The sequence below is a fragment of the Capsicum annuum genome, chromosome 3 (assembly GCF_002878395.1).
Source record: "Capsicum annuum cultivar UCD-10X-F1 chromosome 3, UCD10Xv1.1, whole genome shotgun sequence".
Taxonomy (NCBI): domain Eukaryota; kingdom Viridiplantae; phylum Streptophyta; class Magnoliopsida; order Solanales; family Solanaceae; genus Capsicum; species Capsicum annuum.
This window is the reverse complement of record NC_061113.1, coordinates 63575056-63647144: the sequence shown is the minus strand read 5'-3', so window position 1 is coordinate 63647144 and position 72089 is coordinate 63575056. Positions and strand designations below refer to the sequence as shown.

Here is a 72089-nt window from a genome sequence, read left to right as displayed (position 1 = left end):
CTTTCAATTTTTTTGAGGTTCCGATCAGGTCAATAGAAGTGGACCTAATCGAAATCACAAACAAGAAGGCATGAGATGCAATTTAAAATTCAAAAACTGTTGCCTTGGCTTGCTTTCTTATTTTAAATTTAGAAGTTCTTGGGGCAAGTTTTCTTGATTTACTGTACATTATATCAATCCTCGGTGCCCACAAAGCTACTTTCTTGGTGTTCTGTTATTTTCTAGGTAAAAGATCATTCTGACCATGCTAACTAGTTGCAGCTCCCTAGTAAAGTGTCCAGTTGCACTATTTTTCTTTTAGAGAGACGACAGATGGATTTTCATTCTTAGATACACTTTCATATTTGCACTTGATTCAGATTTCTTATGTTTTAAGTCAATTTCATTGTCCAAATCTACTACAAATTCCTTGGTACCTTGTGTTTGTTGTTTAATAAGGTCTAAGATGATATAATCTTCATGAACTCCCCTTTTCCCTCGCAGGTATTCTCCTACCGCACCTTCTGGCGTGTAATCATCACCCTGAGCAACCCAACCATATAAATTTAGGCTAGGAAAATAACTATATTGATTTTTGTTCTTGGTTGCAGCAGTGTGACGCTTTAGAGGCCTTTTAAAAGTTCATTGAACCCTTAAAATTAGTCTAATCAGTATTGAATCTTTTTACAACACTACCAAAACTTGATCCCTTCACAAAACTTGACACATAAACATAAGCAACAACCATCATCAAATTATAACAGGGTATTGAAACCATCTTCATGGTCCCTCAGCCTTATCAATTCGGACCTATCAAACTTAACTATGAAATTATAGATATCTTGTTTGAATGATCAATGCCTTATCGATAAAAGACAGCATTCAACAAATCAGTGTACTCTATGTGGGTTTTCACAATAACATGATCAGTAATACATACCTCCCATATATAAAGTGGTTCCATTTGCAAGCAGCTTATTCCTCTGAACCCATCTTTATTGTAGCTTTTTATGTTGGTCAGACAAAAGTTGATCAACTTTTACTTTCTTATATATATGAAAAATAAGAAAAACAATTTATGTCAAACACGAGAAGAATAAAAAGAACATTACAATTAATGTTTGCATGATTTTTAAAAAGGTAACACAAAATTGAATAAATGCAACATATTTCTAACATTTGTTCAACAACTGACCCATATGTGACAATGTATGTTACAATAAATTGCCTATCTGTTGTAACAGATTCCATATCAACAGATTCCCCATCTATTCAAAAGATAAGCAATCTATTGTAACAAGCTATGCATTTGTTGCAACAAATAAATGACATGTTGTAACATATGGGTCATCTATTAGAATAAATCAAATTAGCCTTACTGGTGGTTTGATTTGTTCCAACAGTTTCTCTGTCTATTGCAACATCAACAACAAAGAAACAACATCATTTGTTCCAACAACATCAACAACAAAGAAACAAACAAAATACATACAAACAAAATGATACTGCCAACAAGGATTCTAAAGTTCTCCAACAGATGACTTTTTCACATATTTTAATAAAAACAACGGTTCATTCATTCAACACTTAAAAGTCACATTTTCTTCAATTTTCTTAATAAGTAGGATATGAGTAATGGGTAATTAAATAAAAAAATATATGTAAATAACATATTTAAATAACTTGAAAACAAAAAACGAGAATGAAAGAGTAATAGTGAACCATACCTGTAATATTAAAAGCAAGGGGGTCAAAACAACAATTTCAGTCGAGAAGAGATAAGATCAGTTGAGATCCAAAAGGATCCTCATGAGAAAGAGGAGAGAAAAAAGGAAAAAAGAGGAAAAAAATGGTTGTGATAATCCTAAAGATGAGAGAAAGAAAAAAAAGAGATAAATTAATTTATGGCTGAAGAAGAAATAATTCTAGAGATGGGTTTAAATATTCATTAATAACTTTGAGGGGCACAAAGAGATGGGTGACTTTGAAAGACAAGATATGACAACTCGAGGAGGAGATTTTTGAGTTATCCAAGAAATAATTTTTACCACCTTAGTATTTTATCTTTTTTATTTTGGACAAAATATTACTTTAAAATAAAAGAAAAAGATCTTTAAACAGATACATCATCTGTTGTAACAGATCAATATCAGTTTGAAAATTTCCAACAGCTCAATTATCTGTTCAATCAGATATAAATTTCTATTTGATAATTTACAACAGATAGGTAATTTATTGCAACAGGTATCAATATCTCTTTGAAAATTTCCAACAGCTCAGTCATCTGTTGTAACAAATGCAAATGTCTATTTGATAATTTACAACAGATAGATAATATGTTTCAACAGATATCAATATCTGTTTGAAAATTTCCAATAGCTCAGTTATCATTTGCAACAGATGCAAATGTCTATTTGATAATTTATAATAGATAAGTAATCTATTGCAACAGATTTCTTTGCAATGGATTTATCTAGAACTTGGGATGAGTTCATAAGGTCAACTATACTTTGAATTGAGTCTTTGCAATTGCATGATGTTGGTATAGCATTCCTCCTAACTTGAGTCGCCAATCGATCAACCTGAGTCAAACTAATTTGTATTAACTAATTATTGATCTAATACCTAAATTAATTTAGCTAGAACTAGGGATGAGTTCATAGGGTCAACTAAAATTTCAATTGAGACTTTTCAATTGCATGATATTAATATTGCATTCCTCTCGACCTGAGTCGCCAATCAATCAATATGAGTCAAAACTATTCGTATTAATTTATTATTGATCTAATACCTAAATTGATTTAGCTAGAACTATGGACGAGTTCATAGGGTCGACTACAATTTTAATTAAGTCTTTGCAACTGCATGATGTTGGTATTGCATTCCTCCCAACCTAAGTCACCAATCAATCAATCAGAGTTGAAATAATTCATATTAACTTATTATTGAGCTAATACCTAAATTGATTTAACTAGAAGTAGGGAGATTTATGGGGTCAACTATAATTTTAATTTAGTCTTTGTATTTGCATGATGTTGGTATTGCATTCCTCCCGACCTAAGTTGCCAATCGATCAATCTGAGTCAAAACGATTCATATTAACTTATTATTGAGCTAATACCTAAATTGATTCAGCTATAACTAGGTATGAGTTCATAGAGTCCACTACAATTTTAATTGAGTCTTTGCAACTGTATGATGTTGGTATTGTATTCGTCCCGACCTGAATAGATCAATATGAGTCAAAATGAATCGTATTAACTTATTATTGAGCTAATACCTAAATTTATTTATCTATAACTAGGAATGAGTTCATAGGGTCAACTATAATTTCAATTGAGTCTTTAAAACTGCATGATATTGGTATTGTGTTCCTCCCGACCTGAGTCGCCAATCGATCAATCTGAGTTAAAACGATTCATATTAACTTATTATTGACCTAATACCTAAATTGATTTAGCTAGAAATGGGGATGAGTTCATGGGTCAACTCCAATTTTAATTTAGTCTTTGTAATTGCATGATGTTGGTATTGCGTTCCTCCCGACCTGAGTTGCCTATCGATCAATCTGAGTCAAACCAATTTATATTAACTTATTATTGAGCTAATACCTAAATTTATTTATCTAGAACTAGGGGTGAGTTCATAGGGTCAACTACAATTTTAATTGAGCCCTTGTAATTGCATGATATTGGTATTGCGCTCCTCCCAGCCTGAGTTGTCAATCGATCAATCTAAGTTGAAATAATTTGTATTAACTTATTATTGAGATAATATCTAAATTTATTTATCTAGAACTGGGGATGAGTTCATAGGGTCAACTACAATTTCAATTGAGTCTTTGCAATTGCATGATGTTGGTATTACGTTCCTCCCAACCTGACTCGCCAATCGATCAATCTGAGTCGAAATGATTCATATTAACTTATTATTGAGCTAATACCTAAATTGATTTACCTAGAATTAGGGATGAGTTCATAGGGTCAACTTTAATTTTAATTAAGTCTTTGCAATTACATGATGTTGGTATTGTGTTCCTCCCGACCTGAGTTGCCAATCCATCAATCAAAGTCAAAATAATTCATATTAACTTATTATTGAGCTAATACCTAAATTCATCAGTGTTTCAGTTGAGCTTAATACAATTTATTATAATGAAACAGTAAAAAATTATCTCTTTTGAAAAAATAATTAAGATCAATTTAGACCAAATCAATAATTTTAAAACTTGTTATTCTTTTCTAAAATAAAAATCATCCATTTGCCCAAAAATATTTCAACATTTCAAATCTTGAATTTTTTCTCTTTTATTTATCTCTCAACAATACAGACAAAAACTACTCAACATATTGTTTAACCCTTCAAAACAAATTGATTTTCTTCCCATTTCCATCCACATAGTTTTTATTTTTGACTTCACTCTTGCTTGTATCTGTTGTTTTCTCTGTCTTCACAGGTAATAGAGTTCAAGAAGAGTTCTACATTTGTTCTTTATTCTTAAAATTAGGGCTTTTTAGTTAATGATGAAAAAGAAGACTTTTAGTTGTATTATCTTCGAGAATGAGTTAACAATTTTGAGTTTTGATGATAAAAAAGTAGGAAAAAACTGAGAAAACCCTAGTTTTTATCACAGTATTTCATTGACTATTGTGGTATTATTGGATGGTATTTGTGGTGTTGGTAGTGGTAGTGTCGGTATTGGTGGTCTTAGTGGTGGTGTCGGTGGTGTTGATATTTGTATTAGTGGCATTGATGGTGGTGGTGGTGGTCTTGGTGGTGGTATTAGTGGTATTGGTGATGGTGTTGGTGGTACTGAGGGCATTGGTGGTAGTTTTGGTGGAGGTGGGGGTGGCATTGGTGGTGGTCTTGGTTGAATTGGTGGTGGTCTTGGTGGTCCATCTATTGGGAGATATTAAATAGATCTTCAAACAGATTCCCTATATATTCCAACTGATGGGTTATCCATTGGAATATTTTTTTGTAATGTGGCGTATAAAAATGTATTCAGATTTGTCTTATATTTTTTAAAAAATTATGCAGACATCAAATGTAATGTATTTTTTGTTTTTCTATTATTTGTGGATAAAAGATGTCTCCCAAAAGAAAAAAAACTGAAAGTGGATCAATTTCTGACCACCTAACCAAAAAGGCTAGAGTACAGATGGATTTGGAGGAACTTCCTGAACAATCTCAGTCAGGGAAACGTGAAGCTGGGGAAAGTTATGAAAATGATGTTGAGGGAGGTAGAGAAGGGTGTTTTGTAGCACCCCGCAATTTCCCAACTCAGTTTAGTCTTCAGTACACGACAATCCTTAAGTAGAATTTTTTTTGTTCTAGATGAAATTTCCCAGATTTAGACCACCATCTTGTAGGAAATTCAGTTAGCTTTCCAACGATATAAACTTTGCCTAAATCCGATAACCGAGTAAGAAGTTATGGCTATTTTAAGTTCTAGTCGTAAAATACCATCATTACAGTCAGTAGCAAATCGCGTCATAGGTCCAATGACAATTGTCAATTTTCAGTGAGACTCTGGGATCTCACCGCATCGCGGAGGGCCTCCAATTCCCAATTGTTCAAATCCAGTAAGGGCCCATGATTACACCGCGTCACGCTGTCAGCCCAATTCCCAGCTGTCAGTTTCCAGTGACACGGCGCAATAGCACCGCGTCGCGCCAGGGCCCCAAATCGGAAATTTTGACAAAAAATTAAAGTTTTGTCCAAGGTTAAATTAGTCCTTTTTAATGTATTTAATCCACCCAAATGTGGGATTTAATCCCTAAAAATGTATTTAGATCATTATTAACTCACTTTTCCCCCAATTTAAGACATTCTCACTCAAAGATAGAAAACCCTACCCTCCAAGTTTCAAGAGCAATTTCAAAAATCCCTCCGAGAGTTTTCAAGAACATCAAGAATTAAGATTCCCAGGTATGTTAGATGTTCATCCATGGATCCTTACCTTACATGAATCCCAAGAATCCTTTTTCACAATACAATATTTAAGATTTTCATGTTTGAATTAGGTTGAATTCATGTTCATGATGTTGTTTGAGTTTTAATCCATAATTTAGATTACAAGTTCCAAGAATTGATTCTAGTATGTGTTGAATTACATGATATTCATGATAAACCCTTCAATTTGTAAGATGATTGTTGTAGCCATGTTAACCCTAAGTGTTTGTGATTTAGTGAACCAAGCATGTTTCCATGTGTTTGATAAATTGCCTATGATAATGAAATAATGTCATTATAGCATGCTAACATGTATTCCCCATTCATGTACAAGTTAATGCATTACAAGTGTTAGATGAAATGTCTCTATGAATGAATTATGACCCAGCTAACTCAGTCCAGTCCAATCCAGTCTAATCAATCAGTGTTATTTAGTTGGGAGTAGGTATTAGCACCGAGCGAGTGTAGAGGTGACGACTTCTCCTGTCAGGAAGGTAGAGTCGTTAGTAGCACTCTCATACTATAGAACTACATAGACAGTGCAAGATATGAGGAGTTACCCATCAGATTAAGGCTTGGCTACCTTTCAGGGGTAACCCATCAGATTAGGCTTGACTTCTTATTCAGGGTCACCCGCAGATAAGCTTGACCATAACAGTATCTTTACCCGTGGCACGGTATTGGTACCCTTCTAATTGGGGTTACAGGTTGGACCCCACTCAGTTTACTTAGGGGGCATGTTGGTTAAGTGAGAATTCCCACAGTTTTAGTTTCAGTCTCAGTCTTCAGAATAGAACTCAGTTTAGTTCTATAAAATTAGGACTGTCAGATACAGTTACTCAGTCATCAATCATTTTAGATTATCAGTAATCTCAAGTTATCAGTATATTCAGTTATCAGTTATCAGATTCAGTTCCAGTATATGCAGTTACAGTATGCACAGTATGTTCAGTAGTTATAGATCCTTCATGTATGCTAATCCAACTATTGCATATCATTCAGTCAGTTAGTGTTCATGCATATAAACCCATGCCTTCAGCCTTACCTCATTTAGCATACCAGTACATTCCCATGTACTGATCGCATACTCGTTTTTTATGCTATGATGTCTCATATCATAGGTTTGGATGATCAAGTTCTCACCGCACATAGCCAATTCTAGTTATTAGTAGCAGTTATAGCAGTGAGTCCTCATACTCCAAGGATGTTAGATTTCTTCAGTACATTCAGTAGTTCATTATTTTAGTAGTCAAATTTAATTAGGGATTTGTCCCATCAACTCCATATTCAAATAGTTAGAGGCTTTTCAGACTAGAATGTTTCAGATAATATTTAGTTTTACAGATTATCATTATAGTTTGATATTTTCAGTAGTATTTTAGATATTTGAACCTTATGGTATTTCAGCCTATTTTCCATATTTATTTCAGTATATTATTCGGTGCTCACAGCAGATATTAGTCATGGGTTAGCGTGTGGTTCTTCGGGGTAGTAAGCGCCGTATAGCATTTGGGGTACAAACTCGGAGAGTTACAAACTTGGTATCAGAGCCTAAGATTCAATAGAGTCCTAGGGAGTCTGAAAGTTGTATCAAGTAGAGCCTTGTACATGGGTGTGTAGCATGCCACACTTATGGACAGGAGGCTATGAGATATTTTAGGAAAAGTCTCCCTTCTTTCAATATTCATATTGTGCGAGTGAGCATAAACTTCAGTTAACCCTCAATCTAACTCATCTCTTCCTTTTATTTGCAGAACATGCCTCTTAAAAGGACAAATGAAAGAAGGAATGGGAATCAGGCAGTTCCTCAGCCCGTTCAGGAAGATCCCCTGAATGAGCATATTTCCCATGTAGAATTTAGAGTTGCATTCACTACTCTAGCCAATTTAAACACAGCTCAGAATGAATGGCCAGCTATTGTTCCGGCTAATCCAGTGGCCAATACTGCTGCAACCAGAATTCGAGACTTCACCCGAATGAATCCTCCTTCCTTTACAGGATCTAAGTCAGAAGAAGACCTACAAAAGTTTCTCGATCAGGTTCAGAAAGTCACAAATATCATGGGAGTGACCTCTAGTGAGAGTACTGAGTTGGCTGCATATTAGTTTTAGAATATATCCCATACTTGGTTTAAGAAGTGGAAAGTAGATAGGGGTACAGATACAGGTCTCGTAGAGTGGGAAGAGTTTGCTACTGATTTTCTTGATAGATTTTTCCCCTTAGAGTTGAGATAGGCCAAAGTATTAGAATTTATAAATCTCAAGTAGTGCAACATGAGCATGAAAGAGTATTCCCTTAAGTTTACTCAATTAGCCAGATATGCTCCTCATGTGGTAGCGGACAATAGGTCCAGGATGAGTAAGTTTGTGTCTGGGGTGTCAGAGAGTGTGGTTAATGAGTACAGAACCGCAATGTTAATTAAGAAGATGGACATATTAATACTAAAGGTCCATGCTCAACAGCTTGAAGAGCAGAATTCTAAACAAAAAGAAAGGGAAAATAAGATAGCTAGAACAGGTAGTTTTAATTTCAATTAGCCTAAGTTTAATGGTGGTAACCATTCTTAGTTTTGCCTAAAGTTCTCAGTCCTAGATCTATCCTCATCCAGTATACCGAAGACCCAGGTAGCGTAAGTAATGGTCGAACTAATCTATTTTGAGAGAGTGAGGTAAAAACCATTAGGGAGAACATAGGGTTGGCAGTAATATTTGTTATAGATGTGGGAAACCAGGTCATAGGCTAACAGAGTATCAAGTAGCTACTCAGAGAGGTAGGGATATGCGCCATTAGGGTCAGTCTCATCAGTCACCAGTTCAGTCCAGTCGCCTGAATCAGCAGGGCTCCCCTTACAGTGTCACCCATGGACAACGTCTAAACAAATTTTATGCACTTCAGTCCCAACAGGATCAAGAAAGTCCTCCTGATGTGGTCACTGGTAAGTTACAAATCTCCCACTTATATATTTATGCCTTATTAGATCCATGAGCTTTTTTATCTTTTATAATTTCTTACATAGTAGTCCATTCCAAGGTTAAACCCTGAAAGAGTAGTAGGGTTATTAATTTAGTGACCCATGGACTTAGAATGATGACTTTAAGCTAAGGGGGAGATGGTAGAATAGTATATGGTAGAATACCATACATGCTTACAGTTCCTAGTATAAGGAGTTCTAGTTCACTCTATAGTACAAATCAGGTTCCCTAAGTTCAGAAATTCCAAACTCAGGTCATGCAGTTCATGACGCACGTATTCATGTTTCTCAGTATGCTCAGTTTCCATGACTCATGTTACACTCTTAATGGTCCATGAAGTTCAGTTTATGTCATATGTTCCTCGGGCCTTAGCAGTGTGTTGAAGTCATTCAGTCGTGCTTCAGTTAAATGGTGTCTCGTATATCATCACAGTCTTCTTTAAACTAACTCAATCCCATATTCAGTACCGTTACAAACTTGTTGTCAGTTACCATCTCATATCATTCTAATGTCAGTCATGTGTTTCATGAATCAGTTTTAGCCATGAAATCATGCATCAGATATGCATGTCCAGTAAGTAAGTTCAGGCTATAAGACCAGTCACGTAATCATGATTCAGTTGTGCATGTCTAGTTCAGTACGTAAAATCAGTTTGTCAGTGTTCTCTCAGCTTAACTATCCACATTCAAGGATGAATGTTCCCAGGAGGGATATTGTAATACCCCGCAATTTTCCAACTCAGTTTAGTCTTCAGTACACGAGAATCCTTAAGTAGAATTTTTTTATTCTAGGTGGAATTTCTAATATTTATACCCACCATATTGTAGGAAATTCAATTAGCTTTCCAACGATATAATATTTTCCTAAATCCGATAACCGGGTAAGAAGTTATGGCTATTTTAAGTTTTAGTTGTAAAATACCGCCATTACAGTCAGTAGCACATTGCGCCATAGGTCCAAATGAAAATTGTCAATTTTCAGTAAGACTCCGTAATCTCAGTGCATCGCGGAGGGCCTCTAATTACCAATTGTCCAAATCCAGTAAGGGTCCACAATTACGCCGCATCGCGCCGTCAACCCAGTTCCCAACTGTCTGTTTCTAGTGACACAACGCGATAGCGCCGCATCGCACCAGGGCCCCAAATCGGAAATTTTGACAAAAAATTAAAGTTTCATCCAAGGTTAAATTAGTCTTTTCCCATGTATTTAATCCACCCATATGTGGGATTTAATCCCTCAAAATGTATTTAGGTCATTATTAACTCACTTTTCCCCAATTTAAGACATTCTCTCCCAAAGATAGAAAACCCTAGCCTCTAAGTTTTAAGACCAATCTCAAAAATCCCTCCGAGAGTCTTCAAGAACATCAAGAATTAAAATTCTCAGGTATGTTAGATGTTCATCCATGGATCCTTACCTTACATTGAGCCCAAGAATCCTTTTTCACAATACAAGATTTATGATTGCCATATTTGGATTAGGTTGAATTCATGTTCATGATGTTGTTTTAGTTTTAATCCATGATTTAGATTACATGTTCCAAGAATTGATTCTAGTATGTGTTGAATTACATGATATTCATGATAAACCCATCAATTTGCAAGATGATTGTTGTAGCCATGTTAACCCTAAGTGTTTGTGATTTAGTGAACCAAGCATGTTTCCATGTGTTTGATAAATTGTCTATGAGAATGAAATAATGCCATTATAGCATGATAACATATATTCCCCATTTATGTACAAGTTAATACATTACAAGTGTTTGATGAAATGTCTCTATGAATGAATTATGACCAAGTGAACATTGTTGTGCTATTCAAGATGATGCTTTGCTTTACTTTTCATGCTATCGAGTCCTGGGGTATTTAATACTCGACAATCTAGCTGTTTATCTAAAGCCTTAGTAATTATAGAATAAACTTCGTAGTGTCATGAATAGCAGAACTTAGTTAGTTATCGAACCCAGCTAACTCAGTCCAGTCCAGTCCAATCAGCCAGGGTCATTTAGTTGGAAGTAGGAACTAGCACCGAGGGAGTGTAGAGGTGACGACTTCTCCCGTTAGGAAGGTAGAGTCATTAGTAGCAGTCTCACACTACAGAACTACATAGATAGTATAGGATGTGAGGAGTCACCCATCAGATTAAGGCTTGGCTACCTCTCAGGGGTCACCCATCAGATTAGGCCTGACTTTCTGTTCAGGGTCACCCGTCAGATAGGCTTGACCACAGCAGTGTCTTTACCCATGGCACGTATTAGCACCCTTCTAATTGGGGTTACAGGTTGGACCCCACTCAGTTTACTCAGAGGGAATATTGATTAAGTGAGAATTCCTATAGTTTCAGTCTTCAAAATAGAACTCAGTTCAATTCTACAGAATTAGGACTGTCAGATACAGTCACTTAATCATCAGTAATTTCAGATTATCAGTAATCTCAAGTTATCAGTATATTCAGTTATCATTTATCAAATTTAGTTCTAGTATACTCAGTTACAGTATGCACAGTATGTTCAGTAGTTGCAGATCCTCCATGTATATTAATCCAGCTCTTGCATATCATTCAGTCAGTTAGTGTTCATGCATATAAACCCATGCCTTCAGCTTTACCTCATTTAGCATACCGGCAAATTCCCACATACTGATCGCATACTCGCTTTTTGTACTATGATGTCTTATATCATAGGTTCGGATGCTCAGATTCCTAACTACACATAGCCAGTTCCAGTTATCAGCAACAGTTATAGCAGCGAGTCCTCATACTGTGAGGATGTTGGATTTCTTCAATACATTTAGTAGTTCATTATTATAGTAGTCGGAGTTAGTTGGGGACTTGTCCCATCAACTCCATATTCAGATAGTTAGAGGCTTTTCAGACTAAAATATTTCAGACAAAATTTAATTTTACAGATTATTATTATAGTTTGATATTTTCAGTAGTATTTCAGATGTTTGAACCTTAAGGCATTTCAGTCTATTTTCCATATTTATTTCAGTATATTATTCAGTGCTTACAGCAGATATCAGTCATGAGTTAGCTTGTGGTCCTTCGGGGACGTAAGCACCATGTAGCATTTGGGGTACAGACTCAGGGCGTTACATGTTTAGAGACTGGTAGGGATAATAAAAATGAGGAGGAAGAAAAAGATAAACAACAAGAGGAAGAAGTAGAAAGTGATAAAGAGGATGATGACGAATATAATGGTAAATAAGAAGAGAAGGCAGTAGAAAGTAAGAAAGAAGATAATGATCAACACGGGCATAAATTAAGATCGAAATCCCAGCATAGTCCTGTCAAAACTACTAGTATTGATAGGTTTCAAGTTGCGATACTGATAGATGATCCTGCAGAACTAACTGGTGATTTGGTTCTTAAATGTCAATTAGAAAACCTTTTGATGACTTTAGGAAAACTATGAACAATGAAAAACTAGATGATTTTTTTAAGAAAGGCTGCTTTGGACACTTTCTTGATCTACCTGAGGAAAACATTGCTCGTTTTCAAATGAGCATGGTATATGGTCTTCTCAAGCATAGGATCAAGTACATGGGGGATAATAAAGATTCAAAGGAGGGAGGCTAAAAAAATAGATGAAATCTGGATCAACTACTATGGCATGCCAATTTGTTTTGGCACAAAAGAGTTTTCCATAATGACAGGATTGAGATGCGATCATCCAAATGAAACTCTTATAAAGGAAACACCCTACAAAAAGTTCAAGACAAACAGGACAGCCAAACCACCTCCATTAAATAAAGATAAGGCATTGTCCAAGTGACTACCCACCAAAACTAATTAACACAAGGAAAAAATAGATGGGTTGTTCGACATTGCAAGACGTAGCTACAAAGACACGACGTTGATACAAGATCTCAAAGATAAAACCATACTAAAGAAGTACAAGGAGAAATTATGATTAGTTTGGTTTGCCCATTCCGTTATATTGGCAAAAGACATCAACAAAGTCATAAAAGATGATTTGTTAGTGCTTGTTGAGGATTTTGACAAATTCAACAATTATCCTTAGAGATATGAAAACTACAAGTTAACTATCAAATATTTACTAACAAAGCTATCCCCAAAGACGATCACATTATACGACTTTCCTTGGGCTTTCATGGTAAATTTAATCACTATTTGTTTACTCATTCATCAATTTATATTGAATAATTATTATGAATTTTTTCTTTGCTTGCTTCCTATTACATTTTTTAGGCTTAGGCATTTGAAGCCATTCCCCCCTCCGAAAACAAGTCAAGGATTACCCACATAAGGCTTTTGATCTAAGTATCCTGGTGGTTGGCTACAAAGAGTAATGCAAGAATTAAGGAGGCTGATCTCCTTAATCTTTTGGATGATGTAGTACGTCATCATACAAGTAAACTAATTTGACTCAAAGAAAGATATTAAAATAGATATGCCATCAGTTGTGAAAGATGGGTCATCTGTTGCAATAGATTATCTATCTACTGTAATTGGTCCAACAGATAGATAATCTATTGCGATAGATGATTCATATTTTGCAATAGATTACCCATCTATTTCTTTGGTTCTCTACCAGACTCAACAGATTACCCATCTACTCTAAATTATGTAACATATTGATTATCTAATGTAATATATAGTTAATCTATTGCGATAGACAGATCATCTATTGCGAGATCAAGATCATTTGTTGCATAAGTTGTCTGTATTAACATGTAACCCAATTGACTGCAAATTATTATATGATTTAAATGTATCTGTCTTTTTTATAGGTTGTGCATCCATAGATCGTGCCTACTGAGCAGTAGTTGGGGGATGACTTCTTTTATTACTCTAGGTCTTGTTGATACAATAGTAGACCCAATGATGGAGTTAATAAAAAAGGAATTGGCTGGAGCAACAGCCATAAAAAGAGTAGTTAGGCAAGGTCAACCTAATATTGAGGCTCTTCATGACTAACTTGCTACAACAGATCTGGGTGTTGCTTCTGAAGGTGTTGCTGGTGGAGTTGTTGATGTTGGTGGCAGTCATGCTGAAGCTAATATTGCTGCCAGTCGTGATGAAGAGCATGTTAATGCTCGAGAAAAAATAAATATGTTTGAAATCACCCCTTATACTGGTCTCTCTCACCCTTACACCGGTCCTTCCTACACTTACAGTGGTCACTCTGACCCCTCTTTACCCTCATGTTTTCTTTGCAAATGTAAAGAGTGCAAACAAGATAAAATCTTTGAAAAAGTAAAGGCTAACGTTAATTCTATCAAGAAATTAAAATCCAAGAGGGGTGTCAGTGAGGGGACCATACACTCCTACAGTGGTTGTTAAAAGGAAGAAAAGAGAAATTAGCTAAATATTTTCCAATTGGAAACTAAAAAAGTTGCCACTCCTTCCTCTCCAAAAGTTGCTTAAGTTCAGGGGCCATTAAAGAAGATGGACATATACGTGGCACTTGGTGCCAAAGAGAAGAAGGATCTGCGAAGGACCATGAATGCCAAAAAACGCGCATAAGATTACACTATTCATACGATTACCTGCCATACCTCAAATCTTATTGGGGCGGATAGGCACCCGTAGCCGTAAAGGCCCGAGAGAACCAATTCATAACCTTGTACTTCTCATGCATGTAACTATGAAAACCAAAGGTTATGAAAAATATGATATTATGTATCAATGAGAATAATTACATAGGCAAGAACAAACTTATATATATAACACTTCGGCGTTGGGGCCACCACGTCTAAAGGCAAGACACTACCATAACTTTACATTAGTCTACAAAGCCTCTAAAAGATACATAGATTTAGTTAGGGTCAGGACAAACCCTCACCCTACTCTTGACTTACTGTACAATACCAAAATATATAGAACTAACTCAGAGAGCCCCGAATTAACTTGGAGCTCACCAATAGTCACTGAATAGCCTGCGCTCCTCCTAGTGAGGTGTATGAGCTGAAGTACCTGTGTCTATAGCATGAAATATAGGTCCCCCATGAGGGATGTCAGTACTAAAATATGTACTGAATATGTAAGGCTGAAGGTAACAACACATGATACAAAAGCTCAATAGAAATCAGAAACAAGTGTATAAGTAGTACAAGTAGACCACCTTTATATATACTTGTAGGACTATATACATTACGTTCCTTTATTTATTTTTACCTTTCTTACTTCATAATCTTTGTAAGCCATATATAATGCAAATGACCAGCTGATCAGTGGTAAATAGATAAATTAAGATTGGCCCATGCTAGGCTTACGCCCCTGAGCTACCACCTACATATAAAGATTGGGATCGGCCGATGCTAGGGTTATGCCCCTAAGCTGCCACCCACATATAAAGGTATCGAGATCATCCCATGCTAGACTGCTTTATATGTATAGGTTATGGGCTGCTAGGTTGATGTTGGAGAAAGGTATGATTAGTTTGTAATGAAATATAGAAGAAATGTGTGGCGGTACACTACCCAACTAAGAAGAAAAGAAGAAAAGAGATCTCTTTATAACAAAGAAAAAGTAAACAAGTAGCCTATTCAATATTCTGCCATGTATTTATAATTAGGCACCTATAGCATATTTTCCTAATCTTCCATAAGATAATTAAGCTAAACCATAAGTGTTTTCACTTACCTTGGGCTGCAAAGGTGATGGTTTCTTCAAGAACCCTAGAAGGAATTTTAGGGCTACTCCTTGTTGTTTAAGAGAGAGTAGAGAGATTTTGTGAAATATACTCTTTTTTGTGACTCAGAAATGAAGTAAAATGACCAGCAACTTGGCCTTATAAAGGCCCTAGTTTGTCCACCTCCTTAGCTGCATTTTGGACCTTAAAATTGGTCAAAGTCGGTGATGCACCTACTTACTTAAATTCTTATTTTGGGGTCAATTAACTTGGGCCTTTGGCAAATTTGTGTGTTGGGACATTTATCCATTTTCTTCCTCTTTTATTTAATTTAGGCCCAAATGAGTAGATTAGTATAGGCCTAAATCTGGTCCATAGCCATGGGTCCATTAATTTGGTCCAAATAGCTTGAGTAGGTGACTCACCTACTAGCTTAATTAAGTTAAGCAAGCACCTCAATATTTTATTCCATTTTCAACTCCTAATCCCTTTAATCTAACCTTCAAACTTTACATACTTGGTCACTTTAAACTTTAGATTCAAATACTAGCTTACGATCCCAAGTTTAAATAGTCATTTTAATGTTAACTTGGTCTCATCACATTAAACAGTACGGGCAGCATCTATAATTCCATCTACACCATTAATACTTGCATAACAAATCTCATTTGTTACCTATACCACAAGTCTATACTTGGTTCCATATAATTAGAACAAGTACAAGAAAAATATGGGATGTTACATCCTTCCCCTCTTAGGAATATTCGTCCTCGAATGTTAGCATAAGTATCTAACCAAAACAAGCTCAAGCCTAAGTTTAATATCCCTATTATCACATAGTACTTATACATTACACTTACTTGTTACTGCTCTAATTCAGCATCTTAGACTTTCTCTTCGTATTTGAACAAATGGGGGTACTTAGATTTCATCGCTTCTTTAGCTTCCCATGTTATCTCTTCTACTTGTTGGTTCCTCCAAAGCACTTTTATAGAAGCTATTTCTTTATTCGTTAACTTCTTAACTTGTCGATCTAGGCTAGCAATAGGTATTTCCTCATAGGTAAGATCTTTCGTAACTTTTACATCTTCAGTAGGAGTGATATGACATGGATCTCCCATGCACTTTTGAACCATTGAGATGTGAAATACTGGATGAACTGTTGAGAGCTCTTGGGGTAGCTCTAATTCATAAGTGACTTGGCCAAACCTCCGAGTAATCTTGTATGGGCCTATATAACATGGACTTAGTTTTCTTTTTTTACCAAATTTCATAACCCCCTTCATTGATGATACCTTTAAGAATACCCAATCACCTATAGCAAAATCTAGCCCCCTCCTTCTAACATCTGCATATGACTTGTGTCAAAACATAACCGTTGTTGGATCACTTTAACCTTTTTCATAGCTTGATGAACAATATCTGGTTCGAATAAGGCATTTTCACCCGCGTCAAACCATCTAATTGATGATCTATACTTTCTTCTATACAAAGCTTCATATGGTGCCATTTTGATACTTGAATGATAGCTATTGTTGTAGGCGAACATGATGAGAGGTAAATGATCATCCCAACTACCTTTAAAGTCCAATATACAAGCTCATAGCATATCTTTAAGTGTTTGAATGGTACGTTCCACTTGTCCATCTGTTTGAGGGTGAAAAGTTATACTTAGATTCAATTATGTTCGCAAATTTCTCTAGAAAGACTTCCAAAAATTTGCAGTAAATTGAGCTCCTTGATCTGATATAATAGAGATTGGAACTTCATGCAGCCAAACTATCTCTTTAATATAGAATTTGGCATATTCTTCAACAATGTAAGTGGTCCTAACCGTAGAAAGTGTACTAATCTGGATAGCCTATCAACTATCACCCATATGGAATCAAACTTTCGAGATGTACGAGGCAAACCAGTGATGAAATCCATATTGATCATGTCCCACTTCCAGATTGGAAGATCTATACATTGTATATAACCCCTGGGCTTTTGGTGCTCTACTTTAACTTTTTGACAATTTGGACATTCAGCTACAAACTCTGCAATGTTCTTCTTTATGTCACCCCACCAATACATCCCTTTCAAATCACGATACATTTTTGTTGACCCTGGATAGATGGAATACCTTGAATGATGTGCTTCTGTCATAATCCTCTTTCTTAGCCCATCTATATTAGGCACACATAATCTATTTTGGCACTGAAATTCTCCCTCTTGCATAAGCTTAAATGCCTTTGTCATACCACATTGCACATTCTCCTTAAGCTATAATAGAATGGGATCTGCATATTGCTTCTCTTTTACTTCAGCTACTAGTGAAGATTCTGTAACATTATGCACAATAAGCCCCTCATCTGGAGTTTTAAGAAGGTGAACCCCCAAATTGTCTATTTGGTGTAGATCCGTAGTCATCCCTTGTTATTCTATAGACTTCCAATAAGTTACCACCATAGACTTACGACTTAATGCATCAGTTACCATATTTTCTTTTCCCGGATAATACAAGATATCAACATCATAGTCTTTTAATAACTCAACCCATCTTTGCTGCCTTAAATTTAGGTCCTTCTGATTAAAGATATACTGCAAACTCTTGTGGTCAGTATATATGTCAACATGAATCCCATACAAGTAGTGATGTCATATCTTTAAGGAAAATATAACTGTTGCTAGTTCCAGATCATTCGTTGTATAATTTTTTTTATGTGGCCGCAATTGTCTTGAGGCATATGCTATGACTTTACCATGCTGCATCAATACACACCCTAAGCCAATTCTAGAAGCATCACAATACACTGCATACCTTTCTATGTCTTCTGGAAGTACCAATACGGGTGTAGAAGTCAAGTTATTCTCAGATCTCGAAAACTTCTTTCCCATGCATCATTCCATCAGAACTTAGATGCTTTGTGTGTTAGCTTTGTTAAAGGTGCATAAATTGAAGAAAATCCTTCAACAAACCTTCTATAATAACCTGCTTACCCAAGGAAACTACGAACCTCCGTAGGCGTTATAGGTTTTTGGCCAGTTCTTCACGGCTTCTATCTTTTGAGTATCAACCTTTATTTCTTCATCAGATATAATATGAGCTAAGAATGCCACAAATTTTAACCAAAACTCACATTTGGAGAACATTGCATATAGCTTACAATAATGAAGAATCTGTAACACCTGTCGTAAGTGACTGGCATGATCCTCATTTGATCTTGAATAAACCAGAATATCATCAAGAAAAACTATCACAAACACATCTAGAATGGCTTGAACACCCTATTCATCAAATTCATAAAATTTGTAGGTGCATTAGTTATCCCAAAGGACATGACTAAAAACTCATAATGATCATACTATATTTGAAAAGCTGTCTTGGGTATGTCCTTCTCTTTAACCCATATTTGGTGGTAACCAGACCTAAAATCAATCTTTGGAAACCACTTGGCGCCTTGCAACTGATCAAATAAGTCATCAATTCTCAAAAAGGGATATTCGTTCTTAATATTCACCTTGTTCAGTTATCGATAGTCAATACACATTCTCAATGAGCCATCCTTCTTACGCATAAATAATACTGGTGCACCCCAAGGGGACACACTAGGCCTTATGAATCCTTTATCTACCAAGTCTTTAAATTGCTCTTTTAACTCCTATAATTCTATCAAGGGCATTCTATATGGAGGAATTAAACTTGGTTGAGTACCTGAAATCACATCAATACCGAACTCTACTTCTCATTTTGGAGGCAAACCTGGAAGATCTTCGGGAAATACATTGGGAAATTCATTTACTGCTGGAATAATTTGAAGAGTTGGTGGCTCCGTATCTGTATTCTTCACCCTAACTAGATGACCTATGTAACCCTTGGAAATCATCCTTTTTTTCCTTAAAATAAGAAATAAATATACCTCTTGGCGCACCAATATTACCCCTCTATTCAAAGATTGCCTCTTTTGAAAAATGGAAATACACCTTGTTAGTTCGGTAATCTACTATGGTATAACAAGAAGCCAACCAATCCATACCCATTATAGCATCAAAATCTACCATTTCTAACTCAACCAGGTCAGCCATTGTATACCGTAAATAGTTATTATACAATTTTGATACACTCTCCTAGCTATAATAGATTCACCAATCGTTATAGATACTTTAAGTGGCTTAACTAGCAATTCTGGTATTTTTTTAAACTTTCCAGCAACCAATGAAGTGACATATGATAATTTAGAACCCGAATCAACTAATGCGTATACATTATGTGAAAAAACAGACAATGTACCTGTAACCCCATCTGGTGAAGCCTCTGAATTTTGTTGATCCGCCAAAGCATATGTACGATTCCAAACTCCACTAGAGCTAGCTTCTTCTTTAGAACCTATACCATGACCAATAGTCTGTACACCTCTACCTAAATAAGGCACCGATGATCATGATGCAACGGCTGGTCTAGTAGGTCATGCCACACCACCTATGCTCCTTTGAGGGCATTTTCTCATCATATGTCCTAACGTACCACACCAAAAATAAGCATTTGTCCCAAACCGACATGCACCTAAATAAAGCTTTCCATTTTATTTGCATGCCTACTGAGGAGGCCTTAATTGGCTCATACTCCCTTGCTCTTGATACCCCGTTTTTTGTGAACTTTGACTCTTACTTCTTTGCCCAAACTGGTTGCTTTTAGACCCTTGAAACTATGGTGGGGCACTAGCTACAGAATAAAAAGATAATGGCCTAGGCGGTCTATTAGAAAACTGAGGCCTAAACTCTCCTTGAGATGCCATAAACTTCCCCATAGATCTAGACCTCTTGGAATACCCTCTTTCCAATTCTTGTGTTCTTCTTCTTTGCCTCTGATCCTCCATTTTTCGTGCAAATGCTTGTATCCTTGCTATGTCCATGTCTTTGTTCAAAGTATCAATAGTACAATCTCTAAGTAGATATAGATCCAATCTATCCACTTATCGATGAACTCTATCATCCACTATAGCTACTATATTAAGAGCACACCTAGCCAAAGAGTTAAACCGAAGGTTGTACTCCCTCATGCTCATATTTCCTTGGTAAAGATTCAGGAACTGATCCGCATGGAATTCTCAAATCTCAAATAGAAGTAATTATTAAGAAATGCCTCTTTGAACTCTTTCCAAGTAGTTAAATATGCATCGATACCCCTAGATCATTTCCAGTCTTCATACCAAAATATAGCCTCTCCTTTGAATCTATATGCTGCTAGCTCAACTATCTATTTACCCAACACATGCATGACATCTAGAGCCCTTTGGATTTGATCAATAAAATCTTGTGGGTCTTCATTAAGATCTGATCCAATGAATGTGGGAGGATCTAATTTAGGAAAATCTTACATTCATAGGCAAGTTTCCCTATCTGCACCACTAAAACCTGTGGTTGGAATGGCTTGTCCTTGAGCTTGTCCAGCAACTATACAAGCCAATAATTGTACTACATTCCTTAGATCTTGGTCAGTAGCATTAATAGGTGGTTTTGAGGATGCAGTTCTCCTCTTTCTTAGCTCTTCTGGAGATGGAGGAGTAAAAGAAGTTTGGGATACAAACTCATCTTGAGCCTCACTTTGATTAGCTTGTCTAGGTAGTGACTTGCTGTTCCCTTCTCCGGTAGCTATATCTATTCGCTTACCTTTATTCTTACTCCTTCTTGTAACTGACATCTTTACTACAATAAGAGGGAAAAAATAGGTTCAATGGTTAAATATGACTTCACCTATAACAAGGGCTCTATTGCACAATCTAAGATATGAAGAAAAGAGATAACCCCTAAATGTCCCATAGCCTCCTATTTATAGATGTGGTGCACAAAATGCCAATAAACAAGACTCTATATAGGCACAGCTTTGCAGATACCCTAGGATGACCTGCTCTGATACCACTTTTGTCACGCCTCAAATTCTATTGGGGCGACAGACACCCATAGTCGTAAAGGCCCGAAAAACCAATTCATAACCTTGTACTTCTCATACATGTAACTATGACAACCAAAGGTTCTGAAAAATATGATATTAAATACCAATGAGAATAATTAAATAGGCAAGAACAAACTTATATATATAACACTTGGCCGTTGGGGCCACTACATCTAAAGGCAAGAAACTACCATAACTTTACATTAGTCTACAAAGCCTCTAAAAGATACATAGACTTAGTTAGGGTAGGGACAAACCCCCACCCTACTCTTGACTTACTGTACAATACCAAAATATATGGAACAGACTTGGAGAGCCCCGAATCAACCTGGAGCTCACCAATAATCACTAATAGCCTACATTTCTACTAGTGAGGTGTATGAGCTAAAGTACTTGTGCCTGTAGCATGAAATACAGGTCCCCCTTGAGGGACATCGGTACTAAAATATGTACTGAATATGTAAGGCTGAAGGTAACAACACATGATACAAGAGCTCAATAAAAATCAGATACAAGTGTATAAGTAGTACTAGTAGACCAACTTTATATATACTTGTGGGACTACATACATTATGTTCCTTTATTTATTTTTACCTTTCTTACTTCATAATCTTTGTACAGCTATATATAATGCAAATGACCAGCTGATCAGTGGTAAATAGATAAATTAAGATTGGCCCATGCTAGGCTTACGCCCCTGAGCTGCCACCTACATATAAAAATTGGGATCGGCCCATGCTAAGGTTATGCCCCTGAGCTGCCACCCATATATAAAGGTATCGAGATCATCCCATGCTAGGCTTATGCCCCTGAGCTACCACTTGTTTTACAGGTTTGTGTTACTTAGTTTATTTAGCCTTTGAGATTATTACTTTGGTGGTCATAACATTATGGTACCTTGAACCAATAATCTGCTAATAAGAGACATATAAATGGACACTTAATGCAATAACAATGAGGTAGGGAGATGTTGGCACACAAATGAAGTGTTTAGGAGTTGAAAATAACACATGGGTCTTATTTGAACAAGCGGAGAACTCCTGAAATTTTCTAGTGAAGATAGACGTGCAGGTTTAATAATAAGCATGTATTGAGGTGTTTTAACATGTTAGAGAGTGGGAACATGGTAATTGTCTTAATGGGATATAATATGCTGCTATTATGTGTCACTTGTTACAGGATAACCTTGGAAATTTACTTGATGGAACAAATGTCTGATTTCGTGCCAAAGAGTGCAAAATAGAGTATGCCTTACATACCTGGTTATATAACTCTGAAACTAACTCGACGACTTCATGAATTTTAGATTACTTATCTACAATAGAATATATGGTAAACTAGTATTAGAACCCAACTAACATATTTAGGCTACTTAACTTCACCCAAAATAGTAACCGGACAGTAAGCCATTAATATATCAATCAAGGGTGTTATTTTAACCTTTTTCTCCTCAAATTACTCCCACATACCATACAGGTTCTTATAAGATTAACCGAAACCACCTCGGCTTCATTACACATTCCAAACAATACTCAAAATAGATTGGGAAGTAAACAAATGCAATAATTAGTTGGGTAGTGTACCGCCACACATTTCTTCTATATTTCATTACAAACTAATCATACCTTTCTCCAACATCAACCTAGCAGCCCATAACCTATACATATAAAGCAGTCCATAAAACAGCCTCAAATCCCTTTTATTGTAGCAATTAATTATTGAACTCATCATCTCTTGAGTTCTCAATAACAACACATCCATAATTCTCTTTCAAATTCACATACAAGGAGAACAAAATGGAGCAGTCACCTTACCTCAATTCTACAACTTATTCTTTTAATTCAAACTCCTCAAAACTTCAACTTTCACTTTCCTTCACACTTTAAACCAAAGAAGAAAAGAGATCTCTTAATAACAAAGAAAAAGTAAGAAAGTAGCCTGTTCCATATTCTACCATGTATTTATAATTAGGCACCTATAGCATATTTTCCTAATCTTCCATGAGATAATTAAACTAAACCATATGTGTTTTCACTTACCTTAGGCTACAAAGGTGAGGGTTTCTTCAAGAACCGTAGAAGGAATTTTAGGGCTACTCCTTGTTGTTTTAGAGAGAGTACAGAGATTTTGTGAAATATACTCTTTTTTGTGACGTAGAAATGAAGTAAAATGACCAGCAACTTGGCCTTATAAAGGCCCTATTTTGTCCACCTCCTTGGCTGCATTTTGGACCTTAAAATTGGTCAAATTGGTCCAAGTAGGTGATGCACCTACTTAAGGGTTCAAGATGCTCAAATTTTAAAAGTAAGTGATGCACCTACTTACTTAAATTCTTATTTTGGGATCAATTAACTTGGGCCTTTTTGGAAGATTTGTGTGTTGGGCCATTTATCTATTTTCTTCCTCTTTTATTCAATTTAGGCCTAAATGAGTACATTAGTATAGGCCAAATCTTTTCCATAGCCATGGGTCCATTAATTTGGTCCAAATAGCTTAAGTAGGTGACTCACCTACTAGCTTAATTAAGTCAAGCAAGAACCTCAATATTTTATTCCATTTTCAGCTCCTAATCCCTTTAATCTAACCTTCAACTTATACACACTTGGTCACTTTAAACTTTAGATTCAAATACTAGCTTATGATCCCAAGTTTAAATAGTCGTATCGACGTTAACTTGGTCGCATAACATTAAACTGTACGAGAAACATCTATAAATCTATCTATACCATTAATACTTACATAACAAATATCATCTGTTACCTATACCATAAGGCTATACTATGTTCCATATAATTAGAACAAGTACAAGCAAAATACAAGATGTTACATTTCCGTCCAAGACTTTAAGAATATGAAAATTATATGTAAATGGTATGTGGATAAGGTAAGTTTACTTTTCCTAACCTAGCCTTCTAATCTACTCAATGAAGAAGAATCGACGGAACAGATATGTCATCTGTTGCAATAGATGGGTATTCTGTTGCAACTAGTGGTTCTTCTGTTGCAACAAATTACCCATCTGTTGCATAAGTTATTTTAGTTGGGTAATCTGTGAATAGATTTAGAGAACCCTCTACAATAGATGGACCATTTTTTGCACTTTCCACTATGTTTTTCTTTTTTACAATTACTAACCTATTTAAAAATTATCTTCTTATATCACAGTATGTTGATGAAATTCTCTGCCTTATGAGGGGCAAACAATTAGCGTAGCCGGATGCTTATGATGTTGCCAATAGGATAATGGACCTCAACTTCTACAACAATTTCAAGGATAGGTACAATGAGTTCATTAAGTTAGTGTCAACTCCCGATGGCCCGGGATTTGATTCATTAGTTTTTGGGTTCCAATGGGACGAAGATATGATTAATTATGTTAGAGGGAAGAGGCCATTTCCACATGGCAAGAGCTAGACCAAAGCAAAGAGAATTCTTACAGTCATGAACGTGGATGTCAAATATTTCCTGGCTATTGAGATACCACTCGAGGATGGAAAGATTAAGGTTTATGACTGCAACTTACCTATCTTCGACGAGGTCTTTTTTTTACCCACATGCAAACACTGTTGGAGTTGTTCACCAACTTGTTGAGGCAGAGTAAATTGATGGATCATTTGCCAATTGAAGTGTTAATGAAGGAAATATGGGATTTTAAATATCAAAATAAGGACATGGACCTTCCAAAAAATAAAACCACTGGCACTTGTGGGTCGTACACAGTTGCACACATCGAATAATTTCTGACCAGCACAGAAATGGCCGATCCAACAACCTTTTAATGTGACAACGCTATCGCAAACATGCAAGAGGTCTAGTCTTATGAGGTAGTAACTGGACTCTTGGAGCCTGTGTATAAAGACGAAGATGTAGAAACACAAACACCATAACAATTTTTTATTTCAAGTCAATTTACTTTAGATGTAGTGGCAATTGTTTCTGTCGGATAAATGTTGAATTTTTTTATAATGCAACAGATTGTTTATCCGTTGTAATAGATAGTCTTTTTGTTTTGATAGATTGATTATCTGTTGCATTAGATTGGTCATCTGTTGCATTATACAGATGTCTCTAAGTCTATTTGTCGCTACAGATATACAATATGTTGCAACATATACTCTATCTATTTCAACTGAAAGGTAATCTATTAGAACAAATCAAAATAGTAGGAAAAACTGTTTGATAATTTTCAACAGATGACATTTATGTTGCAACATATGGCTAAATTTGTTTGATAATTTCCAATAGATATTTCATCTGTTGCAACATATGTATTATCTATTGCGATATTTGAATCTAGTATTATATTTCAATTAATAAGTTCAAATCTAAGGATTAAATTAAATTCATAGACAATATAAAATAAATTGAAGCCTTCAGAAATTGCATGAAATAACTCAACAAATAAATGAAATGTAAAAAAAATTATTATGTGTACAGATGATCTACTCAACAAATAAATCAACAATTTAACCTCTGGTGTGAACAATTCCTAAGGAGTGGTTATTACTTTGACAGACTCAAGCTATAAAGATTTACTCAATATGGACAAGTTGTTCTTTGTCAGGTTCTATGAAATTCAGTTTTGGTCGTCGTGGATCTTTAATGTTGCTTGCGTACGGTTTCTGAGATTTCACTTCTCCATATTTTCATAAAAGAGTAGAATATATTTTACGGAGTAATTCGCCATCAAGTTCATCATTTGGTACTTGTAATTGATTGCTCAAATATAAAGCGTAAGCGGAAATAAAAAGATCATAATCCCTGCGTAATCAGATAATCTATACCTTGCAATTAATGTAAGCATTATGAAATTTATTAAATGAAACTAAATCATGATACTTACATGCTACCAATGGGTTGTTGAACAATTTCTTCAACATATTCTACATCAAATGGATTACTCATTTTATCCCGGTATGCTTCAATCGTCGACTAATCAATATGATCCTTTTGGTTCAAAAAGCCACTTATATCAAGATAAGTAGGCAATATTTTGGACAGCTTTTGTATCACAGACGATGACTCAAAACATCTCCTTCCCGACATCAAGTCATAAACTCAGTTGTGCCTCTCTTTTAGAATGATGAAAACCAACACCCAATAGAATTCATCACCACAATTGATTGGGTTGTACACTTAGTCGACCAAATGCCAAGGTAAGGCAGTTGGAATGCTAAAACCTTTGATGATGTTGATCAAGCATTCCTCATTTCGAAAAAAATTTGGTTGTTGTTAATAATAACTATCGTAGGCATTATTGATGTAAACTTTGTACAAACAATTGTCTTTCGTGTATCTGTGTTGTTCTTATGTTTGCAACTTGGCCTTCTTTTAGAGGTAGTAAAAATGACATCGATATGTTGTACATATTATCAAAAACTTCAGATTGCGTGATAATAAAATTAATACACAGATGCAATTAAATAAAGTATTAAAGTAGTAAGGCATTTAAATCTCATCAATTCAGCAAATTTAGGGCTGTGACATCAAATAGAACCAATCCTTCATTCGTAGATGTGCAACAATAAAGTCGAACAAATCAAAACCAAGACCCGATTCGTTCACTTTATAGTGTTTGTCATTTTGTTTTCTACATGATTTATATATGTTAATGTCATGTTTTTACAACAGAATTGTATAAATCAATATCTTTAAAGATGATTTATGTACCTGCTGGCATGATGCTTTAACAACCCATCGGCAGTCCATTCTGAATAGTCGTTGATCAACTTTGTTAGTTTTGTTGGAGCCTCGTCAGAGATGTTGAACCTTTCCGATGGGTAATTCTTTCATTCTCCCGAACTGATAGGCTCTACTTTTTCTTCTTCTTTGGAAGCATTTGATGGATTATCAACTGTGATATTATGTTGTTCAGCAGTAGCTTCTACTGTGACATCCACCTGAAAAGCCAGAATTATCAATGGTAATCACAGAGATATAATAGATTATCTATCTGTTGCAATAATGGATCATCTGTTGGGATAAATTCAAATGGGAGAAATAGTTGTATGATAATTTCCAACAAATTTTATTGTAACATATGACTCATCTATTGGTATAAATTAAAATAGTACAAAGACCTATTTGATTTGCTGAAATAGACGGATATATGTTGTAATAGATAACTCATCTGATGCAACAGGTAAGACAACTGTTGCAACAGATAACACATTTAATGCAATAAGTTATACAACTGTTGCAATAGATGTATATATTTGTTTGATAATTTTCTGCAGATGTATCTTCTGTTGAAATAGATATGTGTCTATTTGTTTGTTGGAACAGATGATAGATATTCACCTTCTTCAACTCATGTTTCTCTCCTGTGGCCCTTGTACATTGATCAAAGGTGCAAGACAAAGACAGAGGATTTGAAATTTCGCTTTTATCGATGCTTGATGATTCCTTGGAAATTTCTTTCCTTCTCCTCTTAGCCACCTTAATCTCTAGTGGAGTGTATGGATATGAAATCCTCTTTGATGGAATGACACCCCTCTTAGATGTTAATTCATTTACATAAGCAGTTCCTGCATTAATAGCATTAATCACACCATCATGTTTCGCCTTACAGTCTTGACATTTGCATGTAAAACATTCACTAGAAGGGAAAAATCTGTATAACCAGTATGATCCTAATCATAATGGTTTGTTGTTTCAAAAATTGTAAGAGGAGCATTATTAGCCACAACAGAAGCACCACAACCACTACCATCATCAACAACAACAAGTCCACCCTCTAAAATTATTTTTTTGTGATGGTTGTTGCTCCAAACAATTTTTTTTTATTCTATCAATAACCTTAGGGATTGATAAGGTTTGCACAGACCGTAACGTAAAAAAATGGCATCTTCAACTCTCGATTGATCGGAACAAACGACGAATGGACAATCTAACATAAATCTTTACATATATTAGAATGATGATGAAATCATTTTAAAAATCATTAATTAAAACAAAAACTTAATTAGAAATAGACTTATTGCTTCCTTCGGGGAGTTAAAGAGATCAAAAAAATTTATATTTTTATCAGTTTTGACCGACAACCATCTCAGAATTCTTGGACAGGAAACTTCTTCCTGATAGTTCACTTTTTGTCTCAAATAAAGAATAACTTCAAATGCCTAAGCCTATAAAATAACGTCAATAAATCAAAAGTATTAATAAAAAAAATTATATCATAATAAAAGAAATATTTACCATGAAAGCCCATGATAAGCCATATAAGTTGACTGTCTTTGGTGTTAACGGAGACAACAAATATTTTACAGTTATTTTGAAGCTTTTATAACCCCCAGTATAGCTGTTAAATGCCCCAAGATCCTCGAAGAGCTTTATTAAATCAAGTGGTATGTTGTTGTTAACGTCTCTCGCCTAAAGAATATTATGTACAAATCAAACAAAGCACAATGATCGCTTATGCTTCTTTGAAAGTCTTTTACCTTTCAACGCTTCTATCAAAAAAAATTTTAAGCTTAGACCAACAAGGGACACCAAGTCATCACAATCACTCGACTTTTCTTTTCCTTTTTTGAGTGTGTGGGATGCTTTTTGGGGTTAGAATAGGTATAACTTAATAAGGGAAGGGAGGATAACATTTTAGTCCAGTAATTATGGCAAACTCCTTCCAACCAAAACAAACAGGCATGCCATGGTAATTTATCCACACTTCATCCATCTTATATTTGTTTTCGTACATAAACTTATGCTTGAAAAGATCATATGCCATTTTCATTTGAAAACGAGCATTTTTGTCCTCCGGCAAATCAAGCTATTGCCCAAAGCAGCTGTCCCTGAAATAAATATCCAGTTTTTGTTCTCAAAGTATTTTTTTGAAGGCATCGAAAGATTTTTCCATGGATGACTTAACCACAAAATCACCATTTAAATTTATGTACCATCGCACTGCATTCTCATAGGGTTACTATCAATGCTGAAGGTTTTGACCAACTCTACAGTGGAAGGGATATTAGCATTTGGATCATCTCTTTTGAAATATTCTTCCTTCCCATGTTCATTATCTTTTGCTCCTGATTGAGATAATGTTTGTAAAGCAAGACCACAGAGTGGTGGATGTAGCCTAGCTGTTTCATGTGTTCCTTTACTTGGACTTGATTCAATTTTTTTTCTGTTGAGAATCATATTATCTAAAATTAACAGGAACATAAAATAGATTATAATTGATTAATGCATCGTTAAAAAAAGATAACAATAAATCTAACATGTACAATAGTAAAAACAGTTCCAATAGATCACACATCTGTTGCACCAGGTAGGTTATTTATTGCAACATATAACCAACCTGTTGCAACGGATAATTAATCTATTGGAAATAATAAAAATAGATCACTCATCTATTTAAAAAGATCACTCATCTATTGCAAAATGAGTTATCTGTTGGAACTGTTATCAACTGTCAATATTGTTTAAATTTCTTCCAACAGAAGAGTCATCTGTCGCAATAAATGAATGATCTATTAGATTGTTTATTTGTTGCATCAAATTTTTATCTGTTGCATCAGATGTCCATCTGTTGCATCAGATGGTTCATCTGTTGCAGAAAAAATAGTAACGGGATTTTGTTCAATAGAGCAACATCAACAGTGACCAAAAATCACCAACGTTGTTGTTTTGCGTTTGTACTAACACAAACAACAAAAATTAAACTTTAAAAAATTCAACAGACACCAACAAATTGAATTAATAATTCGACAACAAGAACTACAATAACAACAAAAAATTATATTTCATTCCAGAAAGAGTAGAGAAGAAATGCCAGAAATTAGGGTTTTCTTCAGACCATATTTCAAATTTAAGCAATAAATATTTAAATTGTTAACCAATACTAGAAGAGAAGTTGGCTCAAGTTTCTATTTTTCTTCATAACTAAAAAAATATAATTTTTTACCTGTGAAAGAAGAAATGAGATGACAAAGAACTCAAAGTTGTTGTCACTGGAGAACACTGTTGTCACGCCGATTGACAGTTGAAAGTCGAAAAGGAACTCTCCCAACTCTTTGTCGTCGGAGGTTGAAGTCGCAGGAGATTGAACGAAGAAATTTTGTAGAACTGTTGGTTGGGAGAGAGTTGAGAGAAACTGTCGAGAGAGATGGTTCATTTGGAAAGGAGAGAGGTATGGGTTGATTTATATTTTTGAAAAGATTATAAAGTTTTGAAAATATTAATCAAGTCCACAATTAACTTAATCAAGTTTCCTAATTATGTTTGACCCTTTAAGTTGTTCAGTATCACCAATCCTTCAATCAAGACTTAAATAACATCTTTCCTTTAATTTTCTCTGGCTAAAACAGATGGAAGTCTCCAAGGATGGGAAGCAATATTAAAAGAAAAACCTAATAAATACAACAATAAAAAAGATGAAAAAAATTGTGTACCAAAGTGGTAAGTATAAAGAGAAAGGTAATATGAATAGTATAGACGCAGAAACTCTAACAGTAATTTATGGTCTAAATAGTTTCAAACTCTACATATTAAACAAACTAGAGGTATTAGTAAGAACAGACTATGAAGGGATAGTAAAATTCTATCACAAGAAAAAATGAAAAAAACAGTAGTAGAAGGAGGTGGTTAAATTTTTTAGATGTCACTTCAATCTATAATATTGTGCTAAAACATATTAAAGAAAAAGATAATAAACTGGCAGGTCAACTTAGAAGACTTATGATAAGAAACAACTAACGGCTTTTTGTTTCAATATGTATACAGGAAAAGGAAAAGGCAAGGTCAGGGCCTCATCCTCCCAAGACTATTTAAATACTTTGATGAGTAATACTCATTTCAGACCACATATATTGTTAGAACATCCAAAGCTGGAGAGGATGGTCTTCGGACCGCCTAACCTGATAACCTGACTTTCAGATTGAAACCATTCGTGAGAGTAAACAAGCAGCAAATATGCCTGATAGACAATCTATGGATAGCTTATAATACTATTTTACAGAAAAGAATACCACTAATAGATTTAGATTTTATGGTGTCGTCAGAGGACAGGCGCAAGGAGTATTCTAGGCGTGGACAGAAATAATAGACTCTATTAAAGGTCAAACAACACCTCTTTTTAAAGGTTTCAACGACCTCACTGAAGCGTTAGATTATGCTCGAGGAAATTTGGGACCAAACTATTATATTACTCTAGCATTAAGACTAAATATGAAAGAAGTTCCTCAATACATTATCAAGAAAGACACAAATAAAATCATAGTTTGGGGTTGTTCTGCAATGACGAAAGCTTTTAAAAGATTAAACCACGCAAATGAACTTTGAGACAAGACAGTGAGAACCTTGTAAATGTGAAAAGACAAATGACAGAACACATAAGTATATTGCAAGATCGTATTAAAATTCTTCATTATGGTTATCTTAGCGGACTCAATAGACCCATAGAACTCAACAAGTGGTTCCAATGAGTTTTCTATCTCCTTTAAAAATGGATGAGATAGGTGTGTGTTCCTCAATGAATGCAGAAAAAACTATTATATCGAGTAAGGATACAACTAGTCCAGTGCAAATGGTAACTGGTAAAGATAAATCAAACCCGTTGATGGCTGACACTTTGCTAAAAAGTGTAGGGAGAATTCTCCTACCTAGTTTTCAGATTGCTAGTTTTCAGACTCAAGAAGAAGGTAATTCTACAAAAGAAAAAATTAAGAAAGGTTTTTATCTACGAACAAATAAAAATAATAGAAAGAATATAGAGCAAATAGTAGCAGACACAATCAATAAAGTATTAGAAGAAAAAATCAAAGAAATAGTCATGGAAAATCCAGAGCTTGAGTTAAGACCCAGAATTTCCTTGATATCAAGAGAAGGCACAAGATCTGGAACAAGACTAGGACTTTCAAGCGGAGAAAGTAAAGATTATGATCCAGCAATGGATCAGTTCGCTCAAAACCCGAATGAAGACGATGATTCTAGAATGAATTTCTACCTAGAAGCATTACACAATCTAGAGACGTAAGTAATGACGATTTGCACAAAAGACAAAGACATAAGGGATGGCGTAAGAACTAAATAATTAGTGTCAAGTGAAAAATAGGTGGATAGATATGAATTAAAGAAGAAATTTAGTCATGTGATGATGGGGCCCACAAAGTGTACCCAACATGCTAAAAGATTCTTCAACACATTTTAAAGTTCGAATTTAAAATCCACAGATGCCTATAAATATCATAACTTTAAGACTTTACCGGACAAGAGAGAAAGAAAGCGAGAACAAGAGAACAAGAGAGATCTAGTGCAAAGAGTTCTTAATTTCAATTTACAAAGTTTATTCTTCCAAAAAAAAGGTGTGTGTGACCAAAGTGTGTATAGTTTTTCTTCTACAGCAGCTGGAAGTTTTAAGGGGACTTTCGAAAGGGAAACCTTACTTCAAACCAAGACATGTAAGTAGTAGTTATTAAGATCACTGTATGTTTCTTCATAATTTGTAAAGTTATGTTTATCTGAATTTCCATGTTGTATCTGTAAATTAATTATAAATATACCCCTAGTATATGGTTAGTCTCTCAGTGTTTAGCAATAACGATGGATTAATTTATAAATTTCTAGGAAATTAAAAAGTCCGACGAGATTTGAAAGGACTGTTGGGTTGTCCCGGGGTGTGATTAAAGAAGAAAATTATTAAATACCTAAAACTGGAGAGAAAGAGATGAACGTGGTATAGATTAAAAAAAAAGAGTTTATATTTCTATATAATATAAGAGAGGGTTTCGACATGCCTGCTTCAGCAGTCTGTTTGCTCCGTGATTTTACTATATCATCCCTAATTAATTATTAGAAATTATTTATATATTAAACGACATGCCTTCTTCAGCAATCTGCTTACTCCGTGATTTTACTATATCACCCCTAATTAATTATTAGAAATTATTTATATATTAAAAAATTAATAATATTTAATTAAAAAATAAAATAGATATTTACGACATATTTTCTCCAGCTGATTTAATCGTGATTTAACTATACCACCCCTAATTAATTATTATAAGTCATTTATTTATTAAAAACTAATAATATTAAATTCATAATTTCACTATATCACCCATAATTAATTATTATAATTAATTTATGTACTAAAAATTAATAATATTTAATTAAAAAAAGTAAAATAGACATTTATAATATGTCTGCTTCAATAGTAATTTTACTATATCACCCTAATTAATTATTATAAGTTATTTAATATTACAAAAATAATAATATTTTATTAAAAAGGTAAAATTTACATTTATAACATGTCTGCTTCAATTATTTCAACCATAATTTTACTAAATATCACCTCTAATTAATTATTATAAGTCATCTAAGTATTAAAAAAATTAATAATATTTAATAAAAAGGTAAAATATATAAAATGATAATTAATTATTGATGTTTTAAACTAACTTGACATCTTATATGAGGTCCACTTAAATTTTTTTTCACAAGTATTTTGTTTATAGTAATTTTGCTATATCACTTTTAGTTAGTTATTATAAGTCACTTAAGACATGTTTGTTTTGTTGCTTCAATCGTGATTTTACTAAATCACCCCTAATTAATTATTATGACCATCAAAACATTGTGCCGCTTAAATTGGAATAGAAAAAAGTGTTATAAATCATAATAATTAAAAATTTAAATTATTTAAAAAATATAATTGACTATTGATGACATAAAAATTTGGACAAGAAGAGTAACATATATTATTTGAAATTTACATAAAAAGTTATTATAAATTACAATAGTTAACAACTTAAAATATTTAAAAATAATTTAAGATGTTATATATTTTAAAAATATGTAAAAATACTATAAATCACAATAATTAACAACATAAAAATTTAAAAGATATAAAATATTTAATTGGCTCTCAAAATTAAATTAGTGTCACTTAAATTGTAATAGAAGAAAAGTACTAGAAATCACAATAATTTAAAACTTCAGTTATTTTACTAATATAATTGACTATCAATGTCATGAAAGTTTGGACAAGGAGCATAACGTATATTATTTAAAAATTACACAAAAATATTATAAATTACAATAGTTAACAACTTAAAATATCTAAAAACATATTAAATATATGATTGATTATCTAAATTTTATTTGTGTCACATAAATTAAGACAAAAAAATAACATATATTGAGCCCGTACTAAATCTCGGATGAATCTTAGAATATATATGCAATTCACTTTTTAAAAATTTTTGTTTAAGTATATCAAGATTGAAAAGGCAAGTTCCAATGCATCACACCAGCAATGTATAAGAAATAATGTTAAATAATATCAATATTACTAATTCAAGCATTATTAATGCGGACATTACTAATACATTCTATTAAATTATTTTATACGCCCTAACAACGACTCCTATATTTCAATGGAAGGAATATATATAAAAGCATAGTTCAATAAAACATCTACATAAGTATGTTTTATCGTGCTCTCAAAGTCAAATAACTTAAATTAATATGAAAAAAGGTAACATATATTTTTCTTTTTTATATAATTTTTGAAACACTTAAAATTTAAATTTAAAATATTAATTTGATTTAACTTCAAAGAACAATTTGACAAATAAAGAGAATGAGAAAATGAAAGCAAAAATGTTTATATCAACTTAGAAGGAGAGTAAAATGCAATTTTAAAGTATTAATTGCAAGTAACATGTGATATAATATGCATGACTAGATAACCCTTTATCATATGATTAAAGATTTAAAACTTAAAAATGCACCGAATTTTGTCATTTATATAAATAAAATATACATAATTATCTTGTGAGACTTGGTTTCTTAAAAAATACTTATCAAGTAGTTAATATGTTAATTTTATGTATTCATGTTTTATAATTTATAATTCGAATTGATATTAATTTAACTTATATACATAATTAAAATATCTCAATATTGAATCCGTGCTGATATGGGTCATGCTCGTCTTATATATATGATCTAAATGAAATTCACTAGGATATTTGAAAGGCAATTTAAAAAAAAAAGGGGGAATAATAACACGTGTCATAATTTAGAAAATAGTGACATGAGTATAAAAACCTCCCTTTCTAAAAAGGTGTACTACAAGGTGGGGATCATAATGTATTAAGCCGTAAAACGAAGAAGATACGAAGGAGAAGTTTACACTAAACAGACCACTTTTCGTGGAGTACCGTGGCTGAGATTCTCTATACTACTATCACCAAAAACCAAAAGTGTACCACATTTGTGCTCACTTTTTCAGTATTCTTCTTTTTCTCCTTTTCCAACCTTCCACTTAACCAAATCTATAAGTGGGGTTTTTGGGTTGTGAAATTATTGATCCAACAATAATAATATGGATAGCGAGAAATACTGGGAGGAATTGAATGTGGGTGTTAAGGTGGTGTATATGGCTTGTGCTTTATGTCAAAAGGTGCAAAAAGGTTTGCTATCTAACACATTTGATGATGACCAAGTTAAGTCTAAGGATGATGATTCTCTCGTTACTATTGCAGGTACCTTTTCTTTTTCTTGTTTTTGGGTTCTGCTTAATGCTTTTGTTTTTTACAATTTTCTTATATAACGGGAAATTGTATGAGTCTACTTGAGTGTGCAAGTGTTGGAGCCAGGATTTCGTGCAGGTGATACAAAATATGAATGTGTACATAAAGATAATTTTCCTGACCCCACTTTATGGGACTAAACTGGGTATGTTGTTAAATAATTTTAATCATATATAAATAATATAATCTTTACGTGACTCCACTCCTAGACTAAGTGAAAGCTTACGGTAAACGATCCCATTGAGATGATTTATGTGTGCTTACATTGGAGAGTTGTAATGGAGATTTGAACCCCTTTCCCTAAAAGGAAGAAATGGTTTCGTTTTTAACGTGGAGCTCTATGAGGAAGACTCTGGTGATTGGTCCTTGGTTCGTTAAAGGCGAGATGCGTCATTTAACTTGCCAACATTATCATCAGATTCACGTTAGGCCAGCTGGGTGATTCAGCTTGAATCTCATAACCACTCCCATACGAGTTAAGAATGTGGGCCACAATTCAACTTAGATGTGGTTTTGACTGTTTACTGTGGCAGTTTTACGATTTTGCTTCCGGTCTCAAATTGATATTTACTTCTAAATAGTGTTGGCCTATTGTATATATACATCTTGTTTCTTTGAAAGATATAATTACCCACATATGTAAGAATTGAAGTCGGGTGAACACGCTTTATTAAAGTATGCTATGCCACTGTCTGTCAGCATAACTGCTTTCCCTCCCTTTGAAGCAAGTGACGTCGGCTGAATGCCATCCACAACATGATAAGTCGACATGCAATAGGAGTCTGTCAAATGAGTCAACACACTATGCCACTCCAGTAAATCTTGCCCTGTCTTTAGTAATATATTTTTTTGCTCGATTAGATAGTGGGATGAACCTGGAAATGACCAACTGCTACTTGTATAAATAACACATCTTCTACAGCGATCGATATTTTAGCACTATTATCTAGTGGGTAGAACCTGGAAATGACCGACTGATACTTTTATAACTAATGCATTTTCTACAGCAATGGATATAACACAATTACCACATAACCAACTAAACAACATCAATTCAAATATCTTTCAATTATCCTTTATCACTGAGTTGTCAATTTGCGTTATTTGAAACATTCCTTTACAACTTTCTTAGCCTCTACCTTAGACAAATAGTAGTCTAAGTCCACTTCCCAAAGACATAGCTTTTGTTCATGACTTGTTAATCAATATGCCTTATTGAATCCAGAAGAGAAGTAGAATCCTCTTATTTATGTCATTTAATGGTTTGGATACAAATTGAGAATTGTGTGGAAATGAAGGGCAAAACTACTTAATTTGGTCCAATCCTTCAGCCACAACAAGAAGAAAGTAATAAATGATGAAAGAGTGGAATAAACATCAATTTTGGTATACAATTTTATGTAGAGAATGCTCTCATTACTCTTAAGATAATATTAATTTTACATTCCTTGTATAGTTGAAATAAAAGCCCTCGTTACATTGTTTAACCACCAGGGCTACAAATGCTGTTCTTCTGATAAAAGTTAATATCTCTTTATCTGGTAGTGGTGTTCCTAAAATGTCCAAGGAGAAAATTCCTTTTCAGAGGCATACATGCTTTTAAGTTTATGGAAAGTGGAGACCATAGAATTGCTGAAGTTATTTCCTTAGATAACATAAAATATTGCCTATTCGCCCTTCATTTTCACTGTTCATGTGAAAGAAATGGGGTTCACATGACAATTGAAAATTCATGGACGGTGAGATAAATGATGATGTTTCTATTACGACTTAATTCATAATCTCAAATCAGGGGAACTGTTGGTCAGTCTCAACATGCTTGGTTTAGAAGCCTAATAGAAAAAGCAAGTCCAGATTATTCTTTAACATGAGGATATTTCGATTAGCTTATGCACGCTTCGACAATTGCGCTAGGTACTTGCTATCACCCAACACATATATCAAGTAACTCCATCTGCAGCAGATAGGACGAAATCACCTACGTTTATTTTGCCTACTGGGATTTGGACCCTGGTATTCCGTGATTTCATCCTACTTCATTGATCTTTAGCCTTTAGGCCACATCCTTTGAATTCTTACTAGACACAAAAACTTCACTGTGTTGTCTTCTGCTCCTAATACTTTATAACTGATCTTTATGCTTAACAAGCACTTTAAGTTCACTGAGGTTGTGAGACAGTTGTGGTTGTTATGTTAAGAAGCAGCAGCAAAACACTGAGGATCACTTTGATAATCACATCCGCTCGTTTGGAGCTTTTTAATCTTTCTACTCCTGACTTAATAAGGAACCGAAATTGTCAATAGATCGAGGAGACACTCTATGGTTGCATAATTTGGCTCGCTTATTTCTTTTCTCATTTTCCGTGAGTTCTTCACCATATGGTCAGCTTCAAAGACAAAGGTCAAGTAGTAGATTACTTTCAGTCCTTAAGATGAGTCTGAGTTTACTAATATGCAAGAGGACATCCATAAAAATGGTTCGCCTTGCTTGACTTATGTATGATTTTCCATGTAGCGAGTCTGTTGTGTCTTTGGTTTGACCAGTGAAGGGATCAGACAATTAGGCAAAATGTCAGGCAAGAAGGTGTGTTTTAAATCTCTTCACCTTGTTTAGTTAACAGGATTACTCGATATTCAGCTGCTAAATTTTGTATTTGGGATCAATATTCCACATCTTTAACATATTATCATTTGAATCATTGTTGGGAAAGAGTTGGCTGTGGTGACGTAATTATGCTGATTAAATTTCTTATGGTAGTACTTATTGATGAATATCAAATCCTAAATATTCAACGAAGTATTTCATTGTATACTATGATATATTGCAAACGCAACAGTGAACTCGGTTGTTTTTTGTCAATTAAACATGCGGAATATTGAGATGTTAGGGGGAAAGAAATTCTTTTTCCATTGCTGAATACAAGAAGTTCAGATGCTTTAGGTTTATTTTGGATGGTTAATGATATCTGTCATTTTTGACTTCATAAGGGAGTGAAACAGCATATTTTGATTGTTTACTCATATTGTTTAGAATTGTTACTGGATTCTGATAGTTTTCAATAGAAACTGCACTTATAATGGACATGGTTTTGCTTGTAGGAAAGGAGGAAAGCAATATACTATTTAAGAATAGATGTTTTCAGAACTTAAAAACTTGGTGTAATGCAACCGATTTTGCTCTGGATGTTTGATAAATGCCGGATTTTTTGGGTTCCTTTGAGATACAATAGGATTTCTAACCAGCTTTTCCGCTTCTTGTATCTGCACTGTACTATATCTGCACTGTACTATCTTAGTAGTGTGCTTCATTAATACAATTACCTTATAAAAAAGGGGCATGGTTTTTACTGTTTGTTTCTATTCCTTAAATTATTCAGGGTGGAAGAGTTCTGACTGTGTCTAGTGTCTACCTGCAATTTTATATTACTATTTCCAAGTGTGCGTCTTTTAAAGATATTGCATAGATTTCTTCCTATGCCGCTAAGTATTTCCCTCAATTTGTTTGCATGGATAGATTGGAGTGTGCAAGCAACTATAAGTTGGATCCTTTCAAATACTTTTGGTAGCGAAAATGTCTCCATAGTAGCTGAAGAGGACGTTCAAACTCTTTCCAAACCTGAATCAGCTGGTCTATTGGGTAAAGTTGCTAGCACTGTCAATGAATGTTTAGCAGAAGCTTCCAGATATGGTCTAAAAGGTCCAGATAAATCCCTGGGGCCTTCAGAAATACTGGAGGCTATTAGTTGCTGCAATTCAAATGGGGGCCCTCTTGGCAGGCATTGGGTTCTTGACCCGGTTGATGGTACACTGGGGTTTGTGCGTGGAGATCAATATGCTGTAGCTCTAGCCTTTATTGATAATGGGGAGGTTGTAGTTGGAGTGCTAGGATGTCCTAATTATCATATGAAGAGGGACAGGCATAATAAGCAACAGCAAAATCATATTTCATCAGAAGTTTCAGTGCCCTCACCTGATATGTTGGAAGAAGGATGTGTGATGTACACAAGAAAAGGTACTGGTGAAGCTTGGGTCCAGCCATTGGTTTATGGTGATAGGAAATATGAATGGCCAAATTTTGCCAAACAAGTTCATGTTTCTCCAATTGATGATCCAGCGTTGGCAACTTTTTGTGAACCAGTTGAGAGAGCCAATTCAAACCACTCCTATGCAGCTGGACTTGCTTCCTCTGTTGGGCTTAGGTTTGTTGAAAAACTATCTCTAGTTATTTGCTGCTAGTTTACAGTCGGCCTCCAAGAATTCATTTTTTTCTTAAAAAAAAAGCCTAAACAGCAAATTGAACTAGGTATTTCATTAATTGCACCAGGAAGTTCCTCTGCTCTTCTTGAAAATGTAAACTTGTTTCTAACGTTTTTTTAATCAATAACAACAACAACATACCCAGTATATTCCCACCAGGTGGGGTCTGGGGAGGGTAAGTGTACGCAGTCCATACCACTACCTCAGAAATGTCATACTTGTCGGGGGAAAAAAGGAATAAGAAAAGAAAAATGTTCATATGTTATTTGACCTTTGTGAATTGTTATTTTCAAATGTCTCGACTCCAAAATTCTGAAACTATTGGTTATCTATTTATCCTGTTATATTCTTCATCAGACAATTGGATCTCTCCACTGTTCTCTTGTACTTCATGTTGGTGTGTAGCAACTGTCATTATCAAACACATGTGTCTTCTCAGGGATGATAAGTTGTGTTCTCTAACATATTAATCTCCACTTGCAGAAACAAGCCCCTCCGTGTTTATAGCATGGTAAAATATGCCGCCATAGCACAGGGAGATGCTGAAATTTTCATGAAATTTGCGAGAGCTGGGTACAAAGAGAAGATTTGGGACCATGCAGCTGGTGTTCTCATCGTACAAGAGGCTGGCGGTGTGGTTACTGATGCAGGAGGGCGTTCACTTGATTTCTCTAAAGGGATATACTTGGAAAGCCTTGATAGGGGAATAGTTGTTTGCTCTGGAATTAAGCTGCATGAGAAATTAATCGGAGCTGTTTATGCCAGCTGGGAGTCCTCTAGTCTATGAATCTCTCGTTATCTACTAGAAGGACAGTGACGGGTTCCTATCTTATTATGTGCTCACAGGTAAAGTCCTTTTCTATAATTGGGTTTCTCACTCGATTGCTTTTGTTTTCCTCAGTACAACAACTATGCCTCAATCCCAAGCAAGTTGGAGTTGGCCATATGAATCCTCATTGTTATGTCGCTCCATTTTAGTCCATAATTTACTAATTTTACGTAGGATATCAACCTACCACAACCTTCCTTTATAAAGGCTTGTGATTCACAACATGAGCAAGCTCACACAGGCCAGGTTCTTCTCTACATTAAATTTCATATACTAATTATAACCATTCTCATATTTCGGATGCCCAACTCTTGCTTGTGTAGATATATTTTATATTTTCCTGAATGTGGATTCCTGTAAGTGTTTTGTGTTTGCTCACTTGTCTGTTAGTCTTGTTGCAAAGTCTGGTTCTACACCCGCGTCTACAAAGTGGTTTTTGAAAAGGTCGTTTATTAATGGGAAATTTTATTGCGACTGCAGGTGGTAAACATGTGTTCTATTCTCATCCAAATTTAAATAGGTAATCTTCACGCAAACCAACTTTGACAAATGGAGTACATCATTGCAATTACTTCATGAGATGCGTGTTTGCTCTGGGAAGACACAAAATGGCGTACTGGTTTCCAAGAGACAGGCATCTGAGGCCAATATCGCAGAGAATGTTTGCTAAAAAGGCTAGTTGGTTTTCGTCGTAGCACAAAAATCTAACTCTACTAATGCAGAGAAGAGTTTGCTCATCGTTCTGGAAACGTGGAGGGGGAAACTTTCATTGCTTCAAAGACTAAGTTAAAAGTACATGTACATTACTCTTCTATCCCCTTCTTGAAAAATTTATAACAAAGATGCAGAAGAAGACTCTCACTGGATTCTGATACAATTGGTTGACATCTCAGTTTTAACATTGATTAGAATGTCCAGTTACTAGATTTGACTCCTGGGAAATGTTTAATCATAAAATAATCCTTTTATGAGTTCTATTGACACATTTTAATTTTGTTAACCAAACTACCAATTGAGATTTCTAGTATCATTTGAGAAAGCCGTTAGAGCTTACTTAGAAAATTTGATTGTAAAAGTCACAGGCTCCGACACTTTTTTAGTAAAATGAATTGAATAAGTTTAAACAATGACGATGTGTTTTGTTGAAAAAATCAAACTTTTCTAGTAAAATGAATTGAATAAGTTGAAACAATCAGCACTTCTTTAGTTCAAAACTCAAATCCTAGTTGGAGTTTTTTATTGGGGAGGGGGGGGGGGGGGGGGGTTAACATGAAATGATAGGGTAGCTTTTTATTGTTAACTCCATGTTTGGTATCCGTGACAGGGGAATGAATACATAAAAATACTGTAATTTTTTTTATTTTTTTTTTGGTGAAAATTTACTGTAAGTTATCCACCAAGGGAATACAAGTGTTTCATTTTGAATATTATTATTATGGCCAAGGCTGCAACAGGGAGTGAAGAGAAATATAGACGCAAAGTTAATACTCATTTAAAAAAAAATAAAATATTGTGGTATCAAATCAATTTGCCAGCATCTTTGGTAAATTACATGAATGATCTTTATAATGGGTGACTTATTTTTTTATCCTTCATAAGAATGACCTTATAAAACTAATCTTTTTTTTTTATATATAGCACAATTATCTATTTATCCCTAATTATCTTAAATATATCTAAACAATTCCATAATAATTTATCTTTCAATTTTTATTTTTTCTCTTTTTTATTTTACTTAATTTTTTATCTTTTCTTTTCTCTCTCTCCCTCTCCCTCTCTCTCTCTCTCTCTTTTTTTTTTCTCAATTCTTACCTTTTTTTTTCCACTTTCTCCTCTCAACTTCTATTTAAAAAAAAAAAATCTCTTTTTTTTAATTCTACTTTGATTTTTATTTTTAATTTTTTTTAATTTTTTCTCAACCTTTACTTTTTTTTTTCTTTTTCACCTCTCAACCTCTTTTTTTTTTTTTTAAAATTTTTTCTCCTTTTTATTTTTCTTTGATTTTTATTTTTTTCTCAATCTTTTTTTTTATTTTGTCTCTTTTTTTATTTTTTCTCAACCTTTATTTTTTTTCTTTTCTTCCTTCAACTTCTATATTTTCTACATTTTTCTTTTTTATTTTCTTCGATTTTTATTTTTATTTTTTAATATTTTTCTTATTTTCTTCTTTTTTCATAATTTTTATTGTTTTTTTTATTTTTTTCGATTTCTTCCAATCAAGTTACGCCCCATGAGCAAGAGTTTTCACTACCACATTATAGTGGCAAGACTTATGACTTTCAAACAAAAAGTTACGTTTCATGGGTAAAAGTTGACACTATCACATTGTGTTTCTATTTATGAGATGTTCTATAACTCGTACCTTAGAGGCAAGACTTAGCTCAAGAACTTTCAAACAACAAATTATGCTCCACGGGCAAGAGTTGACTCTACCACGTTATGCTTTCATTTATGAGATGTTCTACACTTCCTGACTTAGAGGCAAGACGTAGCTCAATGACTTTCAAACAACAAATTACGCCCAATGGAAAAGAGTTGACTACCACGTTATGTCTTCATTTATGAGATGTTCTACAACTCTTTCCTTAGGAGCACGCCTTATCCCAAGAATTTTCAAACAAGTTATGTACATTGTGTAAGAGTCAACACTAACACATTGTATTTTTTACTTATGAAATGCTCTATAACTCTTGTCTTAGAGGTACGACCCAGCCCAAGCACCATCAAACAACAAGTTATGCCCCATAGGCAAGAGTTGACACCACTACATTGTGTATTGATTTAGGAGATGCTTTATAACTTTTTCCTTAGAGGCAAGACTTAGATCAAGAGCTTTCAAGCAACAAGTTGTGCCCTATGGGCAAGAGTTGATATTACCACACTGTGTTTTGATTTATGAGATATTCTATAACTTTTGTCTTAGAGAAAAGACTTAATCCAAGGACTTTCAAACAACAAGTTACGCCTCATGGGTAGGAGTTGACACTATCACATTATGTTTTGATTCATGAGATGTTCTACAATTCTTGTCTTACAGGTAAGACTAAGACCAAGGACTTTTAAACAATAAGTTACGCTCCATGAGCAAGATTTGGCACTATCACATTGTGTCTTGATTTATGAGATGTTTTATAAATTAAGGACTTTCAAACAACAAGTTATGCCCAACGGGTAAGAGTTGACACTACCACATTATGTCTTGATTTATGAGATATTCTATAACTCTTGCCTTAGAGGCACGAATTAGTCCAAGGACTTTCAAACAACAAGTTACGCCCCATAGGTAAGAGTTGAACTACTACATCGTGTCTTGATTTATAAGATACCCTATAACTCTTGCCTTAGAGGCAAAACTTATCCAACAAGTTATGCCCCATGGATAAGAGTTGACACTATTATATTGTGTCTTAATTTATGTGATGCTCTGTTAGTCTTGTCTCTAAGATAAGACTTAGCACAAGAACCTCCCAAAAGAACAAGTTACACCTAATGGACAAGTATTGACACTACCACATTATTTCTTGATTCATGAGATGTTCCATGGTTCTTGCCTTAGAAGCAAGACTTAAGGATGTTCAAAGAACAAGTTATGGTCCACAAGCAAGACTTGACACTACCACATTGTGTCTTGATTTATGAGTTATTCTATAATTTTTGCCTTAGAGGCAAGACTTATCCCAAAGGACTTCCTAACAAGAAGTCAAACCCTTAAATTTGTTTTGAGTCAAAAAAAAAAAAATTCCCTTGCGGATTATCCAATTTTTTATTTATTAGCAAAATATAATAGAAGTTGAGAAAAAAAATAGAACAAACAAAATAGAGAATAAAAAAAGAGATTGAGAAAAAAATAAAAAAATAAAGGTTAGAAAAAAGAGAAGAATAAAAAAAAAAGAGATTGAGAAAAACATTCATGAGAAGAAAAAAAAAGTTTGAGAAAAATAAAAAAGAAAAATGAAAAATGAAGAAAATAAAAAAATAAAAAATAAAGATTGAGATCAACGAATTAAAAAAAGAGACAGAAACGTAGAAATAAATAATGTTTGAGGAAAAAAAAAGAGAAAAGAGAAAAAAGTAAAAAATAAAAAATAAAAGTTGAGACAGATGGATTAACACAAGAAAAAAATAAATATTAAGGTAAAAAATAAAAAAATAAAAATAGAAGTTAAGAAACAAATAAGAATGAAAAATTTAAAAATATTTGAGGTGTAGAGGGATAAAAATATACTTGTATTATACATAAAAAGATAGAAAGACTAATCTTTAGAGACTTTTCTTATGGAGGCCAAAAAGCCAAAATCACCCACTATGAGGGTCACCTATGTAATTTTCTGCATCTCAACTATTATATGTTCAAAAATATTACAATTATAATTTCTGCGCATATAACGGGAGAGAATTCTATTTGAGAAAATCTACTTACTTGTAATGCAAAGGGGCCAATGAAATTGTTCTGCAGGCAACAAGTAAACATGTCTGCTATGGAATAATTGCATTGGACATTCCTTTGCCTCCCTTTTTATTTTATTTTTTTGTTTTAATTTATTTATTTTATTTTTTAAAAATTTGTTATATATTTAAAAGAATACGGGCAAAATATTACAAATCACAATAATTAACAATTTGAAATATTTGAAAAACATAAAAAATTTGATTGAATCTCGAAATTATATCAGTGCTACTTAAATTGGGATAGAAAAAAATATTATAAATCACAATAATTAACAACTTAAAATATTTAAGGTCAATGAAATTGTTCCAAAGCACGTCGCAAATCACCATGTCTATTTTGACACAATTTCATTGGTTATTCCTTTGCCTCCCCTTTTTTTCGCCGTTTTAATTTATTTATCTTACTTTTAAAAAAGAATTTGTTATATATTTTAAAAAAATTATGTAAGAAGTATTATAAATCAAAATAATTAACAACTTAAAATATTTAAAAGATATAAAAAATAATTTAATCGACTCTCAAAATTATATTAGTGCCACTTAAATTGGGACAAAAGAAAAAGTATTACAAATTACAATAATTAACAACTTAAAATATTTTTAAAAATTAAAATTGACTATTGAAATTGTATCAATGCCACAAAACTTAAGACAAGTAGAGTAATACATATTATTTGAAATTACATAAAAAATATATTATAAATTACAGTATTTAACAACTTAAAATATCTAAAAATATATATATATAAAAATATAATTGATTATTTAAATTCTACTTGTATCGTATAAATTGAAACAAAAAACTAATATATATTGGCTCCCTACTAGTACAGACTCCTCAATATCTTGTACTTCGATAAGTCCAAAAGAATGGCCTACTTTGCCATATCTTATTGTTGTATAATATAAGGATAAGTCCATGTATAAAGGATTAGTGGCCAAGAAATTTACTTGGCCTTCAAGTACCTCTGCCGCTAGTATAATAGGAGTAGTGACCAAGCAAGTTGGCCTCTATATATACCTCTTCCTTGTAACAAATATATATATACACACGAAGAGTGAATTAACACAACTACTTCATTCTTTACTCTCTATTTATCTCTTGGTTATTTTTGTTGTTTAGTATTTAGTCTTTATTTCATAACATATTATTAGTACGAGACTCTGTCATCTCGAGCAAATATTTTTATAAGTAATAAAAGTAAGAACTTATTTTTCTTAAAATAATATCAGATCTATCTAAACGTAAATTTCTTGCCCTAGATATATCAGACAAAACCTACTTACTTTGAGCACTTTATATTGAAATCTATTTGAATGTGATGGGTCTAGTAGACACCATCAAAGATAAAAGTCGGATATTTAATCAAGACCGTATCAGAATCATAATATTTCTCCCCCATCACTCGAATGAGGTCTTAAAAATGAAGTATCTCATTGTGAAGGATCTACTTATACTGTAGAATAATTTAAAAGATATATATGACCACCCGAAGATGGTCATTCTTCCACAGGCACATTATGAATGGACCCATTTGAGATTACAAGATTTTAATAATATAACCGTGTATAATCCTGTCATGTTTTAAATTAAATTATGATTAAATTTATGTGGAGAAAATATCATCAATCATGATATGCTAGAGAAAACATTCTCCACCTTCCCTGCCTCATGTATGCTCTTGTAGTAGCAATACCGAGAAATAGAATTTAACAAGTATTCTGAATTTATTTCACATCTTCTTATTATTGAACAACATAATGATCTTTTGATGAAAAATCTTGAAAATCGGCCTCCTGGTACTGCTCCATTTTCTGAAGTGAATGATGCAAATTTTCACCAATCTAAGTGTGAAAATGTAATACCCGTGCCTTTTTCCTAGCTAGAAATCATCTCAAGAATTCTAGGACTTACTTTAAAATGCAAACTTATCTTTGTATACGTGGTATTTTTGAGATTTTCACTTTCTATCACGTGGAAAATTGAGTTAGCTTTCCAAAGGTACTAATTTTGTCCAAATCCGACATCAGACGAGGAAGTTATGGACGTTTTACTTGGAACTGCCGGAAACACCCAGGTATGACGGTCAAGTTGACGGACCGCCAAATAAGTGATAGACCGCCACTTTGACCATCAAAGCCAAGGCAGTTGAGCCACGTACTGGACTGAAGGACGAGTTGACGGATCGTCAAAGTTGTGATGGATCGTCATCCAGGCCGTCAACTCTTATCGAGTGAACCTCATTTCTGGTCCACGTCTGACGGGTTAAGTGACGGAGCGTCAAGTGTCTGACAGACCGTCAATCGGACCGTCACACGCCACGTTCATTTTATTTCCAGGTCATTTTAATAGGGGTATTTTGGTCACTTACCACTCACCTATATATACCCAGATAAGTCCGAATTCAGCCATTATACTCATTACTATTTCACAAACAAAAACTAGGGTTTCTCTCTGAATTTAATCCCCAAGAACAAGACCTAATCTTCTTCAAGAATCAAAGTATTTCAAATTCTTCAAGTTCAAAAACATCAAGAACCTTGAGTCAAATATGTGTCGTATTCATCTATGGACTCCTTTCGTTCATAGAGTTCAAGAACCATGCTTTAAAATGAGAAACTTTGATTTCCTTGTTGTTATGTAATGTTGTTCATGTTAATGATCATTGCTTAAGCTTCAAGATATTAATTTAAGTTGACTTTCATGATGTATGCATGCTTGTAGTTAAAACCCATGAATTTGGATGGTTCAAGATGATTAAAATTGTTGAGAAAACCTATGCCCCAAAGTGTGCATGCAAGGTGTTTGTTAAAATGCCTAGAATGTTAAAAATTATGTTCCCATGACCCCATAGTATTCAAATGACAAGCTATGTCAACTCTTAAGATGATTCCACATGAACTTCCATGCTATTAATATGTGTTGCTAGTATGATTATGCAATGAACATGATATTAAGGTTGTGCAAGTACTTCCATATGACATGAAATCCTTTCCATGCAATACATTGTTGATAACTATGCTTAGTATGAAATCCCTTATGTATAATATTATGAATTGTAGACTCAAATCTTGTAATCAAGTCATGTCATGTGTGTCAGTTTCCTTCCATCGAGTCCTGGGGGTATTCGTACCCAAAAAATATAGCTGTGTGCCCAGAGCCAAGTCGCGTTATCTCGATAATCTCAGTCAAGTCATGATCCATAAAACTCTGTCAGTCATGTGACTTAGGAAACCTCTGAAATCTCATGATCTCAGCAAAATCTCAAATAGTAGTATTATTCCGTCAGTCAACGGAAGTCAGTTACTCAGTCCTTGTACAGTCAGTTAAATCATGTTCAGTCTCTTCATATGGGAGTAGAAGTTAGCACCGAGTAAACCCAAGGATGGGAACTCATATGCCAGTTTAGGGTGTGATTCTTAGCAGTCATTCCTGTGTTCCAAAACTACGTAGCTAGTGTAGGTTGATACATCTTAACCTGTCAGACTAGGGTTGATGAGGTGGCTTAACCTGTCATTTGAGGGTTCCCACCATTCTCATTTGAGTACCTGTCAGTTGAGGATCACTCACAACTGTCCTTACCAGTGGCGCGGTATTGACATCCTTCCAGTCGAGGCAAAGATTGGACCCCAACTTAGCTATATGCATTATTGGGGAATGTCAGTTAAATAACAACCTTCCACAGTTTTAGGCTCAGTCTTAGTAAAAGAACCCAGATAGTTCTTCAAATATCAGTATACTGGGACTGCCAGATACAGTCAAATTCAGTTATAGTACGAAACTCAGATAGTTCCATCAGATGTAAAACTGTCAGGCACAGTCATCCATGTATTCAGAACTACAGTATCAGTCATGATCAGTTATCAGTAAACTATGTATTAGTGTACAGATTTAGGTATCACGCATTCACGATCTCAGTTTCTATGTATGCATGTTTGCACTCTCACGTTTATATTAGTCAGTTAGTTAGCATTGTTCATGCATGTAACCTTATTTATGTTCAGCCTACCTCACTCGTATACTCAGTACTTCAGTTGTACTGACGCATTTGCGCTATGGTGCTTTCTCGTTATGTTACACCATAGGTTCAGAGACATGAGTTCCAGACCAGCAGTAGCAGTCGCATTCCAGTATACAGAGTTGCAGTGAGTCCTCTTCATTCGAGGATGATATAATTCGATTAATTTATTATTTCAGTTTACGGAGTTAGTTGGAGACATGTTCTTTCAACTTCTTATTTAGTCAGTACTTCGAGGCTTTCAGATACAGTTTAGATTTAGTTCAAATTTGATTCAGTTTTCAGTTGTTTTGGGTATCTTTCACCCATATGGATGTTATTTTACCAAATTTTTTATTCAGTTGAACCTTATGGACTACATATTCATGTTTTCCATATTAGTATGATATATATTACAGTATATAGGTACAGATATCAGTCATGGATTGGCTTGTGGTCCTTCGGGGTCATGAGCACCGTGTAGCATTTCGGTTTAGAAAACCAGGGTGTTACAAACTTGGTATCAGAGCCTAAGGTTCAATAGAGTCCTAGGAAGTCTGAAAGCTGCATCTAGTAGAGTCTTGTGCATAGGTGTGTTGCGCGCTATATTTATGTACAAGAGGCTATAAGATGTTTTAGGAATAGTTTTCCTTCTTTCAGTATTCATGTTGTGCTAGCGAGCATAATCTCAAGTTAAACTCTCAGTATAATTCGTTCTTCTCTTATTTTAGAATATGCCTCAAAAGAGAAGAAACCAGCCAGTTCCTCATCCCGAAAACCCTTTGGGTGAGCATGTTTCTCATGCAAAGTTTAGAGCCGCATTCACAACACTTGCTCAGTCTATGGCTGCCCAGAATTCTGCAGCAGATAGAATTCAGGACTTCACCCGAATGAACCCTTTATCTTTCTTCGGGCCTAAGTCTGATAAAGACCCTCCGGAGTTCATTGGCCAAGTCTAGAAGGTCATTGACATCATGAGAGTTACTTCTGTTTAGAGCACTGAGTTAGCCACATACCAGTTACAGGATGTTGCTCACACTTGGTACAAACAGTAGAAGCCTGAGAGGTTAGAGGATCCAGGTCCTATAGAGTAGGAGGAATTTGTCACGGCTTTCTTAGACAGATTCTTTCCTTAAGAGCTAAGAGAGGCCAAAGTTCTTGAGTTTATCAACCTCAGGTAGGGAAAAATGACTGTTAGGGAGTATTCTCTCAGATTTACTTATCTAGCCAGATATGCCCCTCATATGGTTGTAGACAACAGGGCTAAGATGAGCAAGTTTGTGTCAGGAGTGAATGATAGCATGGTAAATAAGTGTAGATCTGTAATGTTGAACAGTGATATGACTTTAGCCAGGCTTATGACCCATGCTCAGCAAATAGAGGAGCAAAAGGTTAGGGATAGGGAGAGGAAGAATAAGAGAGCAAGATCAGGCAGTTTCAGTTTTGCTCAGTCCAAATCAGAGGGAGGAAATTGTTCCCAGTTTTGTCCCAAGTCATCAGCTCTAGTTCATTCTTCAGCCAGTGCTCCAGCTTCTAAGTTTAGAGATAGGGCACCCGGCTCTAAATCTCAGGGCAGTGTCAGTAATGCCCAAACTAATCCCCTATGTCAAACTTGTGGTAAGAACCATCAGGGTGTTTGCAGAGTCGGTAGTGATGTTTGTTTTAGTTGTGGCAAGCCAGGTCACAGAGTCAGATATTATCCTCAGTCCAGTTATCAAGGTCAGTAAAATTATTCCACAACTCAGTTCGATCGCCCGAACCAGCAGGGTGCCACTTCCAATGCTACTAGCGGGCAACGCCCAAATAGACTCTATGCTCTTCAAACTCAACAGGATTAGAAAAATTCTCCTGATGTCATTACTGGTACGTTATAGATTTTCCATGTTCATGTTTACGCTTTGCTAGATCTAGGTGCATCCTTGTCTTTTATTACCCCTTACATAGTAGGCAATTTCAAAATTAGTCCCAAAATTTTAGCAGAGCCTTTTTCAGTCTCTACCCCAGCGGGTAAAACTATCATGGCTCAGCGGGTATACAGGAACTGCCCGATTATGATATTTCATAAATCCACATCAGCAGATTTAGTCGAATTAGAGATGACTGATTTTGATGTCATTCTCAGCATGGATTAACTTTATTTCTGCTATGCCACAGTCGACTGCAGGACTCAGATAGTTCAATTTTAGTTCCCAAATGAGCCCGTCCTAGAGTGGAAGGGTAGTACTTCATCTTTCAGGGGTCAGCTTGTTTCCTACCTTTGGGCAAGGAGAATAATTTCAAAGGGGTGTGTGTATCATCTCATGCATGTAAAGGATTCCAGTTCCAAATCTCCCAGTCTTGAATCAGTTCCAGTTGTTAATGAATATTCAGACGTCTTTCCTGAAGATCTTCTAGGCATCCCTCCCAAAAGGGAAATAGACTTTGACATAGACCTTCTCCCAGATACTCAGCCTATTTCTATTCCGCCATACAAAATGGCACCAACAGAACTCAAGGAACTGAAAGATCAGTTGAAGAATCTCTTAGATAAGGGATTCATCAGGCCTAGTGTATCCCCATGGGGTGCACCATTCTTATTCGTACGCAATAAAGATGGTTCCCTCAGGATGTGTATTGATTATCGTCAGCTCAACAAAGTCATGGTCAAGAACAGGTATCCACTTCATAGAATAGATGATTTGTTTGACCAACTTTAGGGTTCCAATTATTTCTCCAAGATAGACCTCAGATCAGGCTATCATCAGCTCAGAGTTAGGGAATGTGATATCCCGAAGACAACTTTCTGTACTCGGTATGGTCACTTTGAATTTCTACTTGTATCCTTTGGTCTTACCAATGCCCCTTCAGCTTTCATGGACTTGATGAATCGGGTGTTCAAGCAGCACTTGGAAATATTCATCATAGTCTTTATAGATGATATTCTGGTCTATTCTCGCACAAAGCGTGATCATTCAGACCATCTCATAATAGTCATTCAGACTCTCAGAGACCATCAGTTGTTCACCAAGTTTAGTAAGTGCGAATTTTGGCTAAGATCAGTAGCATTCCTTGGCCATATTATTTCCGGTGATGGCATTAGAGTAGATCCTCAGAAAACTCAAGCGGTAAGAAACTGGCCTCGCCTTGTCTCTCCATTAGATATCAGGAGTTTCTTGGGTTTGGTTAGATATTAAAGATGCTTTTTTGAGTTATTTTATTCTATTGCATCTCCTATGTCCAGATTGACTCAGAAGAAGGTTAAGTTTCAGTGGTCTGATTCTTGTGAGAAGAGTTTTCAAGAGTTGAAGACTCGACTCACCTCAGCCCCAGTTCTAACACTTCCAGATGGGCCAGACGGTTTTATAGTCTATTATGATGCGTCCAGAGTGGGTTTAGGTTGTGTCCTCATGCAGCATGGTAAGGTCATAGCCTACGTCTCCAGAAAGCTAAAGCCCCATGAGAAGAATTATCCTACTTATGATCTTAAGTTAGCAGCTGTAGTATTTTCCTTAAAGATTTGGAGGCATTATTTATACAAAGTTCATGTAGATGTTTTCACAGATCATAAGAGTTTCCAGTATGTCTTTTCTCAGAAAGATCTCAATCTTCATCAGAGAAGGTGGTTAGAGCTCTTGAAGGATTATGACATAAGTGTCATTTATCACCCGGGCAAGGCCAACGTTGTGGCCGATGCTCTCAGTAGACTCTCCATGGGTAGTGTTTCTCACGTTGAGGATAGTAAAAAGAAGATAGCCCAAGAAATTCATCAGTTTGCTAGACTAAGCATTCACTTATTCGACTCTTCAAAAGGTGTTGTATGTATTCAGAGTAATTCAGAGTCATCTCTAGTTTTCGAGATGAAAGAAAAGCAAGAAAGGGATCCCAACCTTGTCAAGCTAAAAGAGTCAGTTTAGAATTAGAAAGTAGAGGCTTTCTTGCAAGGGAAAGATGGTGTTCTTCATTATCAGGGTCGTCTGTGTGTTCCAGGTATAGATGACTTGAGGCAGCGAATTCTTACAGAGGCGCATGGTGCGCAATACTCTATTCATCTAGGGGCCACTAAGATATACCGTGACTTGCGGAAAATCTATTGGTGGAGTGGGATAAAAAGAGATGTTGTAGAGTTTGTGGCTAAGTGCTATACATGTCAGCATGTTAAGATAGAGCATTAGAAACCTAGTAGGTCCATGCAGGAGTTCACCATTCCTACTTGGAAGTGGGAAGAAGTGAACATAGATTTCATGACGGGTTTGCCTTGAACTCGTCAACAACATGATTCAGTTTGGGTCATTGTAGATAGAATGACCAAGTTAGCTCATTTTCTTCCAGTTCGTACCTCTTATTCAGCCGAGGATTAGACCAAACTCTATATCAGGGAGTTGGTCAGATTACATGGTATTCCATTATCTATTATCTCAGACAGAGGTACACAATTCACCTCTTACTTTTGGAAAGCATTCTAAAAGGTTCTTGGTACCCAAGTTCATCTCAGTATCGCCTTTCATCCTCAGACAGATGGTCAAGCAGAGAGGACCATTCAAACTCTTGAAGATATGCTAAGGGCGTGTGCAATTGATTTCAAGGGAAGTTGGGATGACCACTTGCCCTTGATTGAGTTTGCATACAACAATAGCTATCATTCTAGTATTCAGATGGCTCCATTCGAAGCTCTCTATGGTAGGAGGTGTAGGTCTCCAGTTGGTTGGTTCGAAGTTAGTGAGGCCTCAGTCATCAGTCCTGACTTGGTATTCGACACCTTAGAGAAAGTTTAGTTGATGAGGGAGAGACTTCGAGCTGCTCAAAGGCGACAGAAGTCTTATGCAGATGTTTGTAGAAAGGATCTCGAGTTCAAGGTCAATGACTGTGTCTATCTTAAAATCTCTCCCATTAAGGGAGTGAAGAGGTTCGGCAAGAAAGGGAAACTCAATCCCCACTATGTCGGTCCCTTCAGGATTCTCAGTCGCTTCAGCAAGGTAGCTTATGAGCTCGAATTGCCTTCAGATCTAGCCTCAATTCATTTGGTCCTCCATGTCTCTTTGCTCAAGAAGTACATAGGTGACCTAGCAGTTGTAGTCTCTATTCAGAACATTGATGTTCAGGACAGCCTCTCTTATGAAGAGATTCCAGTTGAAATTTTAGACTATCAGATTCGTAGGCTGAGGAGAAAAGAAGTCCCTCTAATCAAAGTTCTTTGGAGAAATCAGTCCGTTGAGGGAGCTACTTAGGAAGCAGAAGCAGACATGCGTACCAAGTACCCTTACCTTTTCTTTGCCAACCCAGATCAAGCTCAAGGTAACAGTCCTCCTTAAGCTTATTCAGTTTCACGTTTAGCATTTAATACAACTTGATATTTCATTTCGTGTTCATGTTCCATCATAATTTGGTATCAAGTACCATTGTATAGTCAGTCATGCATACATGTATCAGTCCAGTACGCATTCATGAATCAGTTACATGTGCATCAGATATGCATGTTCAGTATAACGCATTCAGTTTGTCAGTCATAAGATCATGTTCCAGCTACTCATGTTCAGATTATTGTTTCCCCTCTCAATCAGTTCCATTCGAGGATAAATGTTCTCAAGGGGGAGATATTGTAATACCCGTGCCTTCTTCCTAGCTAGAAATCATCTCAAGGATGCTAGGACTTACTTTAAAATGCAAACCTATCTTTATATACATGGTATTTTTGAGATTTTCACTTTTTATCACGTAGGCAATTGATTTAGCTTTCCAAAGGTACCAATTTTGTCCAAATCCAAATCAGACGAGGAAGTTATGGACGTTTTACTTGGAACTGTCGAAAATGCCCAAGTATGACGGCCAAGTTGACGGACCACCACATAAGTGATGGACCGCCACTTTGACCATCACAGCCAAGGCAGTTGAGCCACGTACTAGATAAGGACTAACGGACGAGTTGAAAGATCATCAAAGTTGCGACGGACTGTCATCCAGGCCGTCAACTCTTATCCAGTGAACCCCATTTTTGATCCATGTCTGACGGGCTAAGTGACGGATCGTCAAGTGTCTGACGGACCATCACACGCCACATTCAGTTTATTTCCAAGTCATTTTAACAGGGGTATTTTGGTAACTTATCGCTCACCTATATATACCCAGATAAGTTCGAATTCATCCATTATGCTCATTATTATTTCATAAACAAAAACTAGGGTTTCTCTCTAAATTTAATCCCCAAGAACAAGATTGTAATACCCGTGCCTTTTTTTTAGCTAGAAATCATCTCAAGGATGCTAGGACTTACTTTAAAATTCAAACCTATCTTTTTATACGTGGAATTTTTGAGATTTTCACTTTCTATCATATGGGAAATTGACTTAGCTTTCCAACGGTGCCAATTTTGTCCAAATCCGACATCAGGCGAGGAAGTTATGAATGTTTTACTTAGAACTGTCCGAAACGCCCAAGTATGATGGCCAAGTTGACGGACCACCATATAAGTGATGGACCGCCTATTTGACCGTCACAGCCAAGACAGTTGATCCACGTACTGGATAAAGACTAACAGACGAGTTGACGGATCGTCAAAGTTGTGACGGACCATCATCCAGGCCATCAACTCTTATCCAGTGTACCCAATTTCTGGTCCACATCTGATGGGCTAAGTGACGGACCGTCAGTCGGACCGTCACATGCCACGTTCAGTTTATTTTCAGGTCATTTTAACAGGGGTATTTTGGTCACTTACCACTCGCCTATATATACCCAGATAAGTCTGAATTCAGCCATTATGCTCATTATTATTTCACAAACAAAAACTAGGGTTTCTCTCTGAATTTAATCCCCAAGAACAAGACCCAATCTTCTAAGAATCAAAGGATTTCAAATCCTTCAAGTTTAAAAACATCAAGAACCTTAAGTCAGATATGTGTAGTGTTCATCTATGGACCCCTTTCGTACATAGAGTTCAAGAACCATGCTTTAAAATGAGAAACTTTGACTTCCTTATTGTTATGTGAAGTTGATCGTGTTAATGATCATTGTTTAAGCTTCAAGATATTAATTTAAGTTGACTTTCATGATGTATGCATGCTTGTAGTTAAAACCCATGAATTTGGGTGGTTCAAGATGATTTAAATTGGTGAGAAAACCTATGCCCTAAAGTGTGCATGCAAGGTGTTTGTTAAAATGTCTAGAATGCTAAAAATCATGTTCTCATGACCCCATAGTATTCAAATGACAAGCTATGTGAACTCTTAAGATGATTCCACATGAACTTCCATGCTATTGATATGTGTTGCTAGTATGATTATGTAATGAACATGATATTGAGGTTGTGCAAGTACTTCTATATTACATGAAATCCTTTCCATGCAATACATTGTTGATAACCATGCTTAGTATGAAATCTCTTATGTACGATATTATGAATTGTGGACTCAAATCTTGTGATCAATTCATGTCATGTGTGTCAGTTTCCTTCCATCGAGTCCTGGGGTATTCGTACCCAAAAATATAGTTGTGTGCCTAGAGCCAAGTTACGTTATACCGATAATCTCAGTCAAGCCATGATCCATAGAACTCTGTCAGTCATGTGACTCAGGAACCTCCAAAATATCATGATCTCAGCAAAATCTCAGATAGTAGTGTAATTCCATCAATCAACGGCAGTCAGTTACTCAGTCCTTGTACAGTCAGTTAAATTATGTTCAGTCTCTTTAGATGGGAGTAAAAGTTAGCACCGAGTTAACCCAAGGATGGGAACTCATCTGCCAGTTTAGGGTGTGATTCTTAGCAGTCATCCTTGTGTTCTAGAACTACGTAGCTAGTGTAGGTTGAGACATTTTAACCTATTAGACTAGGGTTGATGAGGTGTCTTAACCTGTCATTTGAGGATTCCCACCATTCTTATTTGAGTACCTGCCAGTTGAGGGTCATTCATAACTGTCCTTACCAGTGGCGCGGTATTGACACCTCTCTAGTCGGGGCAGAGATTGGACCCCAACTTAGCTATATGCATTATTGGGGCATATCAGTTAAACAAATACCTCCCACAGTTTTAAGCTCAGTCTCAGTAAAAAAACCCAGATAGTTCTTCAGATATCAGTATACCAAGACTTCCAGATACAGTCAAATTCAGTTATAGTACGGAACTCAGATAGTTCCATCAAATGCAGGACTGTTAGGCACAGTCATCCATGTATTCAGAACAATAATATCAGTCATGATCAGTTGTCAGTAAACTATGTATTAGCGTACAGATTTAGCTATCACACATTCGCGATCTCAGTTTCTATGTATGCATGTTTGCACTCTCACGTTCATATCAGTCAGTTAGTTAGCATTGTTCATGCATGTAACCCTATTTATGTTCAGCCTACCTAACTCATATACTCAGTACTTCAGTTGTACTGACGCATTCGTGCTATGGTGCTTTCTCTTTATGTTACACCATAGGTTCAGATACATGAGTTCCAGACCAGCAGTAGCAGTCGCATTCCATTATACAGAGTTTCAGTGAGTCCTCTTCTTTCAAAGATTATATAATTTGATTCATTTATTATTTCAGTTAGTTTTCAGTTTACGGAGTTAGTTGGAGACACATTTCTTCAACTTCTTATTTAGTCAGTACTTCAAGTCTTTTGGATACAGTTCGGATTTAGTTTAGATTTGATTTAGTTTTTAGTTGTTTTGGGTATCTTTCCCCCATATGGATGTTATTTTACCAGATTTTTTATTCAGTTGAACCTTATGGCCTACATATTTATGTTTTTCGTATTAGTAAGATATATATTACAGTGTATAGGTACAGATATCAGTCATGGGTTGGCTTGTAATTTTTTGTGGTCATGAGCACCGTGTAGTGTTCCGGTTTAGAAAATTGGGGTGTTACAGAAAAAGGTCCTGACCCTAGTCCTAGTCGTGACCTTGGTCGAGGAAGAAATTTCAATCATGGTGATCATCCTACACTGAATGATAACCTTTCTCACCAGTAGTTTAAAAAATAGGTGAAAATCCTAAAGCAGTGCAAAAAAATACAAAAAATAGATGTTATTATTGTTGAGAAAAAAGGCACTGATAATGTACCTATCGTACGTTAAGGCACTTGTTAGATCTCTATCAGGTATCCCTTAAGAAGATGAATAATAATGCACAAGAAAATTTTATCTCCAAAGATAATGTTGAGCCTATGCATTTAAATGTTGCATATCTCTTTGAATTTCCTGAAGGAGATGTAGATCACCTTATCGGTGGCAGATTTGTAATGATCTAAGTACTTTACTTTTTTGTTAGTAGTATTTCTCTAGCCTTGTAAATAAATAAAGTTTATGGAATAAGCTGTTTGATAATAATATTATAATATTACTTTACTTGTATTTTCATCTTGAAGAATATATGGTTGCTTCTAAAATTTTATTTGGATCAATGATCAATCGCAACAATATTTGTGTAATTGATAGTGGAACAATGCAAATCATATTTAAAGATGAGAAATAATTTTCCTACTTTCTTAGAAGAAAAGCAAATGTTACAATAATCTCTGGTAATTCAAAATTGATTGAAAGCTCCAAAAGAGCTACTATATTTCTGCCTAAGGGAATGAAACTTATTATAGAAGATGTATTGTTCTCTTCTAAATTTCTGAGGAACTTGTTAAATTTTAAAGATATCTGTCGAAATGGATATCAAGTTGAGATGACAAATGAAATGAATATTTAATATCTTGGTATTACTAAGAATGTCTCAGTCCAGAAATGTGTGTTGGAAAAATTATCAACTTTGTCTTCTGGCTTATATTCTATAGAAATTAATGCAGTTGAAGCACACTCTACTATAAACCAGAAGTTTATCGATCAAAATATGTTTGTGCTTTGACATGATAGAATAGGTCATCCTAGGTTAATATGAGACAAATTATTGAAATTCTAATGGGAACCCATCAAAGAACCTGAAGATTCTTGCAAATGATGAATTTTCATTTGTTGCTTGTTATCAAGGTAAATTGATGATTTAAGGTGGATTTATGTACCTCAGTGTTATTATTCAGACTTATTTAGCCTTGTTTTGAGGACTTTTTGTGGGATTAATGTGTTGTTAATGATATAATTGAGCATATAAGTGTTAAATAACTTTATTACAATGCTTAAGGTGTCTTCCAAACAAGTTTGAAATTAATTTGGTCACTTAGAATTAGACGAGAAAACTAGTGATACTAGCTTGAGCTATGTGTTATTCCAGTTGATCTCGATGGATTCTAGAGTGCGTAATGAGTTACTAAGTGTATGAATGTGTAATTATGTGTGGAATAACTTGTTTATAGTGTTTAAGGTTCAATTGAAATAAGCCAAGATTCAAAACTAAGTTAAATATCAAAAGGACACAACTAGTGTTCTTAACTTAAGTTTCTAGTTCATAGTCTTGAATTGTATGTTGTTTTGAGCTCTAATACGTGGTATTTGATCCTATAGTATGCTTTGTGAGCTACTGATGATGATATATGGATGAAACACAAGCTGTAAATCAAGTCGAAACAATAACACAAGGCTTGGAATGAATGGGCAAACACATGGGACGAGATTTGACTGGTATCTCAAAAATTCTCCAAACAAGAAGAAAAACAAATGTTACATAATCTGTCTCTGAATATGAAAACAAGACATAACTAAAGAAGATAAGGTAGTAGATCAACTCTGGAAGCATAGACCGACTGGTACCTCAAAAATTCTCCAAACACCACCTGAATAAGCTACAGTGTGACGCACTCATACCTAGATCTACACCAAAAAGGCACAGTCAGAATGAGTATGACCCACTTGTACTTAGTATGTATTATAGTCTGATAGATCAAAGTAGAAAATAAATATATAAAATACTACACTCTATGGGCACGTCACCTGCAATTAGAAAATATCCCAAACGGTAGCCTAACCCGTCTCCACTAAAAGTTCTACAATATAAACATATATCAAACACAAGTAAAGAAAGAAACACAAATAGATAGATATCAAGTCAAGAACGAAAATACAACATAGAATGTACAAAATATATAAAATGCAGTGAAGATGATGATGATGATGTGATGCATGAGGCTGTCGCACAACCTCTGTATACACCTACCGAGCTGTGCTCCTGAGGTAGGACCCACAGAGGGTAGTCAATCCACACACAATTTTATAACCAATATCAATCCAATATCTATAACTCCTCTTCGACACATACATCGATAGAGGACTTTTAAAAATATCAATATTTTCTGTCAGAAAATTCAGTATTTACACGGTGGTACCAATGTTTCATGAATATATATGATATGAAGATATAATGTTCACAACCAACCAAAATGAGATCCAATTTCAACCAAAATACCAAGCACGTGAGCCAAAATCTACTTAATAAGTCAACCATCCATGATCCAACATAATCCATGCACTAATAGAGTAAGATATACCTTAATATGCCATTGATACCATATAAATCCCAACTCAAATAATCTCTACCAAGAAGAAAATAACTAATTACATAAATACCAGGCCAACATCATATAAAACCTCACACAGTCATGTATAGCAAATAAAATCTCAAAACCATCAAATAACAACAACATAGGACCCTACCCAGGCATAAAACAGTGATGACAATATTTGTATTATTGGTCTCCATACCCATAACTTGCTTTTATATCAGTATTAACTACCCAACTAGTCTAAAGAAAGTTCAGTCATAACCTACCTCAAATGAGAAAACTCGATCCAAAAACCTTCAACATGGATCCTACCCCTCACGAGCAATCTTGAAACCAACTAAAACATAAGAATATAGAATCTATGCATCAAAAGGAAGCCAACAATACCCATATTGCCTACTTTTGAGTTGGGGTCAAAACGGACCCCCGAAATGAATTTTCAAAAAAAGAAGGGTAAAATTAGAATTTTAATTCATAGATACATTCCCCATGATAAAAGAAATCCATAGAAGAAAATTCAAGTGAAAATGGATTGAAATTGGGGTTTAAATTGAAGAAATACTAATTTAGGACTTTCGAGCCAAAATTTGTAAATTTCACATTTGAAATTGATTTTTAATAAGTCTTAGATGACAAGAATCAAAGAAAAATAATTGAAATTGGGATGTGAAGCTTACCCAAGCCTGAAAATGGAAGAAAATCACCCAAAAATTCTAAGACCTAAAGTTCCAAGTCACAAAAAAGGTAAAAAATTGAGAAAAAGAGTATATATGTATGTATATATATATATATATATATATATATATATATATAGGTAGGTAGGTCCACACTGACCATTTTAGCTGTAACTGTTAAAGTGGTCAAGAATCGCTTTAGCGGTATCCGCCAATACGTGTCAGTTTGCTATAGCGGACAAGAGTTGTTTTAACGTCCTCCGCGAAAGCGGACAGGGCACCGCTGAAGCGCCCTTGTCCAGCTGGAGCTGGCCACTTAAGTGGCCAAGTGGCGCTTTAGAGCCTATTGCTAAAGTAGCCAAAATGGCGCTTTTGTGGTTGCACCAACTGGTGGTGTACTAGCTGAACTTGAAATATTTCAAGTCACTGCGGACCCTTCCGGATTTATCCAAAATCCTGTGAATACAAATGAACTATGCTACCTTACTAAATTCGATGCTTCAGACTCAATGGCGATATTAGATTTTTGAGAAGACATCATTTTTACAAAATCTACTCCAAAAATCTAATTTCACAACTTTTCAAATTGAGGGTCAAAATGAGATACAAAACTCATAAATCATACCAATCATGTTACCAACCTAAAATCGACGTTCCAGATCTGCTGGCACAGTTTATTTTGCCATCCGATGTATAAAGTGACAAATGTTGGCCGAAGTCAACTAATAAGCCTTTTAACCTCCAAAAAATTATAAACTCACACAAATCACATTGACATGCATTGAAAATTGTGTCAATCATCTCCGCACTCCTGAAATACCACAAAACAACCACGGGGAAGGGTAAAATGGCTAAATAATATAAAAATAAATAATTCACAAAAATCATCAAAAATCAAGTTATTACACTAAGATGAGCCAGAGAAGGTTAGAAATATATATTGGGTTGGAGTAACTCTTCATAATTCGCTATCTTGAACTATTTCATGAAAAGTTTCATCATTGTCTCATTTTGACCTACATACCCCATATGTGACCACGAGGTATAGAGGATCATTCACTTACAAAAACTATTAAACCAAATGCCAGACACATATACTCATTTGAAAAGGATAACTAAGTTGCATATCACTGTAGTGAATGTGCATGTCCAAACTGATGTCCCAAAAGAACCATCTACTAGTGTCATAGCTTCTGAATCCTAAACGCGCATGAACCGTGGTAGGTCACTAAGTTCGAAGGATAAAATCCTAGGAAAAAACACCAAAAATAATAAAGATGACATTATAAGGAAATCTTATAAAGAAACTCAAGATTTGATTAATACTGATATTCTGAAGAAATTAGTAAACCCAAAACTCAAGTGAATGAAGAACTTTTAGTGAGTTCTACCGGTGATGAGATAAATTTAAATTAATAAAAATTATGGTGGATAATATTTTTGCATATAATGGATCACTAGATATTATGAAAGACGATGAGGACATTGAACCTTTATCTGTTGAAGAATATCTACGAAGAGATGATTGACCAAAATATCAAGAGGCAATTCAATCAAAATTGAACTCATTTGCTAAACATGAAGTTTTTAAACCTGTAATCCAAATCCCAGGTAGTGAAAAATTAGTTGGCCATAAATGTAAAATAAATTAGAGAAATAAAATTGTAAGATACAAAACATGCCTTCTTACATAAAAGGATTCTCTGAAAGACTCAGTGTCAACTATGAAGAAACATATTCACCTATTATGGATGCAATAACATTTCAATATCTTATCAGTCCAGCTGTACATGAGAACCTTGAAATACATCTAATGGATGTGGTTACAACTTATCTTTATGGTTCACTTGATAATGAAATTTACATGAGGATCCCAGAAGGATTAAAGATACCTGAAGCACATAGTTCAAAGTCTCAAGAATTGTATTCAACCAGATTAAAAAAATCATTATATAGTCTAAAACAATCAACATATGTAGTGTAATTTCCTTAGTGAGTACTTGATTAATAAAGGTTATACAAATGATGCCATTTGTCCTTGTGTTTTTATTAAGAAAACAACATCAGAATTTGTTATACTTATTGTTTATGTTGATAATATAAATCTCATTGAAACTTCAGAAGAGGTATAAAAGGAAATTGAATATCTAAAGAAAGAGCTTGAGATGAAAGATCTTGGAAAGATAAAACTTTATCTTGGTCTGCAAATTGAACAATTAGCAGACGGGGTCTTCATCCACCAATCTTCCTATATCGAGAAGGTTTTAAAATGATTTTACATGGACAAAGAATATCCATTAAGTACTCCAATGGTTGTTCAATCACTTGAGGTGAGTAAAGACCAATCCTAACCTCTAGAGGAGGGTAAAGAAATTGTTGGTTCTGAAGTACCATATCTCAGTGTTGTTGGTGTATTTATGTATCTTGCTAATGTTATAAGGCCTGATATAGCAGTTTCTATTAATTTGATAGCAAGGTATAATTCTTCTCCTACACGTAGATACTAAAATGGAGTTAAGCATATATTGTGATAACTAAAAGGGACTATTAAGATGGGTCTATTTTATACCAACACGGATAGTAAAATCTTATTCGTCATGCAGGTTATTTATCTGTCCCACATAAAGATCGATCTCAAATAGGTTATGTGTTTACATACAAATATACTGTTATATCATGGTGATATACAAAGCAGAGTATTATTGCTACTTCTTCAAATCATGTTGAGATAATAGTTATTCATGAAGCAAGTAAAGAATATGTATGGTTGAGATTGGTGATATATTTCATCAAAGAGAAATGTGACTTGAAGTGTGATATGAAGATATCCATAGTCTTATTTGAAAACAATGTTGCATGCATAGCCCAATTAAAAGGAGGCTTTATAAAAGGAGATAGAACAAAACATATCTCACCAGAATTACTCTTCACACATGATCTCCAGAAGAATAGTGATATTGATGTACAAAAATTCGTCAAAATGACAATCCAACAGATTTGCTCACTAAATCTTTACCAGCTTCAACTCTTGAGAAGATGGTATGCAAAATCAAAATGCTAATACTGAACCATTAAATCGAGGTTTTCATCAGGACAAATAAGAATACGCGTTGTATTTTTTTTCCTTAACCAATGTGATATTTTTCGGTAAGATTTTTAATGAGGCAACACTTAAATGTGTATTCACTAAAATTTCTTTTACATAACTATCCAAGGAGAAGTGTTCTATAATATGTGGATAAGTCTATGTAATAAGGAGTAGAGTAGTGGTTAAGGAATTCACTTGGCCTCCATATATACCTCTTCCTTCTAACAAATATATATATACACACGAACAGAGAATTAATACAATTACACCATCCTTTACTCTCTTGTTATCTTTTTTGTTATCTTTTGTTGTTTAGTAATTATTCTTTATTTTATAATACTTTATTTTAATGGTGTTCAACTCTTATTCCAAAGTTAAAAGTTTTTATGAGTACTAAAGTTCATGGTATCACTAGTAGATGTGACGAAATACTCCATAAATTGGAATTATTTCACCTTAAATAAAAGGTATCGAATATAGAATCTTGAAATAAAATAGTTTACCTCTAGATTTGGTGATCAAAATTTTAAAATTAGCTTATTTTTAAAAATACTTTTCTGAAAGTCACTTTTGAGGAAAACAATTTTTGCGTGATTAATCAATTTAAAAGTTATTATTGAGCAGCTTTCCAACATGCTTTCTTTAGTATTTTCGTATAATTTCTTTGCTCTAGTTCTTTTTACCTGGACTGCTTTTAAATATTTTTACTTGAGCAAAAGGTCTATGAAAAATAATCTTTCTACCTTCCAAAGTATGAATAAGATTCGTATGCACTTTATCTTCTCAAAATTATTGATTTTGAGTAACAATTATGGTATGTTTGGACAAGTTTTTAAAAAATGCTTCTAAATGTATATTTAAAAAAAAATTGGATTAAAAAATCAGAGGAAAAACTTAGAGATACTTTAAAAAGGGTGGTCCGGCGATCAAGGAAGCAGGTGAGAATCATTAACTCTTAAGTTCAAATTTCAGTGGAGGTAAAAGTACTACTCTCTCCATTCTTTTTTAGTTGGCAGAATAAAGTTTTGCACAACCTTTAACAAAAAAATTATTAGGAGAATGATTTGACAAATATATCCCTTATCAATTCTTCAATATCTATCTATTAATGTCTCTTAATTCTAAAATAATTAATGTTAAGGATAAAGATGGAAAAAAATAATTAATTCTCTCTTCATTGTTTAAATTGACAACTAATCCCTCCATCCAATAATACTTGTCTGTTGTTGACTTGACGCACAGGTTAAGAAATAATAAATAATATGTGTAATTTTACTATATAAATGTAGTGTCTTGAGAGATGCATTGAGTGATGAATATTATTTAACAGCGAGGATAAAATAAATAGAAAATGATAAATTAGTTATTAAGTTTTCAATTTGGTCAAGTATTGTTGAACAACTATTTTTAGTATAATAGACAAGTAAAGATGATTGTCAAAAAAGATAAGTAAAGATGGATGAAGGAGCATTTTGGAACAAATATTACTATTCTCTCCGTCCATCTTTACTTATCTATTATACTAAAAATAGATGTCTAACAATATTTATCCAGTTTAAAAAATTAATAGATAAATTACCTATGTCTATCAATTTTACCCTTAGCATTAAATAAGATTCATTAATACATGTACTTTTTAAAGGACTAAATCTACTAAATTCAACAATAATATGATAATATTACCCGTATCATTTACTATTTCTTAAATTATGTGTCAAGTTAATAGTAGACAATTATTGTTGGACAGAGGAAGTAATATACATGACAATAAAAAGGGAACAGAGGGAATAAGTGATTTTTCTCATCTATACTAATTCCTCCATTCTTTTTTATTTGCTCCCCATCGTTTTTTGTAAGTTTATTTGACTAAGTTTCAAACCAAAATTAGATTAGGTTCATTTAATTTCCTATAATTAAAATTTAGATATTCAAAAATTATATAAAAAGAACTATAGATTGCAATTTTTCTTTTTTCAGTTTAGTTAAAAAATATATCTTAAAATATTGGTTAAATTTTATATTTTTTGACTCTAAAAAAAGGAAGCAAATAAAAAAAAAGGAGGGAGTATATCCTCCATTACATGATATTTCCAGAAGATGAATTGACCCCTATAGTGAGTGACTTTGCTTTTTTGTTCTCAATAAGAAAGGTCTTAAAGACTAGCCTTTCTTATTTTTTTATGTATTGAACAACTACATTTTTATCTCTCTAGACCTCAAATGTTTTAAACTTTTTATGCTCATTTGTCTCTCAACTTCTATTTTTATTTCTTCTTTCTTTCACTTAGCTTTTTTTTTCCTTTATTTTTTTTTTTTTTTTAATTTTTTTTTTTTTTAATTCATTTGACAACCTTTATTATTCTTTTCTTTTTTATTTTTTCTTTATCCTTTATTTTTTCTATTTTTCTCAAATATTATTTATTTTTAATTCATTTGTCTCGACCTTTATTTTTCTTTTAATCATTTCTACTTTCTCAAATTTTAGTTTTATTTTTTTCTCAATTTTTCTCAATCTTTATTTATTTGTATTTTTATTCTTCTCTTTTTTCTTTTTCTTAACCTTTATTTTTTTTTTTCTCTTTTTTTTTTCCTTTTTTCCTCATTATTTTTCTTTTTTTCTCAACTTTTATTATACTTTGCTAATTAATAGAAAGTTGGATAATCCACAAAGAGATTTTCTTTCTTTGACATTGACGTAAATTTAAGGGCATGACTTATTGTTTGGAAGTCCTTTGAGATAATTCTTGCATCTAAGAAAAAAGTTATAGAACATCTCATAAATTAACACATAATGTGGTAATGTCAAGTGTTGCTCATGTGCATAACTTGTTTGAAAATTCTTGAGTTAAGTCTTGCCTCTAAGGCAAGAATTATAGAACATCTCATAAATCAAAACACAATGGGGTATTGTCAACACTTTTTCATGGGGCGTAACTTATTTTCTTGGGTGGTTCTTGGGCTAAGTATTATCTTAGAGGCAAGACTAATATTGCATCTCATAAATCAAGACATAATATGGTAGTATCAATTCTTTCCCTTGAGGCATAACTTATTATTTGAAAGTCCTTGGGCTAAGTTTTGCCTCTAAGGTGAGAGTTATAGAATATCTCATAAATCAAGATATAATGTGGTAGTGTCAACACTTGCTCACAAGATGTAACTTATTGTTTGAAAATCCTTGGACAAAGTCTTGCTGCTAAGGCAAGAGTCATAAAAAAATCTCATAAATCAAGACACAATATGGTAATGTCAACTTTTACCCATGGGGCATAACTTTTTGTTTGAAGGTTCTTAATTTATAGAATATCTCATAAATCATGACATAGTGTGGTAGTGTTAACTTTTTCCCATGAGACCTAACTTGTTGTTTAAAAGTTGTTGGGTTATGTCTTGCCTCTAAGGCAAAGGTTCTAGAGCATCTCATTAATCAAAACATAATGTGGTAGTGTCAACTCTTGCCCAATGTTGTATGAATTAACTTTAAAAATAAATAATAATCTGACTTATGATTGCTAGGTTGGACCCACGATTCATGAACTGGACCCACGACTCGAGGACCAAGTCGTAGATCGAATCCTGAAAATTGTAAAATCCATCTGATTTCCATGACTTGGACCCACAACTCATGAACTGGACCTATAACTTATGGATCAACTTGTGGATTAGATCCTGAAAGTTGTAAAATCCATCTGATTTCCATAGCTTATACCCACGACTCATGAACTGAATCCATGAATCATGGACCAAGTCGTGGATCAGATCCTGAAAGTTGTAAAATCCATATGATTTCCATGAGTTGGACCCACGACTCATGGACCAAGTCATGAAAATCTGATTCTGAGAGATTTTTTTGGATAAACTTAGGGGCATCTTTGGTCATTTTTCTTATGAGCTCCGACACCTATACACTTAAAACCTCTTTGAAAATAATCAGTTGTGATTATTTTCATAAAAATACGAATAGAAACCCTTTTTCTTTCCACAAAACATTCTAAGAAGAAAAAATACCTAGGATTCAAGATTCAAGGCTCAGATTCAAGCTGTATCAAGTTCTTTTCATCTAAAAGGCATATTGAACATTCCTTATTTTACTACTATTACAAAGTGTGAATTTCATTATTTTGTATGTAGATTATGTTAATGATTTGAAGTTAGGTTGGGTTTTAACTATGAAAGTTTCATATAAATTTCCCATTTTCTTAATGAATAATTTTCTATATCTTTGTTTAGGGGTTTGAGACTAAAATAGCTATTTGAAAAAGATGAATCTTCATGTATTAATTTTGCATGTTAAATGTATAATTATTTAAGCCATGATTATGAAGTCTCTTGAAAGCTCTGAGTTGAACAAGAAATATAAATATTTTTCCCATATTTTGCATCATTGAATAAGTGGTATCATGGGAATACTTTGAAAACTGTTACAGAAATTTCAACTATTATTATATAATGATTTTGAAGACAGGATTAAGGAGTCAATAATGTTTTATAATAATTAGTTATTTGGCATGATACAGATAACTTGTAAGTCTTGGTATGACGATACAAAAATACGAATGTCTTAATGAAAGACTCCATGAATACACATAAGAAAAATATTTTAATTGGGCTCAAAGAGGATTGTATAGTTGCATCAAAAAGGTGTAATCCTTGTGACTTATACTTGAAACCATAGTTGTCGACGTGGGAGATCTTGGTCTAAATGCAGGTTGATCGTTGTATGCTTACTTCACGCAGTAGTATACAATTATGTTTATTATATGATGGCCAACATATGATTACCTCAGTCCACGTGGCTAGAATGGATTTAGGCCCCGCTAGTTGGGTATGGACTGGACCTATACAACTCGTGGGTTACTTAATATCGATGTAAACTACATAGTCTAGAAGTAAAGACTTCCAAATGATTATGTTTTTTTTTCTTTTAGTCACTTACTACTTATTATATGCATTTCAAGCTTATGAACTTTATAAACTGATTTAAACTACTTTGGATTTCCCTTTCCTAGGTTACATGCCAGTACTTATCGTATTGATCATCCCCAGACACTATATTATTTCAAATGTAGAATTTGAAGCTTATTCCCGCTATTAGATTCACCATTAGGATTATACTCGGGACAACAGCTAGCAGGTGGTAAGCCATCCTTCTTTTGGAAGGCCATTTTTATTCCTTCCAATTAGACTTGGTTTATTTCAGTTTTATGGTACTCATCGGGGATATGTCTCAATACAGGATTTTATTCATATTAGTAGAGGCTTTGTGTCACGACCCAAACCAGGTCTTGCCCGTGACGGGCATCTCAAGTCCACCGAGGACTGGACACCTCTCCCCCCCGCCTAACTATGCCAAACATAGCACACCTAGCAGTGGATAAAATCCTAACATATAACAAGATATAAAGATAATAAACTAAACTCAAAGACAACTAAGAGTGTCAACATTAATACCCAATCCACAGTAATATCCACAAAGCCTCTAAAATAATCTGAGTTGGGACATACCCCCGACCCTGATAATGGAAATGACAATGATAATGTAAACTCTTCAATTCCTGTCTATGAAAAGAAATTGATGAAATGAACAAGTCTTTCAGAGAATGGAAGCTCACCACTTCACCACAATGATCGACGAATAGAGTTGATCTACCTAACACTACATAAGAAAAGTAAAAGTATCTCCAGTGCCTGCATCGCATGGGGATACAACATCCAGAGATGGTTTATGGGTTGACCACAGCATAAAACTAGAGGATGTGGGATAAAATAATTCCAAGTTAAGTGCAATTCAAAACCATGTGAACGTCATCATATACATACATAAATAATATACTGGGATAGAGAACAAGTCTTAATATGAAGTAGAATATTATCCTGGACTATGTAGCTCAACCGTCATAAACAGGCAACCATGGGCTATATGGGTTCGGCTCCCCTTGCAGAAATGTCCCCAGTGCATATTAGCCACACAAACCGGAGGTATCAAGAAAGACCAGGGAATGCCCTGACCCCACATCAATCCAAAATACAAATACGTCAATACTGTGAACTACATGCATAGGTCATCAAGACCATACCTTACATCGGCAAACATGAGTTTCCAGTACAAGTCATCCAAAACCCATACCTTTACGGCTTCTCTACATAACACCCATTAAGACCAATTTAAAGCAAGTTTAACATAACCCATTTGTTAACCAATGAACCAACCATTAAGGCACACCATGGGTATCGTCATACCTTTACACTTGCAAGCTTATCTCAAAGTCATAGCAATCAAATTAATTTGGGAGAATGCCTCGACCCCTTTTAGTTTATCAATTCAAATTGGGGGAATGCCTCGACCCCCCTTATTCCTCAAGTCAAAACATAGCCAACAAGGTCTTAAAAACAAGGTTCATTGTTTAACTTTTTATGTAATGCAATATCATATGTGAGTAAGTCAAACAAAGTGACAATTCTACAATTCAAAACCATTTACACGAGTGGGTTGAGGGAATACAATTATTCAAAACCAATTCTAATTTCAATGATTCAATTTGGGGGAAACCATGACCCCTTAGTTTATTCACCATACCCATGCACCCGACATGTTCAAAAGCATTAATAAGGAATAAACAATGCATAATAAATCATGGGAAAATAATTTAAGAATCAACCATGTCAAAGCCTTCAACCATAACAAAACCCACATTCAAAACCACATATTGAACCATTTAGAACACATGCTTTTCATTAATTAAGAATTAAGGAAGAGTAACATGCCTGAAATACCAAGATTTATGTAGAGAATTCAGTCTTTGATCCCTTAGATAACCAACTTCATGGAAACCTTAATTATTTTGACCTTGGGGAATTTAGAGAGGTTGGGGGTATTTTGATTGTGTTATGGATGAGAAATAACCCTCTTGAATGTTTTATGGACGTGTGGTTGATTTAGGGAAAAGGGAATTGACTAGAATGCCCTTAATGAAAAGACTAAAAATTGACCGCCCAGTCACTATGGGTGACATTACAACTCGTAGGGTCACCTTATGACATGTAAGGCCCCACTCATAGTCTGGACAGTGTCCACGGTCACCAACACTGACTTGGATACTAATCAAACCATATGACTCATACTCAGACATTATGATTGATATGGTCCAGTCATTGTAAAAGCAGAAATTATTGGGCATCACACTGGTCAGGCTACAGAAGACATCATACGGCTCATTTTGAGATTTTTACGATTTATAACCCCTAGTCGTAGTCATAGAAGAAACTCCAGGACAACCTACTGGCCAGGCTATAATTGGGTCCACAAGACCCGTCAAGACTCCCTACTACTCGTATGGAGAGTTGCAATCTGGGCGGTGAGGATAAAATTTCAGAAATTTTCAAGGATAAAAAATTTTGGGTGTTGCAT

General features: G+C 34.6%; 1 protein-coding gene across 1 annotated transcript; it reads left to right on the top strand.

Annotated features, from left to right (window-relative positions):
* The first annotated feature begins 35455 nt into the window (after positions 1–35455).
* On the top strand, positions 35456–42061 carry LOC107863787 (PAP-specific phosphatase HAL2-like). Its single transcript, XM_016709922.2, has 4 exons — positions 35456–35931; positions 39494–40178; positions 40720–41082; positions 41546–42061. Exons 1-3 carry the CDS (start codon positions 35772–35774, stop codon positions 41021–41023), a joined length of 1149 nt encoding a protein of 382 aa, XP_016565408.1. The 5' UTR covers positions 35456–35771; the 3' UTR covers positions 41024–41082; positions 41546–42061.
* Positions 42062–72089: the final 30028 nt, after the last annotated feature.

Excerpts from the sequence above, each read along its gene's own strand:
- LOC107863787 (XM_016709922.2), top strand. The coding sequence starts at position 35,772 with ATGGATAGCGAGAAATACTGGGAGGAATTGAATGTGGGTGTTAAGGTG. Across the intron at positions 35,932-39,493 it reads TTCTCTCGTTACTATTGCAG|ATTGGAGTGTGCAAGCAACT; the intron begins GTACCTTTTCTT and ends TTGCATGGATAG. Across the intron at positions 40,179-40,719 it reads GCTTCCTCTGTTGGGCTTAG|AAACAAGCCCCTCCGTGTTT; the intron begins GTTTGTTGAAAA and ends CTCCACTTGCAG.